The following is a 72,089-nucleotide window of genomic DNA, read 5'->3' on the forward strand; positions in this document are numbered from 1 at the left end:
CTAAGAAAACGACTTTACGGAGTAACTGTCGCTTAAAGATATTAGTTCAATTTAAACATCTCGTCTGAGGTTTTCAAAATCACCCAAGTGTTCAATTCTCAAGTCCATAAGGATTTATTTGAATTCTCTGTAATTTTCTTCATATTTCTCTTTCATTTTCTCTAACTTTGTCTTATAGCTCTCAAGAAGAAAGTTTCTCTCTAACTTTATCTATGCTTCTCTATGCTTCTCCATTCTGTTCTAGTAACTAATTAGCTTGGCTCCCGTAAATGTGTCATTTGCTTAACTGGCCAAGTTTAACTCAACCTAATCTTGCATAGCCACTGAGCAATAGAATTTACTGAATATTTGTAGTTTAACGATATCAGTTTAACATAAGCACCACATTTATGGTTTCTTAAATCATTTAAGTGTTAAATTCTCAAGCCTAGAAGGATGAATTTGAATTTCCTTTGACTTTCTTCCAATTCCTCTTTCTTTTTTCTTATACTTTATCTTCTGGCTCTCAACGCAGAAAGTTTCTATCTTTCTCTGTGCCTCTCCATCATTCTCTCTTTTGTTCCGGGAACAAATTAGCTTGCGCCCCTAATTGTTTCATTTGCTAAAGTGGCCAAGTTTAACTTAAACTAATCTTGCTTAGCCTCTCAAAAAGAGAATTTACTGAGTCATTGCAGCATAATGATCTTACTTTAACATTAAACACCGCATTTAAGTTTCCGAAATCACTTAAGCGTTCAATTCTAAAGTCTAAAACGATGAATTTGAATTCCCTTTAATTTTCTTCATATTTCCCTTTCTTTTCTTTTAACTTTCTCGTCTACCTCTCAAGAAGATAGTTTCTCTCCAACTTTCTCTGTGCTTCTCCATCCTTCTATCTATTGTTCTAGGAAACTAATTCGCTTGGGACCCTAATTGTTCCATTAGCTGAAGTGGCCAAGTTTAACTCAAACCAATCTTGCTTAGCATCTAAGAAAGAGAATTTACTGAGTAATTGCCACTTAACAATATTAGTTAAACATAAGCACCGTATTTAAGGTTTTCCAAATTGCCCAAGTGTTCAATTCTCAAGCCCAAAAGGACGAATGTGAGTTCCCTATGATTTTTTTTCCTATTTCTCTTTATTTTCTCTAACTATCTCTTCTATCTCTCAAGAAAAAGTTTCTCTCTAACTTTCTCTGTGCTTCTCCGTCATTCTCCCTTTTGTTCTAGGAACTAATTAGCTTGGGCCCCTAATTGTTCCATTAGTTTAAGTGGCTAAGTTTAACTCAAACAAATCTTGCTTAGCCTCTAAGAAAGAGAAGTCATCGAGTAATTGTTACAAAACGATATTAGTTTAACTTAAACAACTCATTTATGATTTTCGAAATCACCAAAGTGTTCAATTCTCAAATCTAAATCGATTTGTTTTTTCTTCCTATTTCTCTTTTTCTTTTCTCTAACTATCTCTTGTGACTCTAAAGAAAAAAGTTTCTCTCTAACTTTCTCTGTGCTTCTCCATCTTTCTCTCTTTTGTTCTAGTAACTAATTAGCTTGGGCCCCTAATTGTTCCATTAGTTTAAGTGGCCAAGTTTAACTCAAACTAATCTTGCTGAGCCTCTGAGAAAGAGAATTTACTGAGTAACTATAGCTGAACAATATTAGTTTAACTTAAAAACCTCATTTATGATTTTTGAAATCTCCTATGTGTTCAATTCTCAACTCCAGAAGGATGAATGTGAATTCCCTCTGATTTTCTTCCTACTTCTCTTTCTTTTCTCTAACTTTCTCTTCTTCTAGCTCTTAAGATAAAAGTCTCTCTCTAACTTTCTCTGTGCTTCTCCATCGTTCTCTCTTTCGTTCAAGGAGCTAATTAGCTTGGGACCCTAATTGTTCCATTAGCTTAAGTGGCCAAGTTTATGTCAAACTAATCTTGCACGAAACGGGAACGTGGTATGCCATATGTTTTAAAATATGGTGCGATAGGAGTAGACTTATATATATTACATTTGAGAATTTAAGATACTTCTAGAGTAATTTTCTTTTAACTATTAGGTATCCAAATTTTTATTTTTATTTTTATTTATTTTTTTTTCATGTAGCAAACCCATTTCTATGAAAATTATGACTAATTTTTTTTTTTTTTTTTGTCTTGTTAAAACTTAACTCACCTTAGATTTTAGTTCATATATTTGATTGTATTTTCTCCTAAGGTAAAATTTAAAGAAATAGATAGGAAAAAAACTTTTAGGATCACTTCAGATCACTAAATTTACAATTTTGGAACGAAAGTGTACCATGTTTCGATACCATGTCAAATATATTTATGAAGAAGAAGAGAGAGAGAGAGAGAGAGAGAGAGAGTATGTTATTGATATACAGAATTGTGTTTTACAATGAGATGAAGTAGCAGTGGATTGGGGCTGATGTCATGGATTACATCATAAAATAGGGTTGATGTCACGGATAACATTAGGATAGAGCTGATGTTATGGATGACATCAGAGTAGGGCTGATGTCATGGTGTGTCACTGATGACATAGACACCAAAAATGAAAATATGTTATTAGATTAGGTCTGGTGGCAAAACATAATTTTCAATATATTTTGCCGTAGATTAGGTCTGTACCCAATCTATCTCTCCCAGACTCCCTAATTCAATGGAGATTAAATTGGGCGCTAGTTTTTTTTTTCTCCATTTATCTTTTTTGATGTTGTGATGCAGAGCTTGATGCTTTGGAGCACATAGGCATGGAGACAAAAGGTGATGGGGGGCCTGCATATCCTCAACTTGATCTGGAAGCAGAGCTCGTCTTGCCTCCAACACCGATAGGGTATGCAGCACTAGCAGTCCGGCTGGCAGAGTCAACAAACCTTAATCTGAAAACAGAGCTCGCCTTATCTCTGGCACCAATAGGGCATGCAGCACCAGCTGTCCAGCTGGTAGAGTCAGCAACCAGATATTTTTGTATTCTCAGTTATCAGGAGGAAGTATAGCTGAGCGACGACTCTCCTCATTCTTAACACAAGCAAACGCTTCCTAAAGGGAAGGGAGAACATCCATCCCAAAGACATGACTTCGAACAGGATCAAACTCCACATTGAGACCCTCTAAAAATTTGAAGACCCTCTCATGTTGACTCAAAAAATTAAACAAAAAAATAGAGAGAAGGTACTGTCAATCAGAATAGAGACTGAAATACTCTCAGTAATAAAGTGAAGACTTGTAGCAAGGGGGAAACAAAAAACAAGATAGGTCAATCAAAACATAGACTGGAATGAAGTGAGGCTGTCAAAACCCTAATCAAGCATCAAGGGAGGTGCCAAAATTGTCCTGTCCAAGTCGTGAGGCCTAGGCAAGGTTGTAGAAGAGTCGAAATAGGCTCTGGTGGTGTCAGCTGGTCCTGGTGGCTATTGACTGGATCTAGGTGGCTCAGTGGTGTGTCGCAGTGGTGTGTCGTGGTTCAACGATGTGACGTGGTGGTACTATGGTGGTTGGGTATAGGTGGATGATGAACGTAGCTCTGTTACCATGTTTATTTTAGGAGAAATCAAATTTAGGGAATGATGAGACTATCACTCCCTTATATATTAATAATATGAAAAGTACAATAAAAGGCTCAAGGCATAAAAGGAAACTATAACTAATGACAGCTAAGTAGAATCACAATCACAAGGATATTATTCTAACACAATCACAAAGATTTTATTCTAACATAAAGCTGGTCTATGCAATTGGAGGATGATATATTTAAGGTTTTTTTTTTAATGACTCCACTGTTTATTGATGACAGCCAAAAGATTGGGATGAGAAGCTAGAGGTAATGAATATTGCATTACCAAACCATCTTTGTTTTTTCCTGAATTCATTTGACTACTTAGAATATTGGTTTTGCAGTTGGACTGTAATATTTTGTTGTTTTCACAGGGTTATGATGATATCCCAAAGGAGGTTCTAGATCCTGATGCCAAGAAGGTTATCATTTAAAATTTTCTTGTTATACTTTGCATTCAGATTTTCTTTTACTTTGTTTATTAGCAAAATGCTATCAAATTGGTCTATGCATTTGGAGGATGATATATTTAAGGTTGATCAACCAATGGACTTCTTTTTTTTTTTTTTTACTTTCTCTATTGGTATTATGGGTGAGTACTTCTACTTATAGTTTCTTGGAAGACCTGTGAATCCTTTCTATATTTATGTTTTTGTTCTCAATTTAAAGCCCTCAATTCCAATCATTTGGGTAGAATCGTTACTGATTTTATGCTTTTAGTTTTTAGAGTTTTTTAGTTTGATAGAATCTATTTCTTTTAATAAAAAAAATCATTAAAAGAGAGCAATTGTCACAACTCAAATTCAAACATGATCATAAGAGATAGGCTGTCAAGTTGGCAGAGATGGTAATTGGAGATGTGTTATGCATGTGTATATATAGGCATGAATTTTAGTTTGATAAATTGTTTTGTGTTGACTTGGCCATGGTTTGAACTTAATTAACTACTATGGTCTATAATCAAATACATGTAAACTTGGAGGCCAACATGATTTTATTTTATTTTTTTATATTAACAAGCTTTCATGGTCTGTGGTTTGATTGATTAGCAATCTACCAGAGCTATTACAAGAGTAACATAGTCTTCCAATTGCAGCAGTAGACCACCAATTCATGGTCACTTCAGATTTTTAACCGTCCCCCTATCCTTTCTTTATGAATCCCCCAAACCTCTCTCCCTCTCTTCTTGTTTGAGAGAAGGAACAAACAACCTCAGTTATAGGCTTCTCTAAGATTTTATTCTTCAAGTAGAATGAACATATCGCTTTTAGAGCTTGTGATGCACACTCTTTCTCTCTCTCATTTTCTTGTTATTGTTGTTCCCTGAATAATTGCTTTTTAATTATTTGGTTTTATTGTGTTCACAAAGTTAGTTAATAAGCAATCCTCTGGTTATATCAACTGTTAATAATTATAATTCTTATAAATGTGCCTCTATATGTTTGAGATATTTGTCTGCGTAGAAAGGTCTATAGTATAGAATTAGGTGTTATCCCTGTTGGGCCAACTTAGCGAAATCGTTCCAAACCACCTTCTTTCAAGAACTGGATTGGCTAATAATGAGTTTGCTCAGTTCATCACTTTAGTCAAATAACTGTAATAATTTTTGCAATTGTTAGGGTTAATTTTGAAAATTTTCAAACCTTTTTGTGGGTCAATAACAACAAATTTTGGTATGCTTTTGCAGCCTAGCATGTGAATCCAAGATTTAAACTTTAAGAAGAACCATTGAAGTTAATTGTTGGAAGAATTGTATAAAATGGAAATCGACAATCTATACCACTCCTCCAATTTTGTCACATTCCAAAGCATAATTGGTTTTTATGGCGTTAATAACATAATCAATCATTAGATATTGACCATGCTTGTTCCACAGAGCTCGATTATTCATTGTTATTTTATTTTATTTTTATTTTACTATGGATATGTTTGATTCCCTTGAAAAATTTAGGTTGCGTTTGGTAGAGTTTTGTAAATATGATTTGAGAGTATGAGTTGTATTTTGAGTTTGTGAGTTGTGGAATTATGATTTGAGTGTAGAAAATTTGTTTAGTTATAATTTTTTAATAGAGTGTTGAATTGAGTTCTGAAAGTTTGATTTGACATGTGAATTAAGAAAATTTGTTTGGTTATGAGTTTTAGAAAGACTTTTCAAAACTTAATTCAAATTGTTATAACTCATAACAAAACGCACTACTTTCGCACTATTGAAAATTCTAATCAACACTCATAACTAAACTCTTTTTAAAATTCAATTAAAAAAAATTATTATTAACAGAAAATAACATTAATCAATTTTTTAATTGAAAATACTACAGAGGAAATAATTTTTTTTCAAAATAAATATTCAAAAAATTTAAATCATAAATATTTAAATAATTTAAATAATCTAAAAAATTTAATAAGTAAAAAATTTAAATAAATATTTAAAAAATTTAAATCATAAAAATTTAAATAATTTAAATATTCAAAATTTTTAAATAATTTAAAATGTTAATATTTTAAATTTAAAAACAACTCTATACTCAAATCGTAACCAAACACATAAAACAAAACTCAATTAAGAAATCATTTTTAAAACTCACAACCAAACATATAGCTCGAAACTCCATACTACTTTCACAACTCTACACTCAAATCGTAACCAAATACATAACAAAAAAATTAAAATATTTAAAAATATTTTTATAAAATAGAGTTTGAATTTATTTTTATAAAATATTTTAAAATTTAAAAAATTAAAATCGTAATATTTTGAAATTAAAATATTTAAAAATATTCAAAAATTTAAAAAATTTAAAAAATCGTAACATATTTAAATATTAAAATATTTAAAATCTTAACAAAATTAAAATATTTAAAAAATTAAAATATTGATTTGAATTGAGTTTTGAAAAGAGTTTTGAATTATGTGTTTGGTTATGAGTTTTAAAAAGTAATGATTATGTTTTGAATTGAGTTTTGAGAAATGGGTATAGAATTATGATTTGAAAGCTCTTACCAAACAACACACTCAAATCAATGGGTGGAACTATAATTTGAGAGGCTTACCAAACGGAGCCTTATGCTTTCTAGTAAAGATTGGTTTATTTTGTGTCGGTATTGTTGTTCACCTGATGTTGATGGAGCAAAGCTTAAATATGTTTATTTGTTTTTGTTTTTTTGGTAAGGTGGCCTTTCAAGTGAACCCAAAAGGCCTTACTTCATCCTTTTATCTTGCTCTCCCTTTTTGGTTGAAATGTTTGAATATTCAATAACATTAGTTTACATTCTGTATTGTTTCTTTATGTTGAATTTCTTTCTTTTTGCTTTTGTACTTGGTTTGCTTAAGAAGCACATTGCTTCCCATAGCTTGTATGAGACATAAGATGCATTTTGTTTTTTCTTTTCTGTTAATAATTGAAAATCAGGCAGATGACTGCCATATTATCTTTTTTGGTTGACCTTCAAACTAAATGATGGATCTATTGCAACTCTTATTGTTCTTTATTGGAATAGCAGCCAAGGTTGGACATGTTTTGGAAATTCTTTGAAAAACTAGATGTACAAGTATGTATGTATAATTCTTGTGTGCGTACTGTATGTATGTGTAAGTATTCAATTAATGAAGCTTGAACTCAACAGAATTGCAAGGAATTGCTTACAAGTTTCTAGGGCAGGTATGCTTTTATGATTTACCTACTTAAATCCATCGCCACAAGGTTGCAGCCAAGTATTTAAGTTGTTTATTATCACTACAAGAATTTTCACTTTTGACAACTAAATTTTTAGTCGTCAAAAGTCAATTTTTAGTCGCCGAAGGGCTTTAGAGGCTAAATTTTTTGGTCGCAAAATTAGTAGCCAAAGAGTAGTCGGAAAAGCTAATTGACGACTAAAATTATTTTAGTCGCCAAATTTATTCATTTGCCGACTAAATATTTAGTCGCCAAAAGGTTAGACATTAAATTAAATTAGATCCTTTCCGACGACCAAACTTTCAGTCGCCTAAAGTCCCACCTTTTTAGCTACTAAAATTTTAGTCGACAAAGAGTTCTTTTTTGGCTACTAAAAAATTACTCGCCAAAAGTCCCCATTTTTTGCTACTAAATGTTTAGTCGGCAAAGAGTTCCACTTTTGGCTACTAATATTTGGTCGCCTAAAGTTCTACATTTTTTGCTACTAAAATTTTAGTCGGCAAAAGTGTGTTTATAATTTAATTTTTTGTTTTTAGCTACGAAATATTTTAGTCGCCAAATGTTTGATTTTCTTTTGGCTACTAAAGTTTTAGTCGCCAAATGTCTTCTTTTTTTTTTTTGGCTACTAAATTTTTAGTCGCTAAATGTCTTTTTTTTTTTTTTTTTTGCTACAAAACTTTTAGTCACCAAATGTCTTTCCCAATTTCTTTCTAGCTACTAATTGTTTAGTTGCCAAAAACATGGTATTATGTTTTATCGCGAAATTATAATTTATCCACAACCTGTCTATATACAATGCAACATGTAATACGTATAAAAACAAAATGATACATACTATCAATCATTCTACAATCTGCATCCATATACCAAAAATAAATAACATTAAATATCAAAATCCATACAAATCAACTAATGTCCAAACTAAAATAATAATTCCATACAAAATATATCATACAAAAATCAAAGCCCTCCGTATACAAAAAAATACATTTACTACAAAGTGAAATTATCATTTGACATGGTACAAATTACCATCGTAATATGTACCACAACAAAAAGTGATATATGTACCACGACAAAAGTTTTCTATGGACCATGACAAAACGTCCTACATGTACGCCGACAAACGGTATATATGTACCACGATAGAAGGTGATCTATGTACCACGACAGAAGGTGATCTATGTACCACGACAGTCATTATCTATTGATTGTCAAAAGTTTTCCGTATCAGTAATAATGAACTACACAAAAGCTGAGGACGACAAAAGTATTATATTAGTTCTACACAAAAGTGAAAATTCTTCTCCATATACCAATATGGATTATCCACAAGTCCACACAACAAAGCCATCCACAAATAAAAACAAAAAACGAAACATTAGAATTGGTTACAAAATATCAATTCAGTCAGCCATATGGAACATGTTCTAACATGCATTTAAGGTAGAACAATCGAGAAATGTCTTCTTGGAAATAAAAGAAAGTGTATATATATATATATGTATCATCCAATATTTATTCCAACCAACTACACAAACAATGTAATATGCAATTTCTTCATCCTATAAATATATAAAGGCAATTATTAGAATATGTAGATGTTATTTTAATAAAGTTGTTGCCTTTTTAACTAAGTGTTGCAAGTTTTTTGACTAAGTGTAAGGCGTATTCGGGGGTTGTTTTGAATTTTTGCCTTTGAAACGCCCTTTTTCGACTAAGTTTAGGGCATATTCGGTTCGGCTCTAACTCCCAACCTACGAGTCCAAATTACGTTCCATCAGTTCTCACAAGTCCTGTTTGTCATGAGGGAACTGTCCGTGTGAGCCACATAGTGGTTCGGGGGCTATTATGAATTTTCGCCCCCGAAATGCCATTTTCCGACTAAGTTTAGGGCGTTTTCGGCTTATCATGGCGAAGCTATACCGTGCGAGCCACACGGTCGTTTGGGGGCTGTTTTGAATTTTCGCCCTCGGAAAGCTCTTTTTCGACTAAGTTTAGAGCATATTCGGCTCTAACTCCCAACCTACGGTTCCGAATTAAGTTCCGTCAGTTCTCACAAGTCCTATTTGTCATGGGGGAACTGTCCGTGTGAGCCACACGGTGGTTTAGGGGCTGTTATGAATTTTCGCCCCCGGAAAGTCCTTTTTCGACTAAGTTTAGGGCGTATTCGGCTCTAACTCCCAACCTACGGGTCTGGTTTACGTTCCGTCAGTTGTCACAAGTCCTATTTGTCATGGGGGAACTGTCTGTGCCAGCCACACGGTGGTTTGGGGGCTGTTTTGAATTTTCGGCCCCGGAACGCCCTTTTTCGACTAAGTTTAGGGCGTACTCGGCTCTAACTACCAACCTACGGGTCTGAATTACGTGCCGTCAGTTCTCACAAGTCCTATTTGTCATGGCAAAGCAATCTATACGAGCCACACAATCGTTCGGGGGCTGTTTTGAATTTTCGCCCACACACGACCCTTTTTCAACTAAGTTTAGGGCGTATTCGGCTCTAACTCCCAACCTACGAGTCTGAATTACATTCCGTCAGTTTTCATAAGTCCTATTTGTCATGGGAGAACTGTCCGTGTGAGCCACACGGTGGTTCAGGGGCTGTTATGAATTTTCGCCCCCGGAAAGTCATTTTTTAACTAAGTTTAGGACGTATTCGGCTCTAACTCCCAACCTACGGGTCCGGATTACGTTCCGTCAGTTGTCACAAGTCCTATTTGTCATGGGGGAATTGTCCGTGTGAGCCACATGATGGTTCGGGAGCTGTTATGATTTTCGCCCCCGGAAAGTCCTTTTTCGACTAAGTTTAGGGCGTATTCGGCTCTATCTCCCAACCTACGGGTCCGGTTTACGTTCTGTCAGTTGTCACAAGTCCTATTTGTCATGGTGAAGCTATCCGTACGAGCCACATGGTCGTTCGGGAGCTGTTTTGAATTTTCCCGAAATGCCCTTTTTCGACTAAGTTTAGGGCGCATTCGGCTCTAACTCCCAACCTACGGGTCCGAATTACATTCCGTCAATTCTCAGAAGTCCTATTTGTCATGGGGGAACTGTTCGTGTGAGCCACACGGTGGTTCGGGGGCTGTTATGAATTTTCGCCCCTGAAAAGTCCTTTTTCGACTAAGTTTAGGGCATATTCGGCTCTAACTCCCAACCTATGGGTCCGGTTTACGTTTCGTCAGTTGTCACAAGTCCTATTTGTCATAGAGGAATTGTCCGTGTGAGTCACACAGTGGTTCGGGGGCTGTTTTGAATTTTCGCTCCCGAAACGCTCTTTTTCGACTAAGTTTAGGACGTACTCGGCTCTAACTCCCAACCTACAGGTCCGAATTACGTTCCATCAGTTCTCACAAGTCCTATTTGTCATGGCGAAGCTATTCGTGTGAGCCACAAGGTCATTCGGGAGCTGTTTTGAATTTTCGCCCCCGAAACGCCCTTTTTCGACTAAGTTTAGGACATATTCGGCTCTAACTCCCAACTTACGGGTCCGAATTACGTTCCGTCAGTTATCACAAGTCCTAGTTGTCACGGCAAAGCTATCCGTGTGAGCCACACGGTAGTTCGGGGGCTGTTTTGAATTTTCGCCCCCCGAAACGCCCTTTTTCGACTAAGTTTAGGGCTATTCGACTCTATCTCCCAACCTACAGGTCCGAATTACATTCCATCAGTTGTCACAAGTCTTATTTGTCATCGGAAAGCTGTCCGTGAGAGCCACACAGTGGTTCGAGGGCTATTTTGAATTTTCTCTCCTAAAAGCCCTATTTCGACTAAGTTTAGGCCGTATTCAGCTATAACTATAGTAAAGCCGTAAACATTCCTAGTGGGCTGATTGAGTGCCAAATGAGAAGTTAATGTATGTGAAATCTGATTCAGAATTTCTGAAAGAAAATTTTCATTCTCCAAGTTAAGGGAGCTCCTAGTTGGTAAATTTTCATTCCCCAAGTTAAGCCCTATTTTCATTCTCCAAGCTATAGAGGAAGAGCACCACATAAACAGACAGCTAAATGATTTCTTATCAAAAAGTTGGCTAACATAAAGTAAAAAGTGATTTTAGTTCAAATAAGAATCTTAAAGGAATTATAAAAATAACCAAAACTGACCCAAAAACGCTAAAGAAAGTTGTCAAAGTAAATAGACAAGTTTGAGTAAAAATGAACACATACACGCGCACACAGATTAACTACATGGACCAAACACATGACAAAGTACATAAACTATCTTAAAAGGCTTCAAAATTGCATATGGTTTATGAAAGATTAATCACAAGGACCAAACATGTGACGAAGTATCACATAAACTAAATAGCCAATAACAACTATCTTCATTTTCATTTCTCCTTCAGAATGTTTAAGATGATGCAGTTGAAACTTACATTAAGTGACCAAAGTATAAGGTTCTTTCTGTGCCAGTAATGTTGATTTCCAGTTCCACAACAAAAACTCATCTCTAAACCATAAGGATGCTCGACCTCCTAATACTTACATTGCTATGATTAATAACAAAAAATTACCAAAAAGATGAATAATTATCTGCACAAAAATAAGGAAAAGATTTTCCCACCTTTATATTTGAATAAGGCAACTTTGTGTCAATTTTGATCAAATTGATAACACCGATTACATTTTAATCAATCGAAAATCCCTAACAACTTAATCAATGAGACAAAATCATGAATCCTGAGTCAATTGAGCCAATTGAAATTATAAAGACTGAAATTTTAAATATCAAAATGACATAAGGACCAAAATATAAAAAATATCAACGTAATTTACACAGTTAAGTATTATTATAACTTTAGAGGAATACTCAAATATTTCATCAATATACTTGAGATAAATATAAAACTACTATTTTCATGTGCTTTTTCCTATCCTAATCATAATTTAATATGCATTAACATATTAATGCGTATATTTAAAGTGTTTTTGAATAAAAGACTTGTAGGAAGAGTTAGATTAAAGATTTGAAGAAGAATTTGGGAGGCAAGGACAAATTGTCACAGAACATTTTTTAGGATACACCCAAGGTTCTGAAAAGCAGTTACGGTCGTTGTAACGGTGGCGGTGGCGCGGTTGCGGGGTGTAAAGGCCGTAGCGTAACGGTTGCGGTAACCGGAACCGTGAATTTTTTTATTTTTCGCATAATTTGAAAAAAAACTTACCGATACGCATATTTTTTTTCCCATGATCATATTTATTGGGTTAAAAATAAATATTGATCAATTTTTGTAAATTTTTAAGTATGTTCCAATATATTTCATATTTTTAAATCACTGTAAACTCAGTTTTTTACATTTTATTTTAATAATTAATGACTTTATATTATACAAAAAATCAATCACTAACTATTATATATAAGATAAACAATGACAAAAGTAAGATAATAAATAAGAGCCTAAATATATATATATATATATATGTACATATTTTAACAAAGCCAAATAGATAATGACCACACTTATTATTATTATTATTATTATTATTATTATTATTATTATTATTATTATTATTATTATTATTATTATTATTATTATTTTCAAACAATATATAGCTAGACACACATAAACAAAATGATTGAGTGATAGCAACTGGATAGAATAGCATAGGTCTTACAGCTTCAACAAATCAATAACATGTTCTTCATTTTCCCTCCTCTCTCTCTATCTCTTGCTCCTCTATTTTCTCTCTCTATCTTCCCTCTTCTCTCTATCCCTCTTCCTCCATTTTCAGCTTTTTCTTGTGTGTTTTTTCGAAAGAAACAGTTTGGAACCGTTACGTAACGGGGCGTAACAGTTCGTTACGGCTATTACGGTGCCGTTACGGCAATTACGACACCGTTACGACCACTATGGCAGCCGCTACGGCTGATACACTTGTGAATCTCAATCACACTGCAAAAGCGGCCGTAACGGGTGGCGGTAACCTCCAAAACCGTTACGTAACAGCGTTACGTAACGGTTGCGGCCGCTTTTTAAAACCTTGGATACACCTTATGTTACACGGACTCTTCTATTTCCCCCAGAGTACCCGTGTCCATCGAATATGACAAGGGTAAGGGTGTGAGATATGTGTCCGACGCTCATACCCAATTTAGACACTCGAATCCTTTAATTTGTGACAATACATGAAGAAGAAGAAACTCATATTTGTTAGTAAAGCAATATTTTTAGGCTAATAGATGAATTAGATATAAAAATTTCATATTTTTTCTTAATCATATTTAATTTTAATATATTTCTACATAATTTAAAACATCTCATCCGAAAATATTATATAATATGCAATATATATGTGCATATGACGTGTCCCTGTACCCATATCCAATTTTGGATACATACCCCAAGATCTTAAGATTTAAATTTATGAAGGTCTGACGCTTGGATACACACCCGCACCCGACACTCATACCCGAGTCCATGTAACATATACACCACATCCACATATAATATATTAACATTGTTTTACCCCAAACATTGCAACTGTCAGTTTACAAAGACAAAATCCAACAACAGCAACACAGTCAACATTTTTTTTAACAACAACAAAAGAAAGATTTTATTAAGATAGAAAAGAGAAGAAAAATACACAAAAGGAGGACAAGCAACACACAGTCAACATTGCCCAGTAAAAAAATTAACGAGGATAGAGGATCTTACTTGACAGCCCCATAACCAACTGCCTCAGCTGTTTGATCAAGCTCCTCCTCTGTCCATTCATCAGCTTTACCTGATCAAGATTTGAAGAGATTATATCAAAACTTCAGTTTTAACTAACGTATCAAAAAGATGAGATGCTATGTCATGCATGAGTTCATAGATATGAGGAACATAAAAAGCACTACCTTGCTATAGGAAAACAACTAGAGTGCAGATCATTCATTATTATACCTCGTTCTACAATAGTTGCTTTACAGCGACTCTTTACTTCATCCAACAAATCAATTAATCGAACCACTTCAATACTACGAGTTCGAAATCGTTTCCCATCCTTTCCAAGAACAAGACCAAAACCCACATGGTTAGTTTTATGATACATATTCTCACCAGCTGGAAGCCAACCAGTACGTTTCGCAGCCTAATAGAAGGAGAGATAGAAAGGAAGGCCGTCAAACTCACAGTGGTATGTTACCCATCTCTCTACAAAGCATGAAAAGTGATGAAGCACTGGACATGACATTTGATACTTACAGTGAAAAACATTTCAAAGTGCTCTCGCTGGCCAACATCAGTTACATAGATTATCCATTCAGTTTTTTCTTCATTAAGACGATACCTAATTATTGAAAGCAGCTGGTTTAACTGAAATGCACTCATTCCGCTACCACTCCAACAAAAGGTGCACAAGCAATGCATGTCCAACCATGATATTTAAGTTCAAATAGCAGCCACATATTACCCAGGTAAACTTTAAAATGGGTCATAAAATTCCATCTAGCAGATCTTTTTTCAATCACATGAACTACAAGATGATTCTATCATATAATTTATGTCTTTAAAGGAAGAAACATGGAGAGTTGCATTATATAAATCATGCAGATCAGATGCTAGATTAAACATATATAAGTATAGATGCAAGAATGAATGACATATAGAAGGGTCATATAATTTACACTTTAATCAACTCCAAATTTTAAAACACTAACCAAAGAGCCGCAAGATCAGTGGAAGCATAGTTGAAACCACCGTCCTTCTTCACAACAATTAAAGGTATATTTTTCCCCTCAATAAAGATCACACGAGCACCTTCACTTTCTTCAATTAATCCTTTCTTATCCAATTCCTCTAAAACTCCAGGTATATATGGATTGTAAAAGCTTTCTCCTTGACGGGAAGGCAAAAAACAAAATAATTGCAAGTGATTTTGCCACTCAATCATAGGAACAGTTGATTTCATGAGTACGATATGTTCATTACTCATATGAAATTCAAATAAGGGCAAATCATGCCACCATCTGACACTCCCTGCAACTTCACTTCCAAATAGGGTTTAAATAGCGTGTGTAACAATAATCAAATTTAGGAATAAGCATAATGTAAGACTTATGAGAAAGAGAGAGAGAGAGAGTTGCTATATATCACAAAAAGTCTTCACCCCCTATGTGTTTCCCATGTGTCATGGTAAGTCCCACTATTTTTTAATATGGTGGATCCTACACATATACTACACATACACATTGCTTTTATTGCATGGAAAACATGGGAAGTGAAATAAAATGGTGAAAAAAGAATCTGGTAATAAATAGCATTTCTCTATCAGAAAACATTAAATATATAGATATATGCCATTATAGTGCACTGTTCTGCTGAACACTTGACCTGTATCAGATGTGAAGCAGAAGAATTTCTCAGTGTCAGACAATATCACTAGGCAAACACACAACTTTGACTTCGTACTGATGAGACATTTTATGGTTAACATAACCACAAATCAGCATTAACCAACTTAGTCACTCTAGCCTGAACATGTACTGATGCATTCCTCACTCCCTACACATTTACCATTAAAGAATGAGAATCCAATAATTATATATATATATATATATATATGTATATGCATAACATTTTCCATCAAGTTTCAATTTTTCAATTGTTCAAAATCCATTGTAAAAGAATCATCGTCTAAAACACCAAATGCCACCTCAAACCATCACCTATCTATATCTTTACTTTTAATTTTCCTGATTGAAACTAGCATATAAAATACTAGTTCTATGGAATTGAGTAATTTGCTTGAGTCCAAAATAAAAAAGAATAAACAATGATAAGTTACATTTATGGGACTCTGGCCTCCCATACTAGCATGTACCATACTAATGTCCTCATTGCATATGCAATAATGTAATTCAACTAAGATTCATAGTCTAGTCTTGCCACAGTTCTTGTGCCCACTAATTTAAAGTAATCTTTTAGTTATTACAGCTATACAAGAAGTAACTAAGATGACGAAATAGCAATGTTTTGCCCTTGTAGAATTGTGATCTTAGATATCAAGCTACCATCAGTTCAAGTAGTCATACAAAATGGCCAACCTGATAACATCAGTCAAAATATAAAGTGACAATGACTTAAAGCAGATACATTTGAATCGGATGAAATATACAATTGGTGGGGGAGGGGGCTGTGAACCATAAACCAAGAATGTTCTATTTTTAGCCAGCACGCTATAGATTGAAATTAGAAGTTGGTGTCTTTTTTATGTGGCTCCATGGCGCATAAAACAGGTGTGGAAAATACAATCAATGTTTGACATTGTCATTAGTTAGAAAGAAAAATATCAGTTAAGTACCTTCTCCTCTATCTTAATTCCTAGGCGTTGATAAACTCTTTGATATCCCCTTCGACTGATTTCACAGATTTGTGCCCATGCCTTTCGATACTTCTCTTCCCCACCCTGTGATACAAGTTATGCCATAGTAAATGAAACCAAATAAGATAAATGATGAAACATAATGAAACCTCGAGATAAAATCATTAACCAGATTTTCTTCCTAAACGAAGAAACAAAATTTATAGTTTATAAATCAGATTTCCTCCAAAATAGAAAATTGAAATTTATAGCTTTTAAGTTCTTTTACAAATGAGAAATTTAATTATTACTATAATCAACCTCACAAGTCTTTAAGGCATAAAGGTAAGTGATTCACCTGGAGACTGACCACCGCTTGTTGCGCCCTCTCCTTGAATCCAGGATCACTGTCAAATCTTTGCTTTGATGCCTTATAGAATGCCTAATAACAACATTCAAGTTAAATCAATAATACCCACTTTCATTGAATTTCATGATTCATTTCAATGAAAAAAAATTGAATCAAAGGCATAAGTTGCTCAAAGCAGCACAAGCAACTAGGTACTTGAATTGTTTGCTAATCTAAGCAAGGGTCTTTGTTGCTTGGATGTAGCATAAAAAATATTCAAGTGACATAAAGAAGTATTCTGTCTGTACCAATTCAGGAAATGGACCTAATTTCCAAAATTTTTATCTCACCTCGAGATCTCCGATAGCTTGATCATTGACAACCTCCACGTTTGGAAATTTTTCGAAAAGAAATTCAATTAGCATACCAAACTACAAAACATAAACAATATCTTTAAGACATAATAGGAAAGTAACAAAAAATTATCGAAATAGACTTTCATAATTCAGACAGCAAAGAGGCCATAATATTATTACCTTCTAGAGCAGCAACAATCAACAAAAAATTTAAAAGATCATAATTTTTCCACTTAATACAATTATACAAGAAGGGTCTGTTGGAGTTCCTTCTTCCACCACATATTAGGGAAGGAAAAGGCACCGAAGAACTTCAAACTACTGTTGTTCACCCAAGAAATTATTTTGATCCAAATGAAAAGGTTAACTCATAAAATGGGACAACCCATGACTGAAACCCTCATCAAAAATAAATAATTTTAACAGAACTTATATAAAATTTCAAGATAAAAGAGAGAAAACAAACACACATATAGAATGCATGTGCTCACACACACACACACACACACACACACACACACACACACACACACACACTTACTTGTGTACCCCAGTCACCAACATGGTTTCTCCAAAGAACCTCAACATTTGAAAACTCTAGCATACGGGCTAGAGTGTCTCCAATAATTGTAGATCTCAAGTGGCCGACATGCATTTCTTTAGCAATGTTGGGTGAGGAAAAGTCAACCACTGCCCTTTTGACAGTAAGTTTTGGCGACCATGTTTCAACACCATTTATTAGCATCTTTTGGATGCTCTGAGTGAAGAAACCAAGATAGCTCATGATCCTATCATTCCTATCCATTGCTGTCAAAAATTAACTAATACCTTTGCTATCCAATCCTTTGATAACACAACATTCGCAAACCTAGGTCCAGTTATACTGTATTTGTCTACCATTTCTGATTTTGGTAGATTGTTCATAATGGCCTTAAAGAAGAAAAACGCACAAATTATCATTTAATAGTATCAATTCAATATTGAATACAAAAATCATAGCATTAATGATGACCTATGTTATTAGAGACAGGAAGTACAGTATAGAGAATATGGAGTGATCAATGTCAACACCTTTCCAATAGGTTGGGGACCTGTCAATTCGGAACCCTTGCCTTTTATTTTTGTCCATAAGCTCATGGCATTGTTGTTGCACCAAAAGAATTCCCAATTTAACAATTAAAAAAAAAAAAAGGCATACAAGAGTTTCCATTGCTATAAAAGCCCGAGAATTTTTAGTGGTGATCACCTCTAAAATTTGAGGATTCAACCATTCTATATCTTTTGCTGAAGTTAGGTGTGTATAGTTGTATTGTATGCGCACATATGCATGTGTGAGAGTATTCAATTCCTCTAACATGTCACATTTACTAGATATGTTACATGGACTTCTCTAAAAGCATGAAGTAGCTGTGTTAGACATGCAACACTTGGATAAGGTACATGTGTTTGACATGACTAACTGGACATGCCCCGAGCAAACATGTCAAGTACACATAAAACTCTATAGTGCAACTCATAAACTAATAATGGGGCTTTTAGTTATGATTTAACTCAATATTCTATGGGTGCTATCCTGACTTGTAGAAACACTAACTAATAATCTAGGAAGTTCAAATTTTAATGTCTGAATGACTTTTTCAACAGCCAATTAGCTTTCAAAAAATATACTATACTTACTCATATCAAATTGCTAGTATTATTCTTAAAATAAAATACATACAACTAATTGCATTTTTTTTAATTATATGTACCCTTCTTTTTTTTTCCTTTTTTTTTTTTGTTGAAAATTTGGTTGAAACTAAACACCATCAAGTCTGCTAAAGCAGAAAAAAATAAACCAAACAATAAAAAACAAAAATTTCTCTAAAGATTGAACTAGCAAAGAATTTGACTATGAATTCAGTAATCAATATGCACAAATTTTTAAAAGAATACTATGAACTAGCACTAGTTTTCTTTCTGGAAACAAGAACTCAAAAGAAAAATTACTAAGAATTATTGTATATAATCTGTCTATCTCCTAACAATTCATGTGTATTACATATATATACTGATAAAATTCGTCACTAAATTATTGCCCCTGAATCCAAAGTCCCACAGAGAGAGAGAGCGAGAGAGAGAAAAGAAAAACCCACCACTCAAATATCCTTGTTTTTGGCCATGTCCGGGTCTACATCTCCATCTTTAATGGCATCAAAATCAGCAACCTTTCTCCTCCGAAGATGCATCTTTACATAGAAATTAAGAAACAGCAAGAGAATGGCAGCATTGAGAACCGAATTGAAGCCCCAAGCCCCAATTCCATTACACCCACCTTTCAAAAAATGAAGCAAAAGCACACCCACATGGCACAAAACATTACAACCGAGAAGAACAATCTAACAAGTGACCACAAAGGGGAAACAAGCATCGGGCAAACCAATGGCAGTCCAAAATCTGTAGCCATAAACAAGAGAGTAAACAGAGGTGGCAAAAGATTGAGAGAATTCGAGCCAGAGGAAGGACATGAAGATGAGAATGGAGTGGTTAAAGAGGCGAAAGAAGGAGTGGTGGCGGCCGCGGAGGATGGAGAAGAAGGTGCAGAAAGTGTGAAGGAAGCAAAAGAGGTAGGACCAGAAGAAGACGCGGCCGGTGCCGAGAGGGAAACAGAGGAGCCATTGGAAAGGGATTTTGGAGCTGGCCCAGAACCAGCGGGCGTCCCAGATCTCGGAGGCGGAGGAGAAGAGGAGGCCGGTGAGCTACGGTAGCGATGTTCGACGGTGGAAGATTGACAGACACTGGTTGTGTGTGATGTTAAGATGAGGGGCGGTGGTGATTGATTCTCTGTGTGACAGAAAGAGACAGAGGGAGAGCAAGAGAGAGAAAGAACCGTGTGAAGAAGCAATAGATTTGGGCAAAAATTTAGGCGCCAATATGAAATATTTCCCAGTAAAATTTTGAACACATCTGCGACTAAATTTTAGTCGCTAAAGATAGGTTACCAAAGATAATAATAATAATAATAATAAAATATTTGGCGACTAAAATAATTTTTTGTCATTGAAAGTAAGTTTTTGGCGACTAAAACTTTAGTCGCCAAAGAGAAAATAATTTTCTTATTTTCCATTCGGTGACTAAATATTTTAGTAACCAAAAATAAATATACGGCAACTAAATTTAAATTTGTCGCCGAAAGTAAGTTTTTGGCGACTGAGAGAAAAAATAATATTTTTATTTTCCATTCGGCAACTAAATATTTTAGTAGCCAAAAGTCAATATACGTTGACAATTTTTTTTTTTTTGTCACTTTTAGTCGCCAAAGAGAAAAAATATTTTTTTTATTTTCCATTCGGCGACTAAATATTTTAGTAGCCAAAAGTCAATATACGATGACAATTTTTTTTTTTGTCACTTTTAGTCGCCAAAGAGAAAAAATATTTTTTTTATTTCCCATTCGGCGACTAAATATTTTAGTAGCCAAAAGTCAATATACAACGACTAAGTTTTTTTTTGTCGCTAATTCTGGCATTTTTAGCGACTAAATTTTTTTTTAGTTGCCAATAATGAATATACCCCCACTAAAAAAAATTAGTAGCTAAATATTTTACTTTTGGCGACTAAAAAAAATGTTGGTCGTCAATTCCATAACTTTTGGCGACTAAATTTTTTTTAGTCGCCAATTTTGGTCACCCAAGGTGCATTTTTTTTGTAGTGTATTACTCTTTAGTTTTCTAGTGTAAAATGGTGGGGCCATGCTATTTTAGCTTGATTTATAGGAAATTTCTTTAAGCTTATATCAATCTCACCCTAAAACACTAACTTCTTTTTCCTACCGTTGTTGTGAGCTCTTAGTGCCTCTCAATCTCTATATTTTACATTACATTGATCTAACCCTAAAACCCTAACAATGACAATGATGGAGAAGAAACAAAGACGAATTGAGAGGATTGATTGTCCAAAATCTCACAACATTTGCTTCACAAAGTGCCATCAACAGTGGTGGAGGGAAGTGAGGACCAGGGGGGTCACGTGTCCCCCTGGATCTTGGGCTACTTCTTCTTCTTCTTCTTCTTCTTCTTGTTGCAAATATAAAGAAAATATTTTAAATAAAAAAAATTATAAAAATATTATTAGAGTAAAATGTTAATGACATTTTAAAAATTATGAGAATAATAATGATTATTTTGATTGAAAATGAAGAGACTATTATAAATCATATTATCTATGAAAATTTTTGAATGTAACAGTGAGTTCATTATTATTGACATGCAAGTATAAGTAATCTCACTATAAAGATATGAAATTTATTAGATTATTAGTTACATTTGACATTTGAGGTTCACTCTCTATGTGTTTATTTACTATTAGTTGGTGATATCACATACTAATAATGACGTGGTATTACCATTATATTGAATTTTTAATCAAATTTTGTATAAAAAAATAATTTATCATTATATAATTTATTTTAAGACTTACATCTGTATTTTTTTATATTGTCCATGATACACTTGTTATAAATAACATTATTTTTTTTTTTTTGATGTTTCTCGAAATCAATTGTAAAAACTAGCGTGAAATATTTTTGTAAAAATTTTTGATATTGTAATTAATAAGTGTCTCCTCTAATTTAATTTTCTGGCTCTGCCACTGGCCGTCAAAGCCTTTTTAAGAAAGCTGTGGAACTCTCTCGTCTCCACATCGCCGGCGTCGCTTTCTCTCCCGTCAGCACTCCTTCCGATTTGGTGGCGGCGCTTTGCAAATTGAATTGGCATCCTGTGGATGTTTCGAAGTTTAACTTGTCGGATCTGAAACAATGTGCGAGTAATTTGGAGAAATAGCAGTCCTATTTATTGATGTCTCTTGAAGAGATGAAGAGTAAGAGAGACAATTCATGGAAAGGAGATGATGAGGAAGTTGAATTCACTTTTGAGGAGCTCATGTTAGATGATTTGGATGTTGTTGTTCAGTCATCTGAAGCAACGAAAAATAATGAAGAATGTGAAGCGATGGTGAAAGAATTGCTAGTTCATGATCATGATTTGTTTACATTTCAGATGCACTTAAATGTATTTTTTAGATGCACTTAATTTAAATGTATTTTGTTTGGATTTAAATTTTTTTGTGTAGATGAAATAAACAAAGTGCTTGATAAAATGAACGATTCAAATTATCGAAACGCGGCATGTTATAGGCCTCATGGTCTAAAATAATGCTCCCTAATCCAAATTTTGAAATGGAAGGGATCTTCCTCTTAATTCGATTCCCTACTCCCTATGAAACCTCTTAAATTAGAGAGAGAAAAAAAAAACAATCACTAATTTAGTTATTTTATATGAGAGAATTCTCTCTGATCCACTCTTAAATTAGAGAGAGAAAAAAACACAACCACTAATGTAGTTATTTTATATGAGAAAATTCTCTCTGGTCCATAATTTGAACTGAAGAGCGCTATTTAGTCTTATGAGGTCTGTCATAGATCTCGTTTTGATAATTCGAACTATTAAAGATGTTGGACATTTCATTTTTTATTTCGTGAACACAGAAAAATTATATCGATTTAATAATCATAACCTATTTAATTTATAGCATTTGTCATAACGAAAAGAAAAGGACAATTGTAATCTATTCAATTTAAATTAATTTTACAAACCTGTATCTCAGCTCTCCGAAAACAAGCTATGCTCCTTCCTCATGCTTCAATGCGTAATAGTAGAGTACATAATATTTTAATTATTAAAGTATTTGTAATAAGTGAAACATTATTATATATTTTTATGTATGTTGGAAAGTTATATTTGAGGACTTTTTAATGCAATTTTATTTTATAAAAATTAGTTTGCTCACATTTAAAATATATACAATTTTATTTTTATATATATTTTATAAAAATTAGTTTGCTCGCATTTAAACCATCATCAGCAACAAGCATTCCAACAAAAAACCAACAACCAACCAGCAACCGACCAACAACACAAGTGCACTAGAAAACCAGTTGTAGTAGCTCGAGTTTACAATGGTTGTGATGGATTTAGTGTGTGTTGTTGGAGAGAAGGAAAGAGAGATTTTCAAAAGAGACTATATAAGAGAGAGTTGTCGCCATCTCCTCCCTACTCCAGGTTTTGCTCCCACTGTGAAATGTGGTGGTGTTGCTAATGGAGAAGGAACGGGAGGAAGATGGAAGAAAATAGTCGAAGATAAGGGGGTGTTTGCTTGTTATGCTAATATTAATGTGACTTGTTTGGTTGCAAGGATAGATTCAGTTTTTTTTTGGGTCAAAGATAGAATGTCAGTATGTTAGTAAAATTAGATTGAAGTTAGGAGAAAAGAAAGTCGTAGGAATGTGATGCTTGGGGAAAAGGGAGCTGCTACACCTGTGGAAAACTCAGCCATGATTGCATCAGATGCAAGTGCAAACACGGTTTTTAAACCATGGAAGAATGAAAAATCTCGAGTATGGTGTGATTATTGCAATAAACCACGCCATGCTCGAGAAAACTGCTAGAAGATCCTTGGAAAGCCTGCAACTTGGAAGAGCTGCAAATCAAGTGACAAACCAATTCCTCCTATTCCAATGAGGTTGAAGTAAGTCTGTTTAGTAAGGAGGAGATGGATTATCTTCTTAAACTGCTAAAATCCAATTCTTTATCCAGCACTCCTAGTAACTCTTGCACAGATAGGTAGCAATCCTTATGGCTCTATCTTGAAGTCAAAATTCTGTCACTTGGATCATTGATTTGGAGGCATCTGATCACATGACTTCTCTCTCTTCTTTATTCAATACTTATTTATTTTGTTTTGAAAGTGAAAGAGTTATTGCTGATGGCAATTTCTCACCCATTGTAGGAAAAGAAGCTTGGTATAGATAAAGTCTGCAAATTAAACAAGTCTCTATACGGCCTCAAACAATCCCCAAGGGCGTGGTTTGAACGCTTTGGGAAGGTTGTAAAAAACCTTGGATACAGTTAAAGCCAAGCAGACCATACTATGTTCTATAAACACTCAAGAGAAGGTAAAGTAGCTATCTTGATTGTTTATGTAGATGACATAATTCTAACAAGTAATGATAGTGCCGAATCGGAAAAGTTAAAGGAAGGACTTGCTAAAGATTTCGAGGTAAAGGTCCTGGAGCACTAAGATACTTTCTTGGAATGGAGTTCGCTAGATCTAAGGAGGGCATTTTTGTCACTCAGCGCAAGTACACAATTGACTTGCACAAAAAAACAGGCTTGCTCAGATGTAAAGCTGCTGAAACACCAACCGAGCTCAACTTAAAGCTACAACATGCTAGAATTGAAGATGTGGTGAATATAGACCAGTTTCAGAGACTTGTTGGAAGACTGGTATACTAATCTCACACACGTCTCGACATAGCATTCGCAGTAAGCAGAGTAAGCCAATTCATGCATTCACCAGGAAAGGAGCACTTTGAAGAAGCATACAGGATCCTAAGGTATCTAAAGGGAACTCCTGATAAAGGCTTGATATTTAAAAAACAAGGACATCTTCAAGTGGAAGTACAAACAGATGCAGATTGGGCTGGAGGCATCACTAACCGAAAATCTCATTCCTTGGACTCCTTACATTTACTTTGGCAATCACATAACCTTTTTTCTTTTCAGGGCCCACCGGCCATACCACCGGCCCTGGAGGTTTTTCTACTGCCATTAGAATTTCCTCAGATTCAAACGACGACAACAACGATGACCTTTCCATTGCTACAAGGGTCACAAGGTTCAGGACCTGCAGGGCAGTACTTCCAGATGTTGAAGAAGAACCAAGTGCTGGGGCCGCACCAACTACTGAGGCTGAGCCAGTTGTGGAGGCTGCAAAAAATGAAGTTCCCCCTGCTGTGGAAGTTGTTGTGGGCGGCCTAGTTTCTGAGGGTGCAGAGCCTCCAAACCCCGTTGATTCTGTGCACTCCTACCGTTCCTCTGTCGGCGGAGATGTTTTTTTCCCTAAGACCCCAAGAAAAGACAGCGACATGAGAGAGCCGCTGGAAGTTGCACCACCTCCCTTTAGAGCTGCATCTGGTGGTTCCTCCTAGTCCACTGAGTCTCCATTGGTTCAACAGACCCCACTTCCGAACGCCCAAGTGGCTGAGGAGAGTGCAAGTGTAGCGGCTGCTTCCACTGTTCCTGCTGTGGCCCTTCTAAATTTGGACCGACTTAAAGAGGTAGCTGTCACTTTAGCCACCCACACTGTTATTACTGTCACTGGGACCTCTGACCCAGTTGCTTCGGCAACCTCTGAACAGCTGGCAAACTTGTACCTCACTCACTTTCCGGAAGTGCCAGCTGACCTTGGAGTATCCCAAGATTTTTATACTGGAATGGATACCATTACTGTTCCAGATTTGAACGTTGGAGACTACCAGATAGATGACCTCTTTTCGGAGCGACATGACAGTGCAAGCAGCTTTAGTCTTTGTCGCGAGGCTAGTTCACCCGGTCACCAACGCTGCATCTACCCATTCCAATGCCGTTGGGCAATCATCTTCAAGGGAAGTGCGTCGTCCTCAGACCTTTAGTTGCTCCACCAGTCTCCCTCCAGTGATTGAAGCTGGCGGGGGTGTGAGGGAGTCCCCTCAGCCCTCAGAGAAAGTTTTTTTTCTAAGTTACTGGGTCTCCTCCGTAGCTGCTCCCACTCTCGTCCCGCATCCAGGCGCTGCACCCCGGCACCTTTCCTGCTTTTAACGTTCCTGGATCTATGGTGCAGACAACATTGCTGGAGTCACTCGTCAGCTTCATTCGTGACCTTGCTACTAAGAAGATTCTGACAACCCCTAGCAAGTTCGTGGAAAGTGTCGAGGCAAACTTGAGCGGCTTTGAGAGAAACGGATTGGACCTATCGCGGATGAGGGATAGGCTTCAAGCAGTCGATGGTTTCCTCGAGAATGCAGACAACGTGGCGATGATTGCGCCCTTGGAGGAGACTATCAAAGAGTGTGAGGGTGCCTTAGAGTAGCATCGGCAGAACCTGGCTCAGTTCAAGGAGAGACTCTGCGTTAGTTGCCCAGCTGCCTAGGGATGTGACCCTGATGGACTCCCTCATGAAGAGTTTGATTTGATTTAGTGTGACTCTGTTATGATTTCCTCCATCTTCTTTTCTTTATTTTGTTGTTTCATTGCACCTGCGGCGCCTTTTCTTTTCTTCTCCTCTGTCACAACTTATTTTCAAACATTATAACCAAGTTCTGGAAGTTCGACTTTAATGAAAAGTGTGGATGGTTTGTAGTACTTTGAATTTCATTTCTTCGCCCTCCTTACATTGCTCTTATATAGTTTTTTTAAAGATAAGCAAAAATTCTTGCAGTGAACAAAACTTCATCATGACTAAGCTTTTGCATGGATAAAATTTCACTAAGTATGGAAAACTTTCCTCACACTAAGTGTATATGAGAGTAACAAGTTTACAAGCCTGTGACACTTTCTTCACACTTTACTTTGGAAGTATTGACAAAGAAACTTACAACTCTTTTTCCTAACAAAAGAAGTTAAGGAAAATATTCTTTGACATACTTGGCATTGATAGGGCCAATTCTGAACCCATCATTTACTCTTGTCAACTTGTAGTACCCGCTGCTACTTGCCGCAGCAACTCTGTATGGGCCTTCCCATCTTGGTGAGAACCTGGGAATTGGTTGCCCACGCATGATTGCGGCCACTGTCTTCCATACCAAGTCCCCTTTATTGAACTTCTTGTGCTGAACAGATTGATTGTAGGCATGAGCTATGGATTGATGATACTTTTCCATTACCCGCAGGGCCCGATCTCTTCTTTCTTCAGCTGCTTCTATGTCATTCTTTCTGCTGTCTGGAACTAAGTGTGCTGACATAGCCATTCTTACTGAGGGTACTGCCAACTTAACTGGTAACACAGCTTCGGACCCGTACACTAGGGAAAATGGGGTTGCCTGATTTGGCTTTCTCTTTGACGTTCTATACGCCCAGAGTGCTACGGGGAGTCGTTCAGACCATGTGCCCCCTGCTTCATCCATTATTTTACTCAATATTCGGATGATGGCTTTGTTGGTCACCTCAGCTTGTCCATTCCCTTGGGGGTAGTATGGACTAGAGACTTGTGGTGCTTGATCTGGTAGGCGTTCAGCAGTCTTCTCACATGACGATTTACAAAGGGAGTTCCATTGTCGGACAGCATTACTTTTGGTATGCCAAACCTACAGATTATGCTTTCTCTGATAAAGTTGGCTACTCCTGCCCCGTCTGCCTTCCTCATCGGTATAGCCTCCACCCATTTGGTACTAACGTCAGTTACTGCAATCTGTGGCCTTCCGATTGCTGCATTGTCAAATGCCCAAGTATGGAACAGGTAAAGGGTCTTGATGTTATGCAGCTCAACTGTCGGTGCATGTATCAAGTTCCCAAACTTCTGGCAGGATTGGCATCTCCTTACAAAGTTTTTAGCATCTTCTTCCATTGTCGGCCAGTAGTAGTCGAGGTGAATAAGATGTCCATATAATAGCTGCCCTCCTTGATGTTCTCTCTTGTGGGCTTCCCTCAGCACCTCATTTGCCTCATCCTTTGGTCAAGGAAATAGCGGAGGGCCCGCCTCTTAACTCTAATTGCATCGGCTTTGTTCTCAGGCAGTGTGCCATTTCCAAGGTAGTCGACATATGGCTGCCTCCATTCTTCACTGCTTAAGAAGTGGGCTTCCTCTTCCTTAGGATGGGATTGACATTTTGCACATTGCCTTTGCAACTCAGTACTTTCCTTTTCCATCTCTGGCCAGTAATACCCTTGCCTTTGTATCCGTCGGTATAGACTGATATCTTCATCTCCACAAGACTTAGCATGGATCTGCTTAAGTTTGTAAGTTGCTTCTTGTCTACCGACGCACCTTGCCAACAAGTTGTTGGCACCGCGAAAATACAACTCTCCTCTGAGGAGCAGAAATTATGCAAGTTCTGCTAGTCTGATTGTTCCCTGGCGTGTTTTTAACTGTTCTGTTGGATTATATCAGCTTTCCATCCCTCAGCATCTTGCTCTGTATATTCTTCGGCTAACACTGCTGGTGTTGTTCTTTTCTCGATGACGATGGCTATACTATCATCTGGTATATCCACCTTTGCCCCCAGTGTAGCCAAGGCATTGGGGAAACGGTTGTGTGTTCGAGGGGTATGCTGGATTTGGACATCATCAAATTGAGTGAGCAACCTTCGAACCACGGTGCGGTACGGGGCCAGCAGAGGCTCCTTTAAGGCGAAATCACCCATTGTTTACCTGACAACTAACTCGGAGTCGCTCCAAATTTTCAACTTGCGGAGGCCCTTCTTTTGGGCAGCGATTAGACCCAGTGTCAACGCCTCATATTCAGCCTCGTTGTTTGAACATTCAAAATCAAGCTTATATGATAGATGAAACTTCTCTCCTTCTTCACTGGTTAGTGTTATGCTAGCTCCGCCTTTCCCGGCTCTCGAAGCTCTATCAAATTTTAAGTCCCAATAAGCCTCAACTGCAGCTGCTGAGATATGGACCTCACCTGGTAGAGATACCTCTACAGGTTCATGTTCACCAGATGGGAATTGGGCCAATAAGTCTGCAAGTGCTTGGCTCTTAATAGCCTTGGGAGTAACACAAGTGATGTCATATTCTACTAGAGCCAAAAGTCAACTTGCCATTCTTTCAGTCAGATCGGGTTTGCTTAGCGTGTAGCGGATCGGATCACGTCGGGGTCACAACATGGATCGGGTGTGCCAAAAAATAGTGGCCCAACTTCTGCGTTGTGAAGATTAAGGCTAAACAATGCCTCTCAATTGGGGTATATCGCGACTCGACACCATTGACTTTGCGACTGATGTAATAAATTGGCTTCTCAATGCCATCTATGTCTTGGACAAGTAGAGCCCCAATAGACCGAGGTGTAGAGGTCAGGTACAGTGTTAATAATTTGCTTCAGGACTGCCATGTTGAAATTTTCTTTGATTATTGATTAGTTTCAGTCAATAACTAGAATTTGTTTTTCCAGTCAATAAGTCCTATTCTTTAGGATAATGTTAGTGTTATCAGAAATCTTGGTTGTTACCGTAATTTTTGGGATTAATTATCTTTTCAGTTCAGGTATTCTTTCTATAAATGTAATGCATCAGAATAAATGAAAATTATTCCTCTTTGCTGCATCATATCAGCTTTTCTCATTTCCTGCTTTTATTCTTTCATTTCATTCAATTTCTATTCTTCGTTTTCTCTGTTTTTCTTCTCTTCTCAAAAACTAGCATTCGGTATCAGAGCTTTATTCTTACGGGACCAGTGAGTATCCATGGAAGCAAAAACTGATTTCCCCAATTTTTCTCAAGCTGCTCCACATATTTTTTATGGAGAAAACTACCAACTTTGGGCTGTTAGAATGGAAACTTATCTGGAGGCAGCGTTGTTTGCTGGTGTTTCAACAACAATTCTCACGAAGATCATGAATCTCAAATTAGCAAAAGAAATCTGAGAGCATCTGAAGACGGAATATGTAGGAGATGAAAGAATATGAGGAATGCAAGTGCTCAATCTAAGTAGGGGATTTGAGGTGCAAAAGATGAAAGATGCTGAGACAATCAAAGAATATTCAGACAGACTGCTTGGCATTGCCAACAAGGTAAGGCTTCTTGGCACTAAATTTGATGATTCAAGAATTGTTGACAAAATTCTTGTTACGGTGCTTGAAAAATATGAAGCCTCAATAACCACCTTGGAAAATACTAAAGATCTGTCCAAGATCACCTTGGTAGAACTATTGAATGCTTTGCAGGCTCAAGAACAAGGGAGACTTATGAGACAAGAGTGTTCCGTAGAAGGAGCCTTGTCAGTCAAACACCAACAGGAAAGTTCTGGGAGTAGTTCAAGCAGTTGCACTCGAAACAAAGGTGGAAGCTCAAGGAGAAATTTCCCGCCTTGTGAACACTGTGGCAAAATGGGTCATTCTCCATTCAAGTGTTGGAAGAGGCCTAATGCAAAGTGTAGCAAGTGCAATCAGCTTGGACATGAAGCTGTGATTTGCAAAAGCAAATCTCAGAAACCAAAGGAAGAAGTCCATGTAGCTGATCAAGATGAAGAAGATCAGATGTTTGTGGCAACGTGTTTCTCTACAAAGGTCTCCTCAGAAAGTTGGCTCATTGACAGTGATTGTACAAACCATATGACCTTTGACAAAACTCTTTTTAAGGAGTTAAAGGCTACTGCAATGACTAAAGTCAGGATACGGAATGGTGGTTATATCGCTACAAAAGGAAAAGGAACCATTGCAATGACAACCAGTTCAGGTACAAAAACTATTTCAGATGTTCTTTATGTACCCGATATTGATCAAAATCTGCTGAGTGTTGGCCAGTTAATTTAAAAAGGATTTAAGGTGTCCTTTGAAGACTTGTATTGTCACATCTACGATGCCGCTGGAAAGGAGATTTTACGTGTCAAAATGAAAGGGAAAAGCTTCTTATTTGATCCTACGGAGGAGGAGCACACAGCTTATTCCACCAATGTCAACATCACTGAAGTCTGGCACAAAAAGCTTGGGCATTGTCATCTTCAACGAATGCTCAAGATGAAGAAAGATGAAGTGACAAGAGGAATACCAGTTCTGGTTGATCACTTGCCAAATTGTCATGCTTGTCAATTTGGTAAACAAAGTAGGAAACCATTTCCTAAATCATCCTGGAGGGCAACACAGAAGCTGCAACTAGTTCATACAGATGTGGGAGGACCTCAAAGAACACCATCTCTTCAAGGTAGCCGGTATTATATTCTTTTCATTGATGATTTTACAAGAATGTGTTGGATTTATTTCCTAAAGTTCAAGTCTGAAGTTGCTGGAGTATTCTGGAAGTTTAAGAAAATGGTGGAAAATTTAAGCGGTTGCAAAATTCAAATCTTAAGGTCTGATAATGGAAAAGAGTACACTTCTGCAGAATTTAACCTGTTTTGTGATGAAACTGGCACAGAACATCAGCTCACTGCTCCTAACACTCCACAGCAAAATGGAGTGAGTGAAAGGAAGAACAGATATGTCATGGAGATGGCTAAATGCATGCTGCATGAGAAGGTGTTGCCAAAAAGTTTCTGGGCAAAGGCAGCCAATACAGCAATATTTTTGCAAAATCGGCTTCCAAGTGTAGCCGTTGAAGACAAAACTCCATTTGAAGCTTGGTATGGGTATATACCTTCACTAAGTTTTCTTAAAGTATTTGGTTGTTTGAGTTTTGTCCATGTTCCACAGGTTAAGAGAGACAAGCTTGACAAAAAAGCAATTCCAGGTATCTTTGTTGGCTATAGCACAATTTCTAAAGCCTACAAAGTATATCATCCTCAAACAAGAAAAATGGTGATAACTAGAGATGTTCACTTCAATGAGGATGAGCAATGGGACTGGGAAAATTCACAAGAAACTAATAGACCTTCAGAAGAATTTAGAAGCAATTCTTTTGAGGAGGAGACAACAGACCAGTGGGAAAATAAATTGGTAGATGATCCACCAGTTAGAGGAACAATAGCACTTTCAGACATCTATCAAAGATGTAATGTAGCATTATGTGAACCTGTTGATCATGAAGAAGCTCTTAAAGACCCAAAGTGGAAGAAAGCAATGGAGGAGGAGATGTCAATGATTCACAAAAACAAAACCTGGGAATTAGTTAACAAACCAGACGGCAGAAAGATCATTGGAGTAAAGTGGGTGTACCAAACGAAGCTAAATGCTGATAACTCCATCAACAAACACAAAGCAAGGCTCGTCGTCAAAGGCTATGCTCAAATTTTTGGTGTTGATTATTCTGAAACGTTTGCTCCTGGTGCTAGACTAGACACTATCAGGTTGTTGTTAGCCTTATCAGCACAAAAAGGCTGGACAGTGTTTCAGCTAGATGTCAAATCAGCTTTTCTTAATGGTGTTCTACAAGAAGAAATTTATGTGGAATAACCAGAAGGTTTTGTTGTGCAAGGTGAAGAGGATAAGGTCTATTTGCTCAAAAAGGCTCTCTACGGCCTAAAGCAAGCTCCAAAAGCTTGGTACAGCAGGATTGATGAATATTTGCTAAGCTTAGGCTTCACAAAAAGCTTATCTGAAGCTACTCTTTATGTTAAACAAAAGGGTAGTTATGTTCTTATTGTATCTCTTTATGTTGATGACCTTTTGGTAACAGGAGATAATGCACAGATGATTAAGGAGTTTAAACAAGAGATGATGCAGGTCTTTGAGATGACAGATCTTGGTCTTATGACTTACTTTCTTGGCTTGGAGGTCTAGCAAAGCCAAAATGAAGTTTTCATCTGTCAGAAGAAGCATGCAAAGGAAATTTTGAAGAAATTTCAGATGGAGGAGTGCAAAGCAATAAACACACCAATGGGTCAAAAAGAGAAACTGAGCAAAGAAGATCAGTAAAATTGATGAAGGCTATTACAGAAGTTTGATTATCTTACAGCAACAAGACCTGATATTCTATTTGTTGTAAGTCTCTTATCTCGTTTTATGCATTATGCTAGTGAAGTGCATTTAAGAGCAGCAAAAAGAGTCTTAAGGTTTATTAAGGACAGTCTTGATTGTGGTGTCAAGTTTGAGAAGAGTCAAACCTTCAAGTTGAGTGGTTTTCCAGATAGTGATTGGGGTGGTATCTCATATTCAAATCATGTGTGGTATTTCCTTTAGCGTAACATATCATGTTGGTCAAGCATAACAAGTTCTATAATGGAACCTTCGGTACCGGGTAACATATCTCATTCATAAGCCACAGTATTGTTTCCCCCGGGCGAGGGCTTCTGCTAAGGATACCACAATTACATTCGAAGAAAATTTAGACAGTCATTCACTCATGCAAAACATAGCATTTCAGGGAACTTGTCATTTCATATCATCAGAAAATAATTAAAGTTCACCATTTGATTAAACTTGCATTATACTTTATACAAAAGATTCACAAGTATGCATATACTAGAGAGCATACATATTCTAATGGTTTACAATGCAAGCAATTCACGAATTTATAACACATAACTGTTCATATCGAAACAATTAAGCATATTCTTGATGCTTCTAAGTTCACATTTATCACATGAATGCATCCTAGATCTTTTCTAGACGCTTATTGCTCATTTGGACAAGTGTATGAGTTATTAACTCATGCTCTGATACCACTCTGTCATAGCCTGAACCCGCCCCTTTGGGTTAAGGCCATAACCGGCCAGTAATCACGAGATTACCTACGGCCTCAAACCAAATAAGACAAAACTCATCAGAGTAAAAAGGGCCAAACGGAAGCAATTTTAAAACTTTGTCCATAGAGCCATGTTTATATGAACATCATAACATTCCAGTCATATATATGTTAATAACTCACAACAGAAAGTATAGTAACATAAGTACTGTACAGACAAGATCATTCAAATCTAAGTCAGCCAAGCAAAACTACATACAGACGTATTCAAAACTTCGCCAACCTGACAAAATGTAAATACATGACAAAAGGGCGAAGACAGATCTCGTGCGTGAGACACAAGGGCTGACTCTCTCAAAACCTTAGTTGTTCCATACAGACTTCACTGAGGCTGGGTCTGGACTTCTCTTGGCTCACCTACAAACACATGAATGAGCGTGAGCGAAAGCCCAGTGAATAATATCAAATCAAATACAGAAGTTACATAACAATGTAGAACAACGTGTTCCAAACGGCCTTGGGCCCAATTCATATTTCTATTTAATAGATATATATATAACTATACGAAATTCAAATCAAGTGACTGTAGTTCCAATCATTCTAGCCTTTGGCCCATTCATTTATGTCAAAACAGCCTTCGGCCCATTCATTTCTGTCAAAATGGCCTTCGGCCCATTCGTTTACGTCAAAACGGCCTTCGGCCCATACATTCGTGTCAAAACGGCCTTCGGCCCACTTATTCATGTCAAACGACCTTAGGTCCATTCGTATATGTCAAAACAACCTTTGGTCCACTCATTTCTATCAAAACGACCTTCGGTCCATTCATTTCTGTCAAAACGACCTTCGGTCCATTCGTTTACGTCAAAACGGCCTTCGGTCCATACATTCATGTCAAAACGGCTTTCGGCCCGTTCATTCGCGTCAAAACGGCCTTCGGCCCACTCATTCATGTCAAAACAACCTTGGGTCCATTTATTTCTATCAAAACGACCTTAGGTCCATTTATTCATATCGAAACGACCTTCGGTCCATTCATTCGTTCATGTCAGACTTTTGTCCACAATCCCAATTAGCAACTCATAAAGCTTAGAAGGGAATAAACAGTTGGACATTGCTAAGCTTTCAAATATCGATATTACTCACAGTGATCGGCTTGTGGATTTGTCCTGGAGCTTGACCCTACACATTTCATGAACACAAAAGGGGTCACTAACAGTTCAATCCGTTCTTTGATTCACATATTCCTCTTTAGGCTTTATTCTTATCTCATTAACTCATTTACAATGCTTAACATATGCCTAAGAGTGCTTACAAGTGAAAGAGAACGGAAAACAAAACACAGAACGAGCATACAAAATTTCAGAGAACAGGGTCCCCGCTCGAGCGTCAACTTACCCGCTCGAGTGGACCCTTAAGGCTTGCAAAAGTACTAGTTGCATGAAAAATACGCTCGAGCGTAGAATAGAGAGCTCGAGCAGAAGGCCTGTCTACAAAACTCCCCGCTCGAGCGTGAGATATCCCGCTCGAGCGGAAATCCAACTCTGCAAAAAGTGCTGGGAGCACGATTTTCCCGCTCGAGCGGCCGTCAAAAATCTGGGTTTTCCAGATTGAGTTCTTGAGCTCCAATTCGACCTTTCAACCACATTTCCTGCATAATATGGCTCCAACTTCACAAATATTTGCACTAACATGATATAAACACCAAAACACAACATCATGGAGCCCACTTTCATGAATTAACCACATGCATGTCCCAAATTGGCACTAAACTCAACTCCAACATACACATTCATGCATTCAAAGCTCCCATCTTCATAAATTGTATATGCATGTGATGAATTAGCCTCATTCTCAACTTAGATAACACAAATGGTGATCATTCTCATGGAACACAACAAAAACATGCTTGATTATGCAAAATCATGGTGATCCTACACATGCATGTGCACGTTAGCTTCTGTACGGGGAGCAAATATTCCGGCAAGCCCGTACTCCTTTCTTCTGAGCTCCGTCTCTGTCCGATCACCTGCGAGCAAATAACGATGAGCTACCCGGCAGTGTGTGGCCGGAAAACCCCTCCGACGATCAAGTTAGAACACACACGCAGGGGATAGATAGAGAGAAGGGAGAGTTGGGTGTAAGTATTTCTCTTACCAAATGGTCATCTGTCTGCGTATGGGGGGCGCAGACCCGCTTATATACCTTCTGCGCCCCAAATCTACTCTCATTAGTCTCTCGACACCTGGTGCTGCTATCCCATCTGTCAGCACAAATCTCGCTGAACACCACCTAACCCAACTGCCAGCCCACTCTACTGGGAGCTCAGCAGCCGGGCTGCAGTTTCTCGGCTGCCAACAGCCATATTGCACTTCAAGACCAAGTGCTTCCAATAACCGAGCTTCGTTTCAGCCGTGCTCGACCACATTCCAGCGACGCCGAGCACGGGATTGGTCATTCCGGTCAACCAAAGGCCTTCCTGCCGAGCTTCAGGCACGAATCTTCATGCCGAGCTATGGGTGCGCGCCTTCCCACCGAGCAACGCACGAACCGTGAAGCCCTTCTAGGCCGTGGACGTCTCAGCCGAGCTCTCACTTGACCGGCCTTCATACCAAAAGAGCCCAAGTAGCTCGGCTTCGCAGGCCCTTTGTCATTACTGAGCAAAACCACGGCACAATCTTGAAGCCAAATACCTCAGCCCAATCTTGTTTGGCCGAAACTAGATCATAAATCTCCCTCTCAGCTTCAAATTCATCAATTATAGCACAACTCTTGTTCTTGATCACCAATTAATCTTTAATTCACAAAATCACAAGTTAAGTCTCATGAATTCAAGACCAATGCTTACCTAGAGGCTCAATCTTCCAAACTATAGCAATTTCTTGAGTTCAATCCTCCAATTCTTCACAAATTTGGGTGTTTGCCAAACACCCAACTCTCCTCTTTCCCTCTCTCTAGCCGACCCCCTCCTCCTTCTGTTAAGTTAGATTCAGTCAAAATAAACTAAAGAGGGAAGTTTGAGTGTATAAAGCCTTTACAACAAAACCCACTAAGGCCAATATAATAGCAATAAAGTAGTTGGGTTCTAATTCATCAATTTAATCGATTTAATCTGACCCAAATCAATTTTCAGTTAAATTTCACCGTAGATTTTAAAAATTATGCCAATCACAATGGCATAATCAATTTCGGGTTCTATGGCCGACAAGGCCTTCAATTTAATTTCCAAAGCAGATTATTCAAATAGATATTCCTACGGTGAACAGATAGAACTTTGAAATCACATATATTCACAAAATGGTACATAAAATCATATTAAACACGTCACCATACTCATATTAAGGACCAATTAGCATACTACAGAACAGGGGTATTACAGTAGCGGTGGCTGTCACGAGATCTGTGCAAGGGACTAGTGGTACTGAGGTTCCTAGCTGCCTCAATCAAGGCTGAAATGGTAGGCAGATTATGATTCACCAAGAAAATTTTGTAGTCGCGTATGGCACCCTCTACTGACTAAATGGGCCTCATCCACTGCTTCATGACAGTCAATAGCCTTATCTTGGAACCGCTTAACATAGTCCAATATATCTTTCACCCTCCTTTTGGACATCTCGCCCAAGGGTGAGGGTTGTAACTTTCTCTTGGACTTGGAAGAACTTCGTGTGGAACTTGTTCACCATCTCCTCGCAACTCTTGATCAAGTTGGGAGCCAAGTTCACGTACCAGCTGCAAGCCCTTTCAGTAAGTGGACTTGGAGAACTCCCGAAGGCGCAGAGAGTGGTCACTGCCATGGACCCCAAGAGTTTCAATGAACCTCACCGCCTGTTCTCTGGCATTGCCTTATTTCCCATCAAACTTAATAAACTTGGGCACTGTATACACAGTTGGGTATGGCATGGTCAATATCTCCTGAGAGTATAGGGCCTTCACATCTGAGTCGGGAAGAGATGGGAGTTGCTTCTTGTTATGCTCTTGCTCGAGCATAGCTTGTACATCGGCTAGAGAAACAAAGTGAGTGGTCTGGAATGGTCCAATCTGCTCCTGTGTATCTGAACCAGCGGCCGCACCGCTCGCCTGAAGTACCACCGGAGGCACCTGGATCGGAGCCCGAGCCTCAGGGAAAGAGTTAGGCACTGGGTTTGGGACTGCTACGAGCGAAGGTGCTTGCACTGGAGCTGGTTGAGAAGCCATGGCCATAATAGCCTTAGTGAGAGTTTGCAAAGTTGCCAGGATCTCCCTCTGCGTATCCTGGAGTGATTGAACTGCCTCAATCACAACACTGTGGTCATGGTCCTCCGCATGTGCTCCTCCGCCATTTGAAGAGCCTTGCTGAACTTCATCCTCTACCATTTTTTCCAGTGAGGTGTGTAAACTACTGCGGATATGAACCATCAACAAAGTAACTTCCCCAGCGGAGTCGCCAGAAATATAGGGGGGTTCGAGGTTAGAGAAGGTGATTAGAGTGGCAAAACTATGCAAATGGTCCAAGAATAGTGGAAGTGGCTTGAGAATGAGCAGCAGGAACTGTCTGGAAGTTGGAGAGTGTGCAGCTGGGTGAGGGTGAAGCAAGTAGCTCAAGAAGAAATATATGGCAGTTCCAAAATGGGTAGCATCTCCCCCAAATTCCCAAAATTCCTCTTGTTGAACCTTGAGAAATGGGTCCTATTTATAGGCTTTTCCTTGGTACCAAGAGGACACCAAATGGCCAAATAGAGAGAGGACATGTGTCCTAAAGGATCACATGAAATATTCTGCCTTGAGCCACCAGGCTGAAGGTGCCACGTGTCCTTCTACATATACTGTGTACTATATATTTGCCTCCGCAACTACCTTTTTGAGCCTCAGCAAGTGTAGTTGCGACAGGAGTGTTTAGCGCTGTAACTCCCTCTTGAGCCTCAGCAAGTGCGGTTGCGACGGGAGCGTTTGTCGCTGCACTTGCCTTCTCAGCTCGAACCTCAGCATGTGCACTTGCAGCGGTAAACTTTGCCTTCTCAGTTCTACTGGGCCACTACATGCATTCTCAGGACTCCATTAGTCTGCTATCGACAATATTCGTGCTCACCGCAGCAAAGCCTTCACCCTTAGCCACCTAACCACAAACTCTCCAGCTTCCCCTGGCGAAGGCCACAGCCAAGCCTGCTATCAGCCATGTTGTGCCTTAGTACCAAGCCCAAGGGGCTTCCTTAGTTCTACCTGTGCGACTAAGGCAGGTCTATGACCTGGGTAATAGAAAGGGAGTCCCTTATGCTAGGGCTACCCTGCTCCCATCTTCGCGGGATCGCCGCGGTAAACTGGTACCCTGGGCCTGCTATCAGCTCCAACCAGTAAGTCTTGGGGCCTGCTATCAGCCCTGGGCTAGTAATGCCTTGGGACCTACTATCAGCGCTAGACATTAGCCTCTACTTGCCGAGGGGAAGCTTTTCCCAAAGGCTGCTATCACCTTGGTGGGATGTTTCCTCCGCAAGTTGGTTGCGGCGGCCGTAGTTGCTGCGGTAGTCATTTCTCGTAGCAACAAGTTCAAATGGCATAACCGACAATATTGGAGATGGTGGCGCTGACAAAGTGCCTCTGCAACTTGGGCGCCTTTGCAACTTAGTTGCTTCGGTTCTCTCCTTCCCTCAGCAACTCAAGGTGGCGGCAGAACCGAGAATACTTGGAATGGCGACGTTGAGACAAAGTGCCTCCGCAACTTGGTCGTCGCAAGTGTCGCCTCTGCAACTTAGTTGCTTCGACTTTCTCTTTCCCTCAACAACTTTGGGTGGCAGCGGAGCCGAAGATATTAGGAATGGCAGCGCTGAGGCAAAGTACCTCAGCAACTTCCCCACTGCATGTATTCCCTCTGCAACTTGACCGTCGCATGTGTTCCCGCTGCAACTTAACTTGGTCATTTTCCTTCGTGGAGTCCGTTTGGACCCTTGGCGAGTCGAACCTACTTCGGCCCACTATTGACCCACTTCCCTTAAGCTTTAGCCCATGCTCCTTTTTCATTCCTGGTTGCCTCTTTGGGGCGACCTCAGTACTTAGGCCCATACTTAATTTGGGGTTTAATTTCTAACCCTCTACAAAAACAGTACGTAGTGGCTAGAAGTAGTGCTGAAGCGGAATTTAGATCAGTGGCTCATGGAATTTGTAAAGCTTTGTAGATCGAGAGATTATTGGAAGACTTAAAAATTCCAAGAACATCACCAATGGAAGTTTACTGTGACAACAAGGCAGCAATTGCAATTGCTCATAATCTTGTTCTTCACAACAGAACTAAGCATGTGGAAGTCGACAAGCACTTTATCAAAGAAAAGATTGAGAAGGGATTGACCTGCATGTCTTATATACCCACTGCGAAGCAGATTGCAGATGTTCTTATAAAGGGACTACACAAGAGGCAGTTCGACCACCTAATCTACAAGTTGGCCATGGAAGACATATTCAAGCCAGCTTGAGGGGGAGTGTTGGAAATGGGAAGAAAATAATTCTGCCAGTATATGGCTGAATTCTTTAGGATATCACAGTTGTAAATATCTAGATTTAGTCAATACTTTAGTATAGGAAAGTTTATATTTAGAATTAGAATTAGTAGCTAAATAATAGCTAATCAGTCCTCAGAATCAGTAGCTAATCAGTCCCTTATTTTATGCCATGTATCTCCTATTAATAGAGGTGCTATGTGTACATTGTTTAAATATGAGAATAAGAAATATTATTCTTTCTAGCTTTCATTCAAAATAATAAAATCCAGTTTTCCAACTAGTACCAAGCATGTAGATTTTGAATTTCTGAACAAATTTAATTAAGGCATTTCAAAATGGCCTATTTGACTGATCAATAAATTAATGGAAGGAAAATAACACGGTGCAGCTGTTAATAGAGTAAGTAGAACTTCAATTGGCGAACAATAATGCAAGACCCCAAATGTTCTAGCAAACACTCACATGGGTGTTGGTCCCACACCCATGTGAGTGGTAGATTTTTTGGTAAATTTTTTCGTATCCCAGGCATTTTGTTCATTGCTGAAATATAGCAAGAGACGAAAACCACAAAAGAAAGACACGAAAAGGAGCAGAATGTAACTACTAGGGAATCCTGAAAAACAAACTCACTTGGTAAGTCAACGAGAGATGGAAATAGCTGAACAAATGATCCAAGAGACATCAATGTTGGAAACACACTTAGAAATGATTTTTCTGATCTGCATCAAAAAAGAAAACAGAAAAAAAAATATATGTATGAAGGTCAGTAATGCCCTTCACTACAGATTAAGTCCACAGTATCTCCGAAAGCATTCTTTTAGATCCTCCTTTTTGAAATTAAACATATGTGTTTAGTTGTCAAAATTTCCATTAAGCTCAATCAGTTTCAATACGAAATTACTATACCATATTTTGTTCCAACAAGGTCGGGAAGGTGCATAATAACTTTAAACATACAAAATAAGATGTGACATCACATAAGCAACAAAATTTATTTCTGAAGTAGCATTGACAGGACAAAAATAAAATAAAACTACAATTATGAATACCAATATATATGAAGGGTCTTGCTAAAAAGTGCCTTGGGACACGAAAAGTAGACCACAAAATAAATTTGAAAACACAAGACACTACTTATTAAATTCAATGCAGTTTTTATTGAAATTAATGCACTTCTTTTAACTGTTTGACCTATTTTCAAGACACTTCCTTATTTCAATCCCAATATTCAGCACTTTTAGCATTTGTCAAATACAAATATCAAGTTATAAGGACACAACAATTGCACAAATTATAACTAAGATCATTCCAATAAAATAAATGAAATATATCTTTTAAGAACGGAACCAAAAAGATGACACAAGGAACTTACTTCTCTACATTTCATGAGCTTTAGCATTAATGGGAAAAACTACAAATGCAAGACTGATGTTAGAGGAGGATAAGTTACCAAAATATTTGATATACATGTTTCATATTTCTTCTTTTCTACTTCTAAATCTGAAAATTCAATCAAATAAAGAAACTAAATCCTATGCAAAGAATCATGCCAATCTCAAATCATACCTAAGGGAGTAATGTAGAGAAATTAGTTAGAAGCTTTCTCTTGTTAAGATTTCGAAAGTCCAGTGTAGCAGCAACAACAGGGTCTAAAAATTCACTGCAATCAAACATTGGAAGAGTGATTTTCAAATATGATTTATCATATGATATGCATAAATAGAGAATAATTGTTAGATGAAATCATAATTTCATTTTTTTCCCAAAAATAAACTATTGTGAAAGGACTATAAACTAAACCATCATTACCAGCTCAAACATGAATGAATGAAGGTCCTCCTACTGGGATCAGCATCATGTAGAACCACCTCTCCAAAATAAAGTAAAAATAGATGAATTTCCTGAGTAAAACTGTAGAATAAAAGAACAATGCTTACATTAGCACATATGTAAGCATAATGAAGAGGGGAAGAACTAGGAGAGAGGCAAATATCAAGCACCAAAAATACTTCAACATTCTAAATAAATAGTAACTACAAGTTAATAACACCTACAATCAATTCATGGTCATTTTTTTTCCATGTTTTATTTGGTTCTGTTTTGAATGAGAGCCATCATGGCTCGAGCTTTGATAGCTTCTTAAGCTAGACAAGGTCTCTTTTTTTTTTTTTTTATAACAAAACAACTAACTCATTGCAGCAAGCAAACATATAAATTCTTCTCAAAGAAAGTATTCTCTCCCCAACCTAAACGATGCATTCTCCTCAATGTAAAAAAACAAAATCACAAAGGTTAGGAGATTACCTTAAATAATGAACCATGTCTATATATATATATATATATTTTTTTTTTTTTGAGCGTCAACAAAAATTTTATTAAAAAAAAAAAGATGAACCATGAACCTGCAAGGGATTATTGCCAAAAACACAAGGGAAAAAAATTACAAACGAAAAACTAACAACTCCTAAAAGTAACATTACTTTTATTATTATGTTTATGGGTCTCGATAAATAGGGTCTTTTAATTCAATGGACTCCTCTCCTCTTCAGGTGGGAAATTCTCCAAAACTGGTTTAAGAAGTTGGCCAGTCACTTTAAAAACATTACCATTCTTGGGATTTTCAATCTCAACAGCCCCATGAGAAAAAACAGTTTTAACTATGAAAGGGCCGGTCCATCTAGATCTCAATTTACCAGGAAACAAATGTAGTCTAGTTTTATACAAAAGAACCTTTTTGTGAAGGCTCAACAATTCATTTGAGTACAAACAATATTAACATTAAAAACATATCATATACAATGACACAGGGAGGACAAATCAATCGACTGGGGGCCCTTTTTTCTTTCAAAACAGCACCCCTTTTCTGCTCCCTGATCTACAAAAATATTATCTTTTATTCATGAAAAGCTACAAACACAAGACCATTGTGAGTAAAAAGGTATATATATTATGTAGAGGGTTAGAAAATTAAGATAAAAATTACCATCTTGTTGCGCTGAATTCAAGCAGCCCAAGCACCCTTGACAATATTGCGGTCAGATCTAGTGTTCTTGTTATTATCTAAGTCACCCAATATATATTACATAAAAGGAACAAAAGATGGGTAGTAATTAAAAGGAAAAACAAATAAATATTTGAAGAGCAAAATCAAAATATAAAAGGACTGGAGATACAATGAAATCTTGTCTAACCTTTGAGAGAGGTTTTGTGGATTTTATGAGATGATTTCAAAGCAAATCGAGTCTTATGGGCCTGGTTGAGCAATTTATATTGTTGATGGCTCAAATGTAGTTTTTCTAAAAATTTAAATTAAATACATTGAATCACAATTAAATATAAATTGAGAGAATGAATATAATATCCAAAATCCCTAGAATAACTACGTAATTTTAAGCATTCATCACACCTCCCAACCAGCTTTAATTTTAGAACCTAGCAATTAAGGTGACTACAATAAAATCAAAAAGAAAAATAAAAGCAACTACTCTAAACCACTTCCACAAGAAATCATGATTGAATTTAGCACATGCAACAAGCCCTTAATCCAATAGATTACCCCTCATGGACGAGTTAAAGTCTCGTGTTTCCAAAGATGTTACCCACAAACATCCAAAAATTTCTTTACTAAAACGACTTCTTTCATTCTCATGCCAAGGTTAAAGAACCAGTCATGAATTTCACAACCTTAACAAGATAATCAATCAAAGTTCAAAAGACTAGCAGCAAGTAAAGATATCGCATGAAATTCAAAATTTGGAGTGTGTGAAAAAAGTTCAACCAACACAGACACAACCTTAGCCTTAAAGTGAAATATAACCCAAATCCCTTTCTGAAACATGCTTCGACTCAAATCTCACCAGTTATTGCACTCAACAAATAAATCACTCAGAATATGGTGCAAAAATTGCTCTCAATAGATGCGAGTAGAACAATGTAAATTAAAGGCAAAATATCCCGCATACTAATTTTTTTGAAAAACACTAATATGAAAGAATAAATAAATAGTCACATGAATGGAATATCAAATACTGAGAAATAAAATTTCTAGAAATGTTACCCACAAACGTCAAAAATTTTCTTTACTCGAAGGATTTCTTTCGTTCTCATGCTAAAGTTCAAGTCATGAATTTCACAACCTTAACAAGATAACCAATCAAAGTTCAAGACACTAGCAGCAAGTAAAGAAATCTCATGACATTCAGAATTTGGCGTGTGTGAAAAAGTTCAGCCAACACATACACAACCTTAGCCTTAAAGTGAAATATAACCCAAATCTCTTTGTGAAACATGCTTCGACTCAAATCTCACCAGTTATTGCACTCAACAAATAAATCACTCAGAATATGGTGTAAAAATTACTCTCAATATATGCGAGTAGAATAATGTAAATCAAAGGCAAAATATCCCGCACACTAATTTTTTGGAAAAACACTATAATGAAAGAATAAATAAATAGTCTCATGAATGGAATATCAAATACTGAGAATTAAAATTACCACACCATCACCCCAATCCATCATGTCCACTTGTAAACTATACCACTCTCAAGATCAAATAGGACTTTTATTTGGTTGTAATGCTTGGGTTGAGGAATTACGAAAAAATAATAAAAAGCCAAAGGTGAATAAAAAAAAGGACATCTGAGAGACAATTGGCATAAAAATAAACACAATTAGAGCATTATTCCAAATGCCTTGCTCTTTCTATTACTTTTCTTTTTGTCTTTTTCAACTTCCTCCTTCTGCTTTTTTTTTTCTTTTTTTTTTTTCCTTCGTTGAACACAATTTATTTCTTCTTCCTTTTTTCAGCTTTTCTCCCTTTTTTTTTCTTTTTTTCTTTTTCAAACAAATTTGCCATTGCTACACTCAAATAATCCCAACATATCTACAAAAGTAAAAAGAAAGTATGGGTTGTGGGGTTAAACAAAGAAAGGCTAACATAAAGGCTCAAATTGGTTTCTAATGGTTCATGAAGTAATAATAAAAGAAAGAAAAATAAATAAAAGGCTCAAAGAAACAAAGATGGCCTACAATCATCTCTCAAGAATTAGTATGGTCTTTTAACTTTCATGATCTCAAGGGAATAAAAGTGTCATAACAAATTTATTTATTTTCAGCATTCAACCAAAATGAAGAAATAATGAGACTAAACAACAAATTAAGAGTAGATGTATAGTAACCCTCCAACAAATGATTGGCACAAAACTCACAGGGTTAAAAGTCTCCTCTATCATTCTTCAAGATTTTCAAGTCATAGCCACTTATCAACTAAAAATCATATTCATGTGGCTAAAGTGCAGTGCAATTATTTCCAAATACAAACACATGAAATACTTTAACAAAGTAGCTAGCATATCAAACTTCAACACAATTTCTCAAGTTAAAGCAATAAAATACTACAAGTATGCCGAATCACTCAATGCATAGAACAATACATTACCATGCACACCTTTTTTTCTTTTTTTAAACAAAACAACTAACTCATTGTAGCAAGCAAACATATAAACTCTTCCCAAAATAAGTATTTTCTCCCCCCAACCTAAACGATGCATCATCCTCGAGGGAGTAAAAAGTGTGATAACAAATCGATTTGTTCTCAGCATTTAACCAAAAATGAAAAAATAATGAGACTAAACAACAAATTAATGCGCTTCCAAAGAAAAATTAAGAGTAGATGTATAATAACCCTCCAATAAATGATTGGCACAAAACTCACAGGGTTAAAAGTCTCCACTATCATTCCTCAAGATTTTCAAGTCATACCCACTTATCAACTAAAAATCATATTCATGTGGCTGAAGTGCAGTGCAATGATTTCCAAATATGAACACATGGAATACTTTAACAAAGTAGATAGCATATCAAACTTCAAAACAATTCGCGAGTTAAAGCAATTAAATACCACAAGTATGCCCAATCACTCAATGTATAGAACAAAAGAATACCATGAGCACTAAAAATTTTTTTTTTTTAAACAAAATAACTAACTCATAGCTGCAAGCAAATATATAAATTCTTCTCAAAATAAGTATTTTCTCCCCCCAAACTAAACAATGCATTGTCCTGAATGTAAAAAATAAAATCAAAAAGTTAAGGAGATTACCTTAAATGATTAACCATGTCTATATGTGCCATTGCCTGCAAGGGGTTAGCGCCAAAAACGCAACGGAAAAAAAATACAAACAAAAAACTAACAACTCCTAAAAGTAACATTATTTTGAATAACATGCACAAACCGGATCATTGGAAATTTTGATCAATTATTTTGAACAACTTTTTGAATGGAGTAAAGGAAGTTGGAATCGTCGATCTCTAATTATCTAAAAACTATGAAAAGGGTGTTTTTGGTTTCTATAATGCGCCACAACAAATGAAACACAAAATTCCAACAAAATCTCCACAAAAGAAAAGATAAAATTGCATAAGATAATACATGCATTAGCAGTTTACTCTTTGCATGTTTTTTCCACATGAAACTATTAACAAAGTTTTTTTTTCCCACTTTTTCTTCCATTTCTTTTTCTCTTCTCATACAAGATCCACCGGATGCTTATCATGAAATATAGCCCAAATTATTGGAAAGGAATTTCCAAACCTCACACATATGTTGGAACACTATAGCAATCACAATCAAATACTTCACAGGATCAATATAAATAAATTATATATTACATATATATATAACACCACGTATATCAGTATAACCAATTGCCCTATTTTTGTTTCATCATAGAGTAGTTGAAAAAGGCGTCATTTCAATACATTATGTAAACAAAAACCTATAAACTACTCAATTCTCAATTCAACAGCACACCAAATTTTCAAACAACACAATTCAAATAATTTTGGTTGAAACTCATATTAAATTGTATGAATCGAATCGTGCATCATACAATTCTAACACCATACTAGTTGGAACCTGTAAAAGCTGTGTCAATAGAATTATTTTGATCAGTTACTCATGAAATACAATATCCATTTCCAAGGAATTGTAGCAATGTAAGTGAATTTATTCTTCAATGATAACTGAGATTAGAAATTACATGGTTGTCGACTCTGCTAGCTGGTGCCGGAGGCAAGACGAGATCTGCTTCCAGATCAGGTTGAAAATATGCAGGCACCCCCATCACCTTCTATCTCCATACCCATGTTAGTTTCCCAAGAATCACGCTCTGCATCACAACATCAAAAAGGATAAATGAAAAAAATAAAAACTAAAAAAAACTAGGGCCCAATTTAGTCTCCATTTCCAAGCAATGGCAGCAACGTAAGTGAAGGAATTCTTGAGTGATAACTGAGATTACCTGGTTGTTGACTCACTGCTCAGTTGAGGAATTCTTTAGTCTTCATCACTTGTGTTACTACTCGCTGCTCAATTGCCATTGAATAAAAAAAGGTCGACATTAATCGCCAAAAAAACACATGGATTTATTATATATAGCCCAACAGACATTAATTATGTACCAACTACCACCAATAAACTACTAAGTGAATTTTTAGACCATGTTGTTGTAGAAGCTACACTAAAATTTCGAAATCTTAACAAGAGAAAACCTCTAACTAATTTTCCTACATTATTCCCTCAGGTATGATTTGAGATTGGCATGATTCTTTGCTTAGGATTTAGTTTCTTTATTTGACTGAATTTTCAGATTTAGAAGTAGAAAAGAAGAAATATGAAACACGGATATCAAATATTTTGGTAACTTGTCCTCCTGTAACATCAGTCTTGCATTTGTAGTTTTCTCCATTATTACTAAAGCTCCTGAAATGTAGAGAAGCAAGTTCCTCATGTCATCTTTTTTGTTCTGTTCTTAATAGATATATTTAATTTATTTTATTGGAATGATCTTAGTTATAATTCGTGTAATTGTTATGTCCTCAAGATATTTGTATATGACAAATGCTAAAAGTGCTGGATATTGGGATTGAAATAAAGAAGTGTCTTGAAAATAGGTCAAATAGTTAAAAGAAGTGCATTAATTTCAGAAATAAATTTTGTTCCCTATGTGATGCCACATCTTATTTTGTATGTTTAAAGTTATTATGCACCTTCCCGACCTTGTTGGAACAAAATATGGTATAGTAATTTCATACTGAAACTAATTGAGCTTAATGGAGATTTTGACAACTAAACACATATGTTTAATTTCAAAAAGGATGATCTAAAAGAATCCTTAGAGCCTGGTGTCGAGAAAATTGAGAAACTAATTGGCATGAGCAGTATTTTATTTTTGAGTTACGACTTATGTCTACAAATTGGCTTTCCAACTTAACAAAAAAAATAAAAATAGAATCATCTTTTCCGACTCAAACATGAATGAATGAAGGTCCACATACTAAGATCAGCATCATGTAGAACCACCTCTCCAAAATAAAGAAAAAATAGACGAATTTCCTAAGTAAAACTATAGAATAGAAGAACAATGGTTACATCATCACATATGTAAGCATAATGATGAGGGGAAGAACTAGGAGAGGGGCAAATATCAAGCACCAAAAATACTTCAACATTCCAAATAAATAGTAACTACAAGTTAATAACACCTGCAATCAATTCATGATCATTTTTTTCCAAGTTTTGTTTGTTTCTTGTTTGGTTGAAGGGCTATTTTTTATAAAATTAAACTTCTAAATAACTGAAAATCTCAGCGGTTGCCTCGCCCTCAATCAACATCTCCAAATTACATGGACCACACTAACAGGAATTGCAATGCATGTAGAACTCTGAACTTGAAGTAAAAGCAAAATTGAATAAGATGAGACAAAAACAATACACATTTTTTAACAATGGAAAAGTGGGGACATGCATATAGGAGTCACCCCCCCCCCCCCCCCCAAAAAAAAAAAAAAGAAGCAACGACATTATTTAATGGAAACTACATTTTTATACCTAAAATCTATGGCGGTAGTGATGGAAAATTATTTGTACATCCACAAGCAAAGATGTAGCCAAGTTGCACCCTGCCATGACACAATATACATTGAATGCTTTGATTTTCAAGCTTTTCCAATAGAAGCCTCAGAGTAATACCAAAACAAAACTTGTCTCAATTCTACTAAAATAACTTTTTTACCTCATAAGAGAAAATTTGGTCTATAAATAGAGTAGAAGTTTTCACTGTAAGTAAACCAATGCACATATTAAAGCTGAAACACATATTAAAGCTAAAACAGAACATGAATTTCAAAATTACTATACAGAGTGAAAATATTGTGACATGCATCAAGAATAGAGTCACAGTGAAAATATTGACATCATGCAATGCTATAGCAAAATACACATCAAGAGAGAGAGGAGAGATAGTGACAGTGGTGATTAAGAGTTTGATGAGGGTGTGTGGTCATAAAGCAATCAATGGATAGAGAAATCAATACCAGTAAAAGAAGACCACTAGAGGTTTGAGATTGAGAAATCGAAGCCACTGAGCATTGAAAAATCTTGTTAAGTTGCAGATAAACGCTAGCTATGAAATCTTTAACACACTTCATGAAGCTTGTTCACCTGATCAAATTGAAATCACATAAACAAAAATAATCACAAGAATAATCAAGCAATTTTATACAGATTTCAATTAATCTCAAGCAATTTGAAGCAAAATTTAAGCAATTCTCCATCATCAGAAAGACGATTTCAGAAAAATAAATAACTGGATTTCAAGATGCGTGATGGATTTCAGACGATCTCACGCTTCTTCTTCTTTGTCTACTTCGTCTTAGGGTTCGAGTGTGGTTTAGGGGGTTTCTACTGCTTCGTCTAAGGGTTTTTTTGTGCTTCGTCTTCATGTTCTCCATCAGAAAGACGATTTGAATGAGTCAATTTCAAAGGTTTCGGGTTTCACAGATGGATAGAAGCTAGAGAGATCGAAAGGGTTTAGGTTTATGGAGAGAGAGAGCAGCGATGGAAGATGAGAGAGAGAGAGAGAGAGAGAGAGAGAGAGAGAGAAAGAGAGGCGTCAATAAACAAAGGAGTGAAAAGAGAGAGGAGACCGTTATAAAACCCTAATTTTGAAGCGGTGGAAGATTAGCGAGAGAGAGGGGTCTAGAAACAAAGGAGGGAAAAGAGAGAGTGAAAGTTGTGAAACCCTAATTTTTAACACGTTACCTTGGGGGTAAGTGGAAGCAAGCTCCAACCAACCAAGCTACCTTAAAATGTTGATATGGAATTGAAATTAATAATTTATATATATATATATATATATATATCTACTAGTGTATGCTCGTGCCTAAAGGCACGATATAAATATTGTTGAGATCAAAATTCAATTATAATTTATACGTATCATGCTAAAATTTGTAAAATCTGTAACTTTTTTTGATAAAAATACTAAAAAAATATAAAGAAATATTCATCTTATGGATTAAAATATAATTTATCTAATTTGTTGCGCCAAAAAAAAAATTTGAGGTCAAAAAATAAATAGATGGTCCGTTTGGTTTGGATTTTCAAATAATTTTATAATTAGAGTTTGGTTGTATATGTTGAAAATAATTTTTACAAATTTGAAATTCAAAACTTATTTGGTTTACAGTTTTCAAAAATAATTTTTAAAATTTTCAATCTGTATTTTATTACTTTTAGTAAACTTTTTAAATATTTTAATCAACATTTTTTACTTTTTCAGATCCATTCAATCTTAATACACTTAAAAATTATAAAATTTAGAGTAATGTTATAAAATTTACACTTAAAAATTTTAAAATAATTTTTACAAATTTAAAATAAAATTTTATAATTTTGCATGATTTATGTATTTTTATGTATTTTAAGTATTTGAACTCAAATTATAGTAAATAATACATTTTAATTATTTTTTATATTTTGTATAAAATAAATACTAACAAAAACAAAAAACATAATTTGTTCCCAAGAGAGTGAGACGACGGTGGCGTTGGCCGTGACGGATAACAAAACACACTTTGTGTCCAAGAGCCACAATAGCCCACAAAAAACAAAAAAAAACTCTTCACCCCCACCCACCCATCCATTCTTTCTCGCTCATCTCACTTTTTCAAATTTCAAATTTTAAAACACACACTCACTCTTTCTCCCCCCTCGAAACACACTTTGCTAGCCCAAGAAGAAGAGGACAAATCTATAAAGGCCAAAAAAATAATCCTGCCATATTAAGTGTTTGAGATGTGAGAGAGAGAGAAGAGTATTTGGGCGGGAATCGAGTGTTTGGTACATTTGAAAGGATTGATCTTAACCATTGATATACACTTTAGAATTAATTTAGACCATTAAAAGTCATTTTGGACATTTTTAAATCCTGCCATATTATATAGATTTACCTTTGCCATTGTCACTATGTCAAGCACAATGCCTTGGGTCTCAAATCTCCAAAAATGGCTCCCAGTGTGAGCAAACCCAGATTGAACCTCATCGGCAATACAAAGCCCTCCTGCTTTCTTAATACTGCTGTATACGGCAGGGAAGTACCCTGGGGCCAATTCAATAATTCCACCCACTCTCTACCATTTTAGAGAGTAGTTCAAATTAGACAGTAACTCGGAAGAGGTTGTATTAATAGGAAAATGATATTCTCACACAATTTTCGTACAGAATTTAAGACAAAAATAATGTGGCAATGACACTCTTGCAATTATGAACCATAGTGATGGCCATTTGACTATCAATGCAGGGATATAAATGCGACACATCATTTTGCATAATTTTTTTTGTGTTAAATCCTGTGTACATCATTACCCTAATCAATATAGCCACAAAAAGAAACAATAAAAACAAATTTACATAGACGATGCTTACCTGTATGGCTTCAGAAATAAAACCAGCTACATGCCCTGAAGTTCCAAAGGTAATGAGATCTTCAACATCTCTTGCATACTTCTCCCTGTCTGAACCAAAGACTCCTCTGTATGGATCTGGGTTAAGGGCATGGTGAACTCCGCTCTGTTGACCAATCCAAAAAGAATGCCAGGATTAGGGAATTGGATTATTTTTAATAATAATTTGGTTGCATTGCATTTGTGAATGCTAATTTATGATTATTTGGTTTTTTTTTTTTTTTTTTGGTGGGTAAGTCATAAATTAAAGACAAAAAACTTACACGTTTACAAGGGGCGTTTACAAGGGGCACACTCCATGTAATACAATGAAAACACAAATCCACCAAAAGGGGAAAACTAATAAAAAAAAAACTAATAATAAAAAAAACACACCCATAACAGTTGGGTCCCCAACAAACAATAATAAACAAAAATTGTCCATATATCATTTTTATCCTCAAGTACCCTATACCATCCAAAATAATAGATGGGTACTGGGGAAGATATATGGACAATTGTACAGGAGTGGTAGAAAACCCACCAAAACAAATTATCAAACCAAAAATAAGTGGGACCAAATAAAACCCACATAAAAAGATAACCCACGGACTAGCAGAAGAACAATCCACAGCCGAACGTAATTCCCTTGGCCCATAAATTGGGCCTAATACCATTAGCAAACCATGGCCCACTAACAAATCAAGTGAAACCAACAAGTCTGCAATACAAACTCAACCTGGCCCACAAAGAATAGCTAGCATTGCACGTGTAGGCAAAAACCCACGTACACCAACAACACACTTTACAGCTAGCAAAACAAAACCAGCCCATGGTATAAAATTTGAGTTTTCCACCATAATTCAAACCCATGAGCTGGAACAACTTTATATGCAAACATCACTCAAAGGCCTATATGTCTAGCCTGCAGCAATATGTTTACCCCAGGCCAATTTCCCTCTTTGTGCCGTTTTGAACATTTTAGTCCCATTTTAAGGTGTATTTTTATCTTTATTCCCAAAGTAGGGTAAAACGGTTTTTGTAATGCCGTTTTTTAGAAACCGGCTTTCACAAAACCGTATTCATTGATTAAAATAATAATAAAATTTGAAAATGGAAACCGGCTTTTCTAAAGCCGTTTTTTATTAAGATTTTAATTATTCTGAATTAATTAAAAACGGTTTTCGTAAAACCGTTTTCCCATTAATTTTTTTTTTTAATTTATATTTTCAACATAAAAATTTTTTGTTCTAAAATTTTTTTTAATGAAAACCGGTTTTAGAAAAGCCGGTTTCAACATTAAATTTTTTTTTTATTTATATTTTCAACATAAATACTTTTTGTTCAAAAATTTTTTTTTCATGAAAACCGGTTTTAGAAAAGCCATTTTTTAACATTAATTTTTTTTTTATTTATATTTTCAACATAAATACTTTTTGTTCAAAATTTTTTTTTTCATGAAAACCGGTTTTAGAAAAGCCGTTTTTTAACATTAATTTTTTTTTATTTATATTTTCAACATAAATATTTTTTGTTCAAAATTTTTTTTTCATGAAAACCGGTTTTAGAAAAGCCGTTTTTTAACATTAAATTTTTTTTTATTTATATTTTTAACATAAATATTTTTTGTTCAAAATTTTTTTTGCATAAAAACCGGTTTTAGAAAAGCCGTTTTTCAACATTAAATTTTTTTTTTAATTTATATTTTCAACATAAATATTTTTTGTTCAAATTTTTTTTTTAATAAAAACCAGTTTTAGAAAAGCCGTTTTTACATTAATTTTTTTTAAATAAATATGTTATGACCAAAAATATTTTTTAATAAAAAACGGTTTAGAAAAATCGTTTTTCACATTAATTTTTAATTTTTTAAAATTTATATTTTCAACGTAAATATGAAAACTACCAAATTTTTTTTTAATAAAAAGTGGTTTTAAAATATAAAGTTTTTACATTAATTTTTTTAAATTTAAATTTTCAACATAAATATTTTTTGACGACAAATATTTTTAATAAAAAATGTTTTAGAAATTTTTTTTTTTAATTATGTTTTCTCATGTGGGAAGGTTGGACTTGGGAATGAAAAGATGAGTAAGAGAGCAGCAATTTCAATGCATTCAAAGATGGGTTTCTTTAGAAAATTACAGCACAAATAAAAATAAAAATTAAAACGTAATGCTTGCTTTGAGTTTTCTAAAACATTTTTTAGAAAATTCTATTTTCTTATTTTTCAAATTTTTTTGTTTTTGTTGAATTTTTTAATATTTTAAGTTTTTAAACATACCTAGCATAAATACACTAAATGCCAAAAATACAAACAAACAGAAAAAACGAATTTTTGTAGTTCAAATTTGTTGAAAAAAAAATTCCAAAATCACTTTTAAAAAATTTTCAAAATTTCAAAGTGTTTACAAAACCCACCCTAGAGTGGGAATAAATATTTTATGTTTTAAATATTTATTTATTTTTTTAATGTGCACTATATTTGGGGGCTTTTCCCATATTAAGCCAAATTATTATCTTAATTCCCAAACTAGGCCTAGTTTGGACGGAATTTCCAAATTAGGCTAAAGCGCTATTACAAAACACGCTTTCACTATTTGGGGCCGAAAATTTGATGAACATTGAAAGCTTAATACAAATAAAAGTGTATTTCTCCACAAATAAATTTTGTCAATATATTTGTAATAAAAGTTAATACATAATATAAGAAGTCACTAATTTACTAAATACTCATACATGCGTGAAAACAACATAACTGAAGTTGCAAATCTAACAGTTTTCAGTTACATAGGTAGTACAGACATAAGTCTCCCACAAAAATACATTCTGGACACCATGAACTGAACACACAATACATACATCCTAGACACGATGAACTGAACACACAATACATAAACATAATAGTTAGACAGACAAATATTAGGTAGACAATCTGACAAACTCATTAGGGAAACACTTAGTCTAACACAGACATTACATATTAATGCAAGTTGTTATATTGCCGAAGTGTAGACATTAACACCTAATTCGCGCTTAAATCGGCAGGTGGCTCAGAGTCTGAACAATCCGAAAGCTCAGCGTCAGAGACAAGTTCAGGATCCTCCATGATACCCTTGATAGCCGCAACATTTGGTTCTGTTCTGTTCTTCTGGGCATCCTTCTTAAGTATGAGTAGCTGCATATCGCGGGCCAATCTACGACCCATTTGAGAAATCTCACGTTGTAGTGTTTGACATAGTCGATCAACATTATCAGGATCTTCCTTTTGGATCTCAACAGAACGTGCTTTTGGCACCTTCAGTCGTCTTTCCCGACATAATCTTTCGTTTTGCACTCGCTCTATAAATAGTGCGGGCCACTTAAGAAGTCTAGCCTTTGCATAACCATATCCTGTTTGATTTTCTGATGGATCCTCCACCAAACCACATGGATCTCGATAGTACTTGGGCATGACAAAATGTCGCTTCCCAAACCTATCATGATAAGCACAAGAGGCATCCAACAAAGGAAATGGTGGTTCATCTTCAGCATCGCCACTTCCCCTTCCCCCTCCTCGTCGTGAACTTTCACCCCTTTGCAAGTTCCTACCACCTCTGCGACTCCCACTCCCTCCCACGAACCATGTAGCCATGCTAATTTTTTAAAACAAATGAATGATAATTTCGTAGGGCGAATTAAGTTGTAAGGTTGTGTCTTCACCTTTAGTTGTTTATATAGTTGGTTATGAACGGCTTTAGGAAGATGCCTCTGCATGGCAGTCCCACATATACGAACAAGGTATGAGTTGTCACTAGAATGGAAAAACAGACTAAATCAAATATTGTGTGCCAAGTCATGTGACTTGACAATGCATCTGCATATACTGACAAAGTAAGGGTATGCTCACTGTAAGGTAAATCGGTGAATTCACTGTTGCCATGTGACTTTCTGATTTAAGAATCCCACATATATCAATAAGAGATGAGTTGTCACTGTAATAAAAAAATTGAACAAAAAATCGAGAAAACCAAAACCTGTGCACCAAGTCACGTGACTTGACAATCCATCTGCATATACGGACAAAATAAGGGCACGCTCACTGTAAGGTAAATCAGTGAATTCACTGTTGCCATGTGACTTTCTGAATTCAGAATCTCACATATATCAATAAGAGATGAGTTGTCACTGTAATCAAAAAATTGAGCAAACCAAAGCCTGTGCATCAACTCACATGACTTGACAATCCATCTGCATATACGAACAAAATAAATGCGTGCGCACTGTAAGGTAAATCAGTGAATTCATTGTTGCCATGTGACTTTTTGAATTGAGAATCCCACATATATCGTTAAAAGATGAGTTGCCACTGTAATAAAAAAAAATCGAGAAAACCAAATCCTGTGCACCAAGTCACATGACTTGACAATCCATCTGTATATACGGACAAAATAAGGGCATGCTCACTGTAAGGTAAATCAGTGAATTCACTGTTGCCATGTGACTTTCTGAATTGAGAATCCCACATATATCAATAAAAGATGAGTTGCCATTGTAATAAAAAAAATCGAGGAAAAAATCGAGAAAACCCAATCCTGTGCACCATGTCACATGACTTGACAATCCATCTGCATATACGGACAAAATAAGGGCATGCTCACTGTAAGGTAAATTAGTGAATTCACTGTTGCCATGTGACTTTCTGAATTGAGAATCCCATATATATCAATAAAAGATGAGTTGCCACTGTAATAAAAAAAAATCGAGGCAAAAATCGAGAAAACCCAATCCTGTGCACCAAGTCACATGACTTGACAATCCATCTGCATATACGGACAAAATAAATGCATGGTCACTGTAAGGTAAATTAGTGAATTCACTGTTACCATGTGACTTTCTGAATTGAGAATCCCACATATATCAATAAAAGATGAGTTGCCATTGTAATAAAAATAAATCGAGGAAAAAATAGAGAAGACCAAAGCCTGTGCACCAAGTCACATGACTTGACAATCCATCTGCATATATGGACAAAATAAGGGCATGCTCACTGTAAGGTAAATTAGTGAATTCACTGTTGCCATGTGACTTTCTAAATTGAGAATCTCACATATATCAATAAAAGATGAGTTGTCACTGTAATCAAAAAATCGAGTAAAAAATCGAGAAAACCAAAGCCTGTGCACCAAGTCACATGACTTGACAATCCATCTGCATATACGGACAAAATAAGGGCATGCTCACTGTAAGGTAAATCAGTGAATTCACTGTTGCCATGTGACTTTCTGAATTGAGAATCCCACATATATCAATAAAAGATGAGTTGCCACTGTAATAAAAAAAAATCGAGGCAAAAATCGAGAAAACCCAATCCTGTGCACCAAGTCACATGACTTGACAATCCATCTGCATATACGGACAAAATAAATGCATGGTCACTGTAAGGTAAATCAGTGAATTCACTGTTGCCATGTGACTTTCTGAATTGAGAATCCCACATATATCAATAAAAGATGAGTTGTCACTGTAATCAAAAAATCGAGTAAAAAATCGAGAAAACCAAAGCCTGTGCACCAAGTCACACGACTTGACAATCCATCTGCATATACGGAGAAAATAAGGGCATGCTCACTGTAAGGTAAATCAATGAATTCACTGTTGCCATGTGACTTTCTGAATTGAGAATCCCACATATATCAATAAAAGAAGAGTTGCCATTGTAATAAAAATAAATCGAGGAAAAAATAGAGAAAACCAAAGTCATGAACTACGTGTTCTGTTTTATGTGTTTTAAGTATTCACATAATTCAACATACATTAATCCATTCATTAATTCAGAACATTCATTAACTTATTGCAATTTATTAAAGAAAGTCATGAACTAATAAATGTGCAGTTATAAATGTAGTTATTTCATAAACTTTAGGTTCATAAAACAAATACTTGAAATACATCCGTACGTTAGATGAACAACAACATTGTCTTACACTCCAGTAACGAAGATACGAGAGAACATACAAACATATATGAAAGATAAAGGTGTTTGATTTCTCATTCCTCATCTGACATGTTGTAGTCAGAGAGATATTTTTCATTGTTTAAGACATTATTTCGCTCAATCACTGTCAAATCTCTATTGCTTGCTTCTGCCATTTCGGTGGCTAGCTGAAGCATGAAATGTCGACATCTCCGCATCAACATTCTGTTGTTCTCCTTCTTAATTCTGCTAATTGCTTTTTCATAGTCACTCACATTTCGTCTAGCCATGGTTAATGAACGACGATGAGGTACCGGTGCCCCAAAGTTACGTAGATCATTAAACAATCCTTCTTGCTCTGTTACCCTAAACGCCCATTCTGCTCAGATACCAGCATAATAATCCTTCGGACTCGAGTACTTTTCGCTCTTGTAGTCATAAGTAAATGGAGGTAGCAGCCACACTTTCTGATTTCTTTGTTGGCGTGAACTTCCTGCACCTCTTGAAGACATTGTTCATAAAATGAACAAACAAATAATAATAGTAATTGTAGATATATATTACTATTGTTATGACTAGAACAAACACCATACTAGGGGTATCGGTATTTATAGACATCATAGTGGGGGTTAACTAGAGATGATCTAGTGACGATAATGCATGCTGTGGCACTATAGAAGAAGTGATACCCGTGATATTATGACATGTTATGCATTTCATGCAATCCTGAGTACTCGTGACGAAGTGTACCTGTGATGTAGTCACGGACGTGGTTGTCAGATAAAATCATATGCATCAAGTGACATGCATCTATGCATCACTGCACAAAGTCACATGCAAATTATGGTAGAAAGGGATATGGACATTTGTGTGTACCTCCTGCATATCATGATGCCCTCCAACTTCATCATCGCCGGAGTCATTGTCTGCACCTTCCCATGCGACATCAAAATCTTCCACGGAATCTTCATCACTTACTCCAACCTCGTCAGACAATGGCACTGTATCATCGGAGTATGCATAATTTTGGACAGCCGTCTCCGGTGTACGTTGAACATTACAAACCGGTGGACATTCTTCATTCCAGTGGGGATATGGGGTTGTAAGAACCATCGGATTATACGTTGTCGGAGCACTTGGACCTGCTCCGGCACTGTAATAACCATCTACGTTCTGTGATGCATTTAATTCATTGTAACTCTGAGAATGATTGAATAGAGGGTAATCTGCAGGGAACATGTGTGCAGACTGTGTAAGTGTATTGTCAGGGGATTGCAATTGTGTCAACATTTGAGTGAATGTCCCACTCACCGGAAATGGCATCCCTGTGCTACCAAAATTGCTCTCCTTCTCCACATAGATTTCCAAAAAATAATCAGGGCCTAATTTATGTGGGAGGTCTAAGACATTACTTAAGGTCTCATTATCTTTTATTGGCACCAACCTATACTGCCCCCGACATGGGAGTCTACATTTAAACTCTAATCGCATTATTTTCCCATGCGTACCAACCTTCGGCACCATCATAGCCTCCAATTCTGACAATGTTATCCCCCTGTACACATTATACAACCCCTGAGGTTCGATGTCGTAGGACACACCTTCATCGCGATTGCTCAAAATCTTTCCACCCCAATAGAACATAATGCTCACAACTTCCATACCTACACTTTGCATTCAAAGTAACTCAATTATTTCAAAATAATGAAGTAAGCACATTTGAGACCAAACACCACATATATTACACAGGAGTGCCTTAGGCATGCGTCTTTTGGCTAAAAATCACCACAACAATTAAGACCAACCAAAAAAGATTTTTTGAGACTTTATTGTGAGAACAAATTAGCTACCAATTGTGCTCGTAGTATAAAATCCATTAAGGAGCAATGCACCGATTGTTTATTTTTTCATGCCTACTGTTACAAGAATTTCGCAATTTATTTAAATATACTTTTCTTAAAATGGGAAACCCCTTTATCCAACTAAACATGCATAACACTCAACATGTTCAAGTAATTAACTATTGAGAATTTATTAACATCAATCAAAGTTTTTGTTTTTTTTCCTAAATATTTTCAGACACTTTCAAATCCTTTTGTTGTTTTTTAAACTTTTCGAAAAGTTTAAAAAGTTTCCAATTCTATTTTCACTTCCAACCTAACCGAAAGAACGTAGGGAAACGAAATTTTGATCCTATTAGAGAAGATTATTAAAATTATCACATTTTAATAACAACATTTGATTTCTTTAACATCAATTTATAACCCAAGTTTGACATCACATAAGCACACCCATACAGTACCACCGAACAAAGTACTAGCCAAAATTAACAACAAACAAACAAAGAAAGAAAAAAAAAGCTTAGTGGGTTGGGCTAGGCTGTGGGCTCGATTTAGATCTGTTGTTATTGCATACGATATAATGGGTTGGGCTAGGCTGTGGGCTCAAACAAGAAAATTGTGGGCTTATTGTAGGGCTTGGCCCAAACGGGCCAGACTTCTATATCTAGAGGCTCTGAATTATAGAATTTTCCTTTCTTCAAAAAAGGTTTGATTCCCTTTGTAGATGTGGGCTTTTTCTTTTTATATGTGTTTTGAGGATCTTTCTTGCACATATTTATAATTTTCTTTTTATGTACTAACAAAAAAGTAATTAAAATACAAGGAAAAATATGTTAAGTTTGTTGTGAAGTTTTCTCAAACCTATTATATTATTATTTGAAGGCATTTGTTATTCCCAAACTTGTAGAATTATGAATTTTTTTATCTTGTTTTTTCTTTTTTTTCTTGCCATTTCTATTGACAAATTTAAAATCCAAATGTAGAAATTAAAATTAAATCTTCTAAAATATAGCCCTCCATTCCTCGGTCATTTGGCATATTAATTCCATGTTGATCACTCAACAGGTAAAGTCTCAGAAAATTATGAAGTCCAAGTGTCCATCAATGGCCGTAGGGGGTTCGAGGACAACAATGTGATGTTCAATCACCAAAAACTCCAAGCAACTCATTGTTGTCCTTTGTTTTTAATCTTTCCTCAACCCACTTACAAAAAAATATATATTTTTTGATTGGTATCCGGCCGTAATGACTGACTAATATGATCTCAAAAATACATATATATATATATATATATATTTGGATTGATATTCGGCCGTATTGACTAACTAATATGAGAGATCAATCCCAACGCAGGATTTATACAAAAAATTACTTAGTAGTTAACCTAACTCTGATACTATATTAGAATATGTAAGAGAGAGAGAGAAAGAGAAATTTGTATCATATTAAATGTTGTAATAATGTATACAAGATTGCTTCATATAGAAGGAGATAAATCTAAGTATAGTAATGAATATAATATGGTATGTATAATAGATAAAATATATAGTTACTATATTTAACAAGTAGAATATTGACGATGTTAACTTTGATAAGTAAATTACTCTATTGCCCTTCATGATGTAAAATGAATTACTTAACTACCCTTGCCCTGTCTTTCCCTTGACAGCAATACAGCCACCATAGGCCCCTTACGGTAATTGGTCTCAGAGGTATTGATGTAGGGAAGGTAATGAGATGAACATTCGAACACAAACAACAACAACAAATTTAATAAAAAGATATTCTCTTTGGTAATAATACTAATTCTCCAAAATTCATCGTATGCCATGACGAAGCAATGAATATTGTTGGCCATGTCATTTTTCATATTTCGATCAAATTTCACATGATTCTAAAGACATGCCGTATTACGTCTATTAATGTTTTAACATTTATCTTGTTTTTCCTAAATTTCAAAAATTCTATAGCAAGCATGTATCCGATATGCATCAAATTCTCAAGTTAAGAATTGTATTTGCCCCGTTTATCAATTGATGAGAGAGAGAGACGTGCGATATACGTAAGTTCTAGAGAGAGAGAGAGAGATTGGAGACATATTTGCATGGGGAGTGTTTCTTACCATATCCGGAAGTTGGGCAGAAACATAGGAGAAAAATTTGTGTAATGATAGGGTAGGGATGCATGTGTGAATAGCTAAGAAACAAATAAAGAGTTGAATGAATCAATATAAAACGTGGCCGATAATACTCTTTTGACTATTTTGTATCTATCTATATCTCTATAGGTTTGTATGTGCACTTGTCCCTCTTTAACACCCCTACCTCTTTTCTACAAAAACCAATCTCTACCATCCATTTCTTTCTCTTCTTCTATCATCGTAATCCACCTCACTTTCCTTTCACATGGATTCTCTCTCTCTCTCTCTCTAATTATATGTTTCTATGTGCACTTGTCCCTCTTTGACACCCTAACCTGACTTTTCAACTAGAGCAAATCATTACCAATCATTCCTTTCCATTCTATTTAAGCTAATCCACCACACTCTCATTGACAATCCCCAACTCAGCAATTCTCTCTCTCTCTCTCAAATTAATTAGAAAAACTGTCATTTGTTGTTGATTATCTTGAGCTTTGTTCTAAAAGAGAGAGAGAACTGAAGAATCATCTTTGCACTTCTCTCTCCTATATTGGTTGTGAGCTTATCTTTGCTTCGCTTCTCACACCAATTTGTATCTGTGTGAGAGAGCTTTCTCTTTCTTTGGGTTTGTCTTTTGCAGCTCTTATTCTTGATACATTTATATAACTACATTTGCACATGTAAGCTCTCTCTCTCTTTCTTTTCCTTGAATCTCTATTTCAATCACATTCTGTATGATAAATCTCAAGACATACTTCATTTTGAAGGTGGTTGTTAGGTCTTCAATAAGATATTGGCTTGTTATTAGGAAGAAATGGTTGGAATCATCATGCTATTCATCTAAATATAGGCATTTGATTGATTTATTCATCATTACAGCTCCTAATATTAACTAAGTTTTCGTCAATCTTACAAAATTCTTTAAAATATCATGGAAACTATTTTCATATATGTGATCACAACCTATCAAATTAATTTGAAAAATTATTCACAAATATCATTTTTATATCATGGAACTGACGAGAAAATTATTCAAAAAATTCTGGCGTTGTTGAATGAAAAGTTTACAACCCTAATTTCGAAATTTAAAATCCCAAATCTGAATCCCTAATTTCGAAATTTAAAATCCCAAATCTGAAACCCTAATTTCAAAATTTTAAATCCCAAATCTGAAACCCTAATTTCAAAATTTAAAATCCCAAATCTAAAATGAAATCCCTCATTTATGCGATACAAACCTGAAGTGGGTGTTTGATGAAGGTGTTCCGCCGGTGGTGTGCTTCCTCTTCGTCGCCGGTCTTCTTCGGCTGAGAGAGGGAGAAGATGGGTTGGATCAAACACGGCCTCTTCGTCGTCGGTCTTCTTCGGCTGAGAGAGGGAGAAGAAGATGGGTTGGATCAAACACGGCCTTTTCGTCGGTCTTCTTCGGCTGAGAGAGGGAGAAGAAGATGGGTTGGATCAAACACTGGTTTGGATCAAACACGGCTTTCGTAAGGGAGAAGAAGGAATGAAATGGCTTTTCTAAAACCGGTTTTTATTAAAAATGTTTTTGGTCAAAAAACGACTTTTGTAAAACCGTTTTAAAAAAAAAAAATTTCGCAAAAACGACTTTTCTAAAACCGTTTTTTTTTTTTAAAAAAAAATTGGTCATAAAATATTTATTTAAAAAAAATTAATGCAAAAACGGTTTTCTAAAACCGGTTTTAAAAAAAAAAAATTGGTCATAAAATATTTATTTAAAAAAAATTAATGCAAAAACGGTTTTTCTAAAACCGGTTTTTATTAAAAAAAAAAATTTTGACCAAAAAATATTTATGTTGAAAATATAAATTAAAAAAAAATTAATTGGAAAACGGTTTTACAAAAACCGTTTTTAATTAATTCAAAATAATTAAAATCTTAATCAAAAACGGCTTTAGAAAAGCCGGTTTCCATTTTCAAATTTTATTATTATTTTAATCGATGAATACGGTTTTGTGAAAGCTGGTTTCTGAAAAACGGCATTTGAAAAACCGTTTTACCCTACTTTGGGAATAAAGATAAAAGTACACCCTAAAATGGGACTAAAATGTTCAAAATGGCACAAAGAGGGAAATTGGCCATTTACCCCAGACCCACGTGGGTGATGTACACTCCAATAGTAATGCTAGGTATTATGAAAAAAATTTCATGAAAATAATTATAAAAATTTTGTAACTCTTGAATTACACTTAGAATAAAGCGTCACACACTAATCGAAATAATCCAAAGATCATAAATCTTTCATGATCATTTTTATAAAAAAAATTTCATGATCTCTAACTTTCCTCTATCTCCAAACAACCGCACGCATGCCTATGCGTAAACCATGCACGTCGACAACACTACCGACGGCAAACAATCAAGATCACGACGCCGGAAAGACAACGCCGGAAAGCCAAGACCACCAATAATGCTGGCGGCAAAACAGCGCCGGAAAATAGTCAGCACCTCCACGCTCAAACACTGCGTGCAATCTACAACACCATCCTCATAAAACCGAACTAGCTCTGAAGCCCTACACAGAACCAGAACCACCACCGGAGCTCTAACAACCCAGAACAACCAAAGACACGCGCACCGGCAGACAACCACAACGCCACAATCTCACGACGCCATTGACGGATAACTCTACCGGAACAGAAACAATAACATTACCGCCATTACAGCAGCAATGCCACCCATAATCACCGTTCAGTACATACCACAGTAGCACACCAACATCGGAAAGAAAACTCCGGCGTGATAGCAAGTGCAAAGGCAAACCAAAATCATCCCAGAAACAACCAGAAGACTTGAAATAAACAACCTACACCCAGGTCGCCTGAACCAAACTCAGCAGAGAGTCTCTGTTCTTTCCATCCGTTTGAACTTGAGCTTGACCGGCAAACTCAAATCCAACCGAAGCACACGACCAGTACACCCAGCCAGGCAAAGAAATCAAACCTCACCAGCAGGAAACAACGCCGGCTAAGGCCACCGACCGCCAACATCCACCAAGAACGGTGGCACCAACTTCACAACATGATCTGAACTTCCCTACTTGAAGAACCCGAGCAGGAAAGAACATACATGAATAGAATAACAAGGAGCAAAAGTCTGACAACTCATGGTTGGACAAAACTGATACTCTGGAACAACACCAAAACTCAATGCACTCAAAAGATAAAACAAAAAACCAGTTGGAAACTGAGATAGCTGGATTGGAAAACAAGAAATAACCTCAACAAAATCACAAAGAACACTTTCTCCCTTAAGAGTGAGGAAGAAAACCAAAACAGTGCACCATTTTACTCCGGGGGAGGCTTTGCTTTCTTCCCTTCTTGACTTCGTTCTTTAGTTAAGGATAAATGCAGTATAAGGTAAGATTGGAAGCTTCACAAAATAATTATTCTTCAATATGTTTAGTATCTTCAGCAATATCAACTGTAAAGTATAAATGTTAACATAAAGCTACCAATGGCAAAATAAGAAAGCAAACAACACAAAAATCATGAAAATAACAAACTAAATTACGATATCCTCTGAGTTAACCTGTAAGTCTGTATTGGCCACCGAATTCTAATAAAAACAGGAAATCAAACCCCAAATTGCATATGTATTAATGAAATGAAGAAGAAGAACAAAGAGAGAAGGGGAAAAAAATAACAAATAAACAGGTCTAAAATTGTATGTATTCATGAAATAAAGGAGAAGAACAGAGAGAGAGGGGAAAAAATATCAAACCCACATCTGTTCTTGAAGACGACAGTGGGGTTTGCACTGTAGCAAGCCAAATTAGTCAAAAACAAAAACAGAGAGAGAAGGGGAGAGGTAGAAATCGAGTGAAAAGACTCAATCTTACCTTACGAGAGCACCATCGGTAGCGAAGGGAGACGAATTGAGCAGCGTAGCGAAGAGCCTGCAGAAGATTGTTTGTTCGGCACCGAAATAACGGCACCATCGAGCGGTGAACACGGAAGAGAGCGGCAAATGCGGACTACGGCGCTGCTGCAGAAGAGGGGTGTGGTTGATGTGGTTGTGAAAGAGGCGGTGGTTCTGGTAACGGTAGTGCGACGGCAGCATTAGGGCATGTTTCGCCGCATCGAGAGAGAGAACCCTAGAGAGAGAAAGAGAGAGAGAGTGTGTGAACACAACACCCATCTCTTTCTCTGAGCTACAACACATTGAGAGAGATCCACCAACGTGAGAGAGAACGTGGAGAGAGGGAGTTAAGAGACGTTTGGCAGACGTGGGAGAAAGAGTAGAGAGTGTTTGGATGGGAAAAAAATTAATCTCAACCGTAGATATTGATTAGAAATCATTTCAATCATTCAAATAAAATGTATCTTTGATACATTTTAACATATTTTCAAAAATTGTTCAAATAAATACATTTTAACATATTTTCAAAAACTATTCTGTCTTATAATATAGATATTGGTTTTATCTTTATGCTTTTGTATATATATAAGTTGTTTTCATTTTTTTTAAATAAGTTTTTATTTTCTCATCTCACTCATCACTTTTAGCCACCACTCACCACAACCATCAATGAATGGCGAGTTCCGACCAAACTCCGGCAACTCTCTAGCAAGTGGGTGGTCGCCGTTGTGATTTTCAATTATCAATTGGTATTCTTCAGGTCATCTCATATCTTTCGACATCGTCCAACTACTAAATTCGGCAAATAAGTTCGACTACCTATTACTAACAGCCACCACACCTGTCCACCCTTCATTTCTGTCCATTAAATTTGGCAACTAATCATCACACTGTTAATTTTTTTATTTAAACCCTCTCATTCTATTTCAATGCGATGTTCAAACTTTTTAATGTAAATTCAAAATTATTTTATTTAAGCCTTTCAACTTCATAATCAAGTTTGTGTAATCTAATTTATAATTAAAGCCTTACACTTTTTTTGTCTTTAACATTTTTTTTAATTTATATATAAAAAAAATTACTTTTTCAGTTAAAATAATTTAAAAATAAAAGAAAGTTGAAAATATTGAAAGCAAAAATAAATAAATAATAAAAACTATATATTTTTAATCTTTGATGAAGTCCCTTTCATTCACTTTCTGCTCTTATTAATTTTTTTTTCTTTTTATCTTTTTGTTCGTTATGGGGATATATGAACTGAAGCAACGTAACTTTGAATAGATTACAGAAGTGAAATGATTTATTTATCGAATTTGTTGTCACTCAAATCGTTTGAATTTGTGCCAGCTGGATGATTGGTTTCACCTTCGTCTACCACAGTTGTCATCCTGTCATCTAGATGACTAGTGTGAATAGATTCATGCAATTCAGACGGCACCAAATTAGATGAATGTAACATTACTGATCACAAAAATGGGTCAGGGTAAAACCGAACCCCATTAGAGGCAAGACGGTGGAATAAAAATGGTCTTCGTTAGGGATGAGGAATGGAAATGGAAAAAAATAATAATAATTGGAGATTGGAAACAGAGAGTGTAAAACTCACCCTTCTTGTCTCGTTGCCATTCCTATTTATAACTTCTCCAACTGGTCGGGTACATTGGCCGGGTCGGACCGGATCAAAATTTTATCACTTTATAAGCAATTTGTGTTGAGCTGATGTAATCAATTTAAGTCAAATCTAAAATTAATAGTATAATATAATTTTGAATTCCAATTATTACATATATGTATTTTTTAAATGGGAGCGAACTAATTTTTATAAAATAAAAGTTGTATTAAAAAGCCATCCAATCTAGCGTTCCAACATACATAAAAATATATAATAATATTTCACTTATTACAAATACTTTAATAATTAAAATATTATGTACTCTAATATTATGCATTGAAGCATGAGGATGGAGCATAGCTCGCTTTCGGAGAGTTGAGATACAGGTTTGTAAAATTAATTTAAATTGAATAGATTACAATTGTCCTTTTTTTTAGTGACAAATGCAAATTAAATAGGTTATGATTTTCTATGCTCACGAAATAAAAAAATGAAATGTCCAACATACTTAATAGTTCGAATGATCAAAACGAGACCTATGATAGACATCACAAGACTAAACAACGCTCTTCAGTTCAAATTATGGACCAAAAAGAATTTCCTCATATAAAATAACTACGTTAGTGATCGGGTTTTTTGTTTTTCTCTCTAATTTAAGAGTGGCCCGGAGAGAATTCCCCCATATAAAATAACTACATTAGTGATTGTGTTTCTTTTTTCTTTTTTCTCTCTCTCTCTCTCTCTCTCTCTCTCTCTCTCTCTAATTTAAGAGGTTTCATAGGGCGTAGGGAATCGAATTAAGAGAAAGATCCGTTCCAGTTTAAAATTTGGATTAGAGAGCATTGTTTTGGCCCATGAGGCCTACCACATGCCCCGTTTCGATAATTTGAATTGTTCATTTTTATCAAGCACTTTGTGTATTTCATATACACAAAAAATTAAGTCCATTTGATAACTATAACTTATTTAATTTATTGCTTTTTCACCAACAAAATTGATGACAATTGTGTTCTTATCCGACATGGCTGCAACACTTATTTTGAAGTGTCCATACTTCATAGCACCTAGGTCTCTACAACAACTTTCTAAAAGTTCTTATTGACATTTTTCATTTTATTTACATATTTTTATTGCTTCCAAACATTACAATGCATACATATGATATTAGGATAGTTAATTATTATTATTTATTTTATTTTTTTATCAAACTAAACTAAGCCTTGTATTCCAAACCGATCCAATCCAAAAATTTGTCTATGTATTGTCCCCCACAGCCATTGATCCAAACCACATCGATTTTTGTTATATGTTCTTATTATGTGTTCTTTATTGACATTTTTCATTTTTATTTACATACTTTTATTGCTTGAGAGTTCTCCGGTCCAAACATTACAATGCATACATATGATATTAGAATAGTTTAAATTTTTTTTTATCAAACTAAACTAAGCCTTGTATTCCAAACTGTTCCAACCCAATAATTTACCTTTGTATTGTCCCCCACAACCACTGATCCCAACTACCCAATTCTGCTAAATTTAATGTCATTTTTCATTAAGTTCAGTAATTAAAATGCTATTTTTTTTTTTGTTAATTTTACTTCAGAAAAATAGATAAATGATTTAGATTGAAAACTAATCACAATATTAAAGTTTAAATTGATCAAATTAAAAATTCAAGATTTATTTTGTTATAAGGATCATTTTTATTTTTTTTTGTGGATAATTTCTCCTAACTAATATTGTTGGAATGAAATAAAATAGAATGATCAATTTATTATATACATTATAAATATTCATTATTGACTAAAAAATAATTATTACAAAACAAGATTCAATACAAAATTAAGAGACATTTATTTTAATTAAAGAGACAACACTTTATTTTAAAATTAGAAAATTGGAGAGATATGTTTCACTAATTTTCCTTTTTATTATTGTATGGTAAATCAATAAGGAATTTTATTTTTTATTTTATTCTATCAAATAAAATATTTTGATAAGTTGATATTTGTAATTTTTTAAAGTACAGAGAACAATCTATATTTTAAACAAATCATAAAGGATGTACTTGTAATTTATCCATTATGAAAATGACCAATTAGTTTCATTGATTTTTTTTAAAATAAAAATATGGAAAAAATTCAAAAAAAAAAAAAGGCTTAACCATTCTAATAAAATAAATTATGAGTTTTTAATTGTGTCAATTTAAACTTTAAATTTTTTAATTTAAATTATTTGTCTATTTAGTTTGAGAATAATGTTTGAGAGCCACAATTTGTATAAATCTTTTAAAAATTTAATAAATACAAAAAATGTTTGGCCATATATGGCCACTTGTTTTTTAGATACATATACTTAAAAAGTTTTAAAAAAAAACAATTGAATAAATCTTTTAAAAATTTAATAAATACAAAAAATATATATTAATTTATTTTTTGTATATTTGTTAATATTTAGCAATTTTTAAAAAAAAATCATAAATTTTATACGTTTTAAGTGTATTTAAATTGAGTGAATCTAAAAAGAGTTTTGCTACGTAGCTCGAATTTAAATAAAAACTTAAAAGTGATGAGTGAGATGAGAAAATAAAAACTTATTTTAAAAAAAATGAAAACAACTTATATATATACAAAAGCATAAAGATAAAACCAATATCTATATTATAAGACAGAACTGTTTTTTAAAATATGTTAAAATGTATTTATTTGAACAATTTTTGAAAATATATTAAAATGTATCTTTGATACATTTTATTTGAATAACTGAAATGATTTCTAATCAATATCTACGGTTGAGATTAATTTTTTTCCCGTCCAAACACTCTCTACTCTTTCTCCCACGTCTGCCAAACGTCTCTTAACTCCCTCTCTCCACGTTCTCTCTCACGTTAGTGGATCTCTCTCAATGTGTCGTATCGTAGTTCAAAGAAAGAGATGGGTGTTGTGTTCACACTCTCTCTCTCTCTTTCTCTCTCTAGGGTTCTCTCTCTCAATGCGGCGAAACATGCCCTAATGCCGCCGTCGCACTACCGTTACCAGAACCACCGCCTCCTTCACAACCACATCAACCACGCCCCTCTTCTACAGCAGCGCCGTAGTCCGCATCTGCCGCTCTCTTCTGTGTTCACTGCTCGATGGGAGAAGAATCACACGAACATAGAAATTTCTCTATAACAATCATCACACGAACATAGAAATTTCTATGTTGAAAAAGCTTAAGCAATGGCTAAGTGCACCAAGAACATTGCGAACCCAATTGGCAATGGTGCCAATATCTACATCCCACCGTGACCAGAATATTATAAGCCAAATCAATGGATACACAAATATGCATATATAGAGCAGATTTATGTGATAAAGTTGTGTCCAATTTGATATTAGATATGTGTAAAGAGAAGAAGTGTTTGTGCTTACAGGGACGTGGGAGTCTCTAACACTACGCTTGGCGTCGATGGCGAAGAAGACGGTGTAAACAAGGACAAAGGTTCCGACAATCTCAGCACCGAGACCGTAGCCTTTGGTGTAACCATGGTTGACAAAGTTAGCACCACCACCAAGAAACTTGTACTGGGTTGTCCCTTCGAAGCCCTTGACAACAGCAGCACCACAAAATGCACCAAGGCACTGCGTCACCATGTAGAACACTGCTCTCGTCAATGACAACTTCCTTGCTAGTAGCAGCCCAAATATCACCGCCGGGTTAATATGTCCCCCTACACAAATTCCACACATCAAAGTATTGGATCATTTAATTTAGCCTTTATTTTAGTGGTCGTTTGGCCTTTTTGACATTTTTTGAGTTTTTGAATGAGATAAAAAATAAAATTAAATTAAATTACATCGATCTATAATTATAAAAATAATTACAAATTAATGATAAATTTTATTAATATTAATAATTAAAATTATAAAAAAAAATTATGCATATGTAATAATTTTTTGAAAATAGAAAGCTAGTATGTTGAAATGGTTTTTTAATTAAATAAATAGTTGAGGGAAAAAAAAATTTAAATCACGTCATATATATATATATATATATATTCTTAACTAAACAATTAGTTTCCAAATGAGGCGTAATCCGATCAATCCCAAATATGCAAAAGTGAGTGGAAGGATTGGTTTGACTGTGGTTTAAAAATGAATTTATTAGTTAAAAAAATATTTAATTCATTTGTCAAATTAATTTTTCATCACATGCCAACATCAGTATTTTAAAAAATTATTAGGAAAATTTTAAAAATTAATAATATACCAAGCTTTTTTAAGATTAAATTTTGTAAACTTATTTTATTGAATAAACTAATTATTTTGAAGGGAAAATCACGTTTCAGTGTTTCTTTTGAAAAAGAAATTTCAAACTAGTGGTAAATTTTACAAATATTAATAATTAGATTTAAAAATTTTACCATCAACAATTCGTAAATATTTTGTTAAATTAGCTCTGATGTGTAATTTCGCCTTTTCTTAACTAACTAAAAAATAACCCTAAATTTCACCTTTTTCAAAGAACAGTTTTATTGATTTGACTACCTATTAGTATATTTTTTTAATTTATATATTACGATATATTTATTGATTGAAAAAAAAATTAAACGTGTATTAAAAAAAACCATTATATCACGACTAATAATTTCTAAGTATCACCATCTAAAATCACAATGGAACATGAATTAATAATTGGACTTGTTTGGGAGGTTGGTTATTTTAGTTAGTTTTTTGACTTCTTCTTCTTTTTTTCTTTTTTTTTTTGTTATTTTAGCCTAACTTTAAAAAAAATAAAAAATAAAAAATATGTTTGAGAAGTTGATTGTTTTTTATTTTATTTTTCTTGAAAATTGATTCAATGATTATGAGAGAAAAAATTAAAATAATTATGATTTAAATATAATATTTTATTGACTATTTTAATTTAATTTATTTTTATTAATTATTTTAATTCAAAAATCGATTCCAAACAGGCGTATGATAATATGAAAGCAAAAGAATTTTAAAAAATTGGAGTAGAAATGGTGGGGAAATTAACCTGAGATGCCAGTGGTGCAGTAGACAAGTGCAAAGATCATGCCACCAAACGACCAA

At 35.5% G+C, this 72,089-nt stretch overlaps 4 protein-coding genes, 2 long non-coding RNA genes and 1 pseudogene across 6 annotated transcripts in view; all 7 read right to left on the reverse strand.

The window, feature by feature from the left end:
* Positions 1 to 13,646: 13,646 nt before the first annotated feature.
* On the reverse strand, positions 13,647 to 17,998 carry LOC114284754 (arginine--tRNA ligase, chloroplastic/mitochondrial). The gene is made up of 6 exons (XM_082913027.1): positions 17,735 to 17,998; positions 17,188 to 17,268; positions 16,847 to 16,930; positions 16,489 to 16,593; positions 14,045 to 14,475; positions 13,647 to 13,929 (listed from the first exon to the last, which is right to left on the reverse strand). The coding sequence occupies exons 1-5, from the start codon at positions 17,996 to 17,998 to the stop codon at positions 14,464 to 14,466; spliced, it is 546 nt and encodes a 181-aa protein (XP_082769153.1). The 3' UTR covers positions 13,647 to 13,929; positions 14,045 to 14,463.
* Positions 17,999 to 19,331: 1,333 nt separating this feature from the next.
* On the reverse strand, positions 19,332 to 21,947 carry LOC114284755 (fatty acid elongase 3-like pseudogene; annotated as a pseudogene).
* Positions 21,948 to 26,668: 4,721 nt separating this feature from the next.
* On the reverse strand, positions 26,669 to 27,172 carry LOC145819050 (uncharacterized). The gene has a single exon (XM_082913039.1). It carries the CDS (start codon positions 27,170 to 27,172, stop codon positions 26,669 to 26,671), a length of 504 nt encoding a protein of 167 aa, XP_082769165.1.
* A 35-nt stretch (positions 27,173 to 27,207) lies between these two features.
* LOC114284756 (uncharacterized) lies at positions 27,208 to 27,612 on the reverse strand. The gene has a single exon (XM_028227704.2). The coding sequence runs from the start codon at positions 27,610 to 27,612 to the stop codon at positions 27,208 to 27,210; it is 405 nt and encodes a 134-aa protein (XP_028083505.2).
* A 13,547-nt stretch (positions 27,613 to 41,159) lies between these two features.
* LOC145796822 (uncharacterized) lies at positions 41,160 to 41,703 on the reverse strand. Its single transcript, XR_014337379.1, has 3 exons — positions 41,602 to 41,703; positions 41,359 to 41,452; positions 41,160 to 41,203 (listed from the first exon to the last, which is right to left on the reverse strand). It is a non-coding gene; the product is annotated as an uncharacterized LOC145796822 (long non-coding RNA).
* A 4,069-nt stretch (positions 41,704 to 45,772) lies between these two features.
* Positions 45,773 to 49,298, reverse strand: LOC114284772 (uncharacterized). The gene is made up of 3 exons (XR_014328371.1): positions 49,170 to 49,298; positions 47,096 to 47,159; positions 45,773 to 46,963 (listed from the first exon to the last, which is right to left on the reverse strand). It is a non-coding gene; the product is annotated as an uncharacterized LOC114284772 (long non-coding RNA).
* A 20,927-nt stretch (positions 49,299 to 70,225) lies between these two features.
* The window catches only part of LOC114284758 (putative aquaporin PIP-type 7a), a 2,097-nt gene continuing 233 nt past the window's right edge, over positions 70,226 to 72,089 (reverse strand). The window contains exons 1-3 of the mRNA XM_028227705.2: positions 72,034 to 72,089; positions 70,425 to 70,723; positions 70,226 to 70,285 (exon numbers count right to left, since the gene is read on the reverse strand). The exon at positions 72,034 to 72,089 is cut by the window's right edge and continues 233 nt beyond it. Coding sequence (XP_028083506.2) covers positions 70,226 to 70,285; positions 70,425 to 70,723; positions 72,034 to 72,089 — 415 coding nt within the window. The remainder of the gene's footprint in view (positions 70,286 to 70,424; positions 70,724 to 72,033) is intronic.

The sequence above is a fragment of the Camellia sinensis genome, chromosome 1 (assembly GCF_055761805.1).
Source record: "Camellia sinensis isolate YWXY chromosome 1, ASM5576180v1, whole genome shotgun sequence".
Taxonomy (NCBI): Eukaryota; Viridiplantae; Streptophyta; class Magnoliopsida; order Ericales; family Theaceae; genus Camellia; species Camellia sinensis.

Excerpts from the sequence above, each read along its gene's own strand:
- LOC114284754 (XM_082913027.1), bottom strand. The coding sequence starts at position 17,998 with ATGGATAGGAATGATAGGATCATGAGCTATCTTGGTTTCTTCACTCAG. Across the intron at positions 16,931-17,187 it reads AAGCTATCGGAGATCTCGAG|GCATTCTATAAGGCATCAAA; the intron begins GTGAGATAAAAA and ends TGTTGTTATTAG. Across the intron at positions 16,594-16,846 it reads AAGCGGTGGTCAGTCTCCAG|GGTGGGGAAGAGAAGTATCG; the intron begins GTGAATCACTTA and ends CTTGTATCACAG.
- LOC145819050 (XM_082913039.1), bottom strand. The coding sequence starts at position 27,172 with ATGGATGAAGCAGGGGGCACATGGTCTGAACGACTCCCCGTAGCACTC.
- LOC114284756 (XM_028227704.2), bottom strand. The coding sequence starts at position 27,612 with ATGGAAGAAGATGCTAAAAACTTTGTAAGGAGATGCCAATCCTGCCAG.